Source organism: Eleutherodactylus coqui, chromosome 1 (genome assembly GCF_035609145.1).
Source record: "Eleutherodactylus coqui strain aEleCoq1 chromosome 1, aEleCoq1.hap1, whole genome shotgun sequence".
Classification (NCBI taxonomy): domain Eukaryota; kingdom Metazoa; phylum Chordata; class Amphibia; order Anura; family Eleutherodactylidae; genus Eleutherodactylus; species Eleutherodactylus coqui.
In genome coordinates, this window is record NC_089837.1 from 279,811,470 (window position 1) to 279,883,558 (window position 72,089).

Genomic DNA, 72,089 nt, shown 5'->3' on the forward strand with positions numbered 1-72,089 from the left:
CTCTCGAATCAACAGGCCATATATCAGGGCTACTGTATGTGTTGGAGGGAACCCTTGGGTAAACAGAGTCTCAAAGGGTGTGGGGGAGGATTCAAACGTGTTTGTCAGCTTGAGTAGCAAGGAAAGAACGCAGTTGGTAGAATTCTAGTCAGGAAAGATTATGTTCGCTGAATCTAATTTTTAGTTCCTGGAATGACGGTATTAAAGAACCCTTAAAGATGTGGTGGACTCTTGGATCCTATCTTGCCTCCCATCCCATAAAGTGCTCCTGAGTCTCGCCTGGTAGGAATGCTCGGTTGTAAAATAGAGGTGTAAGGGGGCTGTCTACTCTTGATAAGATTTGTTTCCGCATCTTAGTATCCCATAAGTTCAGTGTCCCTTTTAAAAGGAAGTTTGGGGTAAGGGTCTATGCCCTGTCACATGGCCGGATCTAGGGGAGGATCTTTAGAAGGATTGAGCAGTCAGCGTGTCCCAACACCACTTATTGTTTGTGAGCAGAGTAGAAGTGCCAGTCCAGAAAATGTGTTAGGACCGCTGCCGCGTGGTATAGTCTAAGGTTTGGTAGACCGATGCCACCACTTATCTTGGAGCAAAAAAGGGTGTGAACTCCTAGGTCGCATGTGTCCTCACACAAATTTATTCAGAGCCATAGGTGGTATGATAGGAACCACCTAGAAAATGTATAGAAAAATTTGGGTAGCACATCCATTTTAAGGTTTTTTATTTGCCCAAAGCATAAGAGGTCTCTTGCGGCATATGAAGAGCGATCTTTTAGTGTTCTCTCCAAGAGGGTCTGATAATTCAAGGAGAATAACTGATTGTGGTCTGTTGGGACCGACACCCCCCAAGTATTGAACAGTTTCCTTTTGCCACTTGCCAAAATGTGTCTCTTCTATGCTATTGGTAGTGATATATTTAGTGCTTTGGTTTTTGGGTAATTTATTTTAAAATTAGATAAGTGACTGTACCTCTCAAACTCCTGTATCAAGGAGGGAAGAGTAATTTATGATTGAGAGATGTATAATAAAAGGTCATCGGCATGTAGGGCTGTCTTATAGTGGGCAACTGCCATTTGTAGGCCTTGGATTGTGGGGTTATTCCTAATTGCCACTGCAAGATTCTCCATCACCAGAGATGGGGCAATCCTCTGTGGTACCATTTCTTATAGGTATGGAAGAAGATAGCAATCCGTTTACTCAAACCCTGGATGTAAGGTGCAAATAAAGAGCCATGACTCTATCCAAGAATTTGGGGCCTAGACCTATTTGTTTAAGGGATGCTTCCAGAAATTCCCAGTGGACCCTGTCAAAAACTTTTTCAGTGTCTACCGAAAGGCAGGTAAATAAATGTTCCGACCTTCTCTGCGCCTTGGATGTTATCAACAGAGTTTTGAGGATGTTATCTTTGGCTTCCATGCTCTTAATAACCTGATCCATATGTATAATGGAAGGATGCACCTGATCAATGTAGAAACTTGGACTCTTGGAGGTTATGGTCATCCTATCAGAATACTCCTGATATCCTAAACTTACTGGTATGAACAGATAAAGAAGATCGATTGAGCTTCCCTTCCCCTACCCATCTCCACATAGTCCCTCCTATAGTCCTCTTCCTCTCCTTCCCTTTTTTCCCCCTTTCTTCCACTGGCTTCTTCTATCTCGTCTCTCTCTTTTCTTCACTTCATTGGATCTTTATGCTCTAGCCTTAATAATGTTTCTGGTTTGATAGTGATGTTATATATTGATCAACAGTGTCTTGGTAATGAGGATCCATATCTTTGGGTACCCTCTTTATATGGAGACTTTCCCTTTATGTCCTATTGCTATACAAATGGCCTTAGATGCAACCTCAACTAAGGCTTGGACTTTATGCAAGCACTTTACTTTTACTTCAAAGTTGAGATCCTATTGGATTTTATTGACCCTTTAGTCAGCACATACATCGTTGTATTCCTCACAACACAGTCTTATTTGGTATCATTTGTTTTTCGTAATCTTTGTAATTGTTTTTGTGTTATAATTTTAAATGGCAAAAATGGCCACAGATATAGCGAGATACAATGTATATTATGCTCAGTATATAGTAGTGTACATTGTAGCAATGCTAAAGTGCCTTACATCAATACTGCCCAGTAGCTAGTAAAGTAGCTAATTGTGTAGACACAATTATCACAAAACTAGTGAGGAGAAATATCATTCATAGCACTAAAATCAACATTAACTCTCTCACCAGTAGAGAAGTATATAGACGCAGATACATGTTGGCTGCGCTATTCTTGCACGCGATAATGCCTACCATCAGATAAGTGTCTCCAGATAAGGATTAATTGAAAAGGGGAAATATTCAAAAGACTACCTGGATAGAAGTTATCAGGCACAGTACCACAAGAGGTGCTCCAGCCAGCAGCATCTGCTCACTCCTCTGCAACGCGGAGGTTGGTGACGTCACACAGCCGCTACAGAAATTGCTGAAGCTCAAACTTCCTTCACATTTCAGATACACATTTCAGTAGAAACGTTTTCCTTTCTCAGGGATAGGCAACACGCTGTTCACACGCAGTTCTTACATAACAAAGGGTGACTCAGAAGAGAGTCCCTGCTTCCATTTAATACAGTTATAACCCTCCTTATAAAAGGTTATCAGAAGGAAATTGACACCAATGGCTTTAAATCCCTGTCCAGTTTCCACCTACCCTCATTGCTTTTATGTTTCAAAGGTATTGATTGAAAAAATTTTAATGTTGGCAACAAAGCTGCCGCAGGTAGATATTGGTAGAAGACAGGCAATAGTAATAACAGAGAAAATAGTAGTAACCATATGACATTAATAGGAAAGGGTGAGAAGGGGAAATGGAACAGTACAAGCTCCTTATACAATATAATTGCTAATAGCATGGTATAGGAATGTCTATTAAAGGACCATACATCTAGCATGGGTTTTATATATAAAAAGCAGTAGTGTTCTGTACCCATCGGAGGCTCTGTGCTATAAGTTATATCTATATATAGAGTTGGAGGTAATAGTGCAACTTTGGGATATTAGTACGAGAAATCCACGGGTCCTAGACTTTTTTGAATTGAACTACTGTTTCCTGGCATATGGCAATCATTTGGGTAGTTGTGGTTTTTGCCATTGTTGTAAATGCAAGCTGCCATAGTGATAAATTATAGGAGTTTAAAAGGCAGATTTTCTAATATTTGTAGGTTTATTGCCTAATATAGTACTTTTAGGGATGTTTTTGTTAATGAGACCTGCTAGCTATTTTACTTAATGTTTCACTACAATAATGCCATTGTTCTACGGTTAAGGTAAAATTGAAATAGTTTTCCCATTGAATCATATATGGTAATTTATTTTGTTGTGTACCATTTAGAATTCTTAAAGTTGTGAGAGGGTCCCTGGGTATATTGGGCATTATTTACACAATGCCTCCAATGGGTTTAGCTCACCTTTACAACCTGAGGATAAAGAGAGGACCAGAAGTGGAAAATCTGGATTGTTCTTCACCATTCCTCTGAAGGGGATTGAAATTGGTTTGTAAAGGAGGTAATGAGATCAGCATACCATGTGATAGAAAGTCATGCAGGGTAGTGAGTTTATTAGTATGCTACCATGTAAAGCTTAGGGTGCCTAATCCTGGAGTCAAAACTGGGTTAGAAAGGAGTGGCTTAAGTGAAGATGGATCTGAGTGGTTATCTTAAATCATACCTGGTGCCACAGTAACATTATTAACATAGTATGGTAGGCTGAAGGCAGACAATTTCCATCTAGTTCAGTCTGTTTCCACCTCCTCCTTATTGATCCAGAGGAAGGCGGAAAAAAAAAATGAGGCAGAAGCCAATTAGCCCATTTGGGGAAAAAACTTTCTTCCCGACCCCATAATGGCAGTCAGAATACTCCCTGGATCAACATTTTAGAAGTTCCTGCCTGACTCCAAGACCTGGATCAACAACCCTACTGGTTATTTAATGTCTATATCCTGTAATATCATGTCTCTCTAGAAAGGCATCTAGTCCCCTCTTAAACTCCTCTATCGATTTTGCCATCACCACATCCTCGGGCAGAGAGTTCCACAGTCTCACTACTCTCAGTAAAAAAAAAACCCTTCTATGTTGGTGATGAAACCTTCATTCCTTTAGACATAGAGGATGCCCTCTTGTTACCATCACCCCCTCAAACAGTGCAACAGTTTTCCTGAGCACCGGTGTCCAGAACTGTGCACAGTATTCCATGTGAGGCCTGACAAGTACCCAATATAGTGGAAGAATAATGTTCCTGTCCCTTGCCCCTGTACCTCTTTTAATGCACCCAAGACTTTATTTGCTTTTGCAGCAGCTGACTGGCATTGATTGCTCCAGTTAGGTTTACAGTCAACTAGTACCCCCAGGTGTTTTTCCATATCCCTTTTCCCTTGCAGTACCCCATTTAGTGTATATTGGTGACATCCGTTTTTCCTGTCCATGTGCATAACGTTACATTTATCAATATTGAACTTCATATGCCATTTTTCTACCCAAGCCCCCAACTTATCTAGGTCCATTTGCAGCTGTACATTGTCCTCCTTTGTATTAAATACCTTGTATAATTTTGTATCACCTGCAAATATCGATATTTTACTGTGCAGTTACTCTATCAGATCATTGATAAATATATAGAACATAATAGGGCATAATACTGAACCCTGTGGCACCCCACTGGAGACTGTGGCCCAATCCGAGTATGAAGCATTCATTACCACCCACTGCTTTCTATCTCCAAGCCACTTCTTGACCCAGCTACATAGGTTTTCGCCCAGTCTGAGTTGTCTCATTTTATATATCAGCCTACTTTGCGGAACAGTGTCAAATACTTTAGAAAAATCCACATATACAAGATCAATAGACTCTCCCACATCTAGCCAAGAACTTAGTTTATTGTAGAAGCTGATCAAATTGGTCTGACATGATCGATCCCCTGTGAACCCATGCTGATGAGGAGTTATATTGTTGTTTTCCTTGAGGTATTCCAGGATGTCATCTCTCAGAAACCCCTCGAATATTTTTCCAATTATTGAAATGAGACTTACCAGACTGTAGTTACTAGGCTCTCTTCTTGACCCGTTTTTGTATATTGGAACCACATTGACAATGCGCCAATCCAGGAGTACAATCCCGGTCTCGATAGTGTCACAAAATATAAGAAATAGCAGTCTGTCTATCACGTCATATAGTTCCCTTAAAACCCTTGGGTGTATTCCATCTGGCCCTCGCAATTTGATGGTTTTAATCTAAACAGGCTCTGCACTTCCTCCTGAGTTCCACCAGAACCTTTTACCGTTTATGTAATTAAAAAATAGTTTAGGGTTATTTTTACTCTCTTTGGCGATCAGCCTTTCTGCCTCCTTCTTGGCAGTTTTTATCGTTTCCTTACATCATGTTTTCTTTTCCCTGTATGTTTTTAGAGCTTCTTCACTGCCTTTTTAGTTTTAATGATTTAAATGCTTTCTTTTTTTCGCTTATATCCCCAATTACAGTCTTGTCGAGTCACATAGTTTTCCTTCTTTTATTTTTAAAGGGTAGGAACTGCTCACATGAGGTAATTAGGATGTTTTTAAACTTCCCCCATTTGTCGCTTGTAGTATTATTTTTGAGAACGCTGTCCCAATTAACGTTGCCGATAGTAGTTCTGGGCTGATTAAATTTTTCTTTACTAAAGTTTAGTTTTTTTGTCACTCCCTGAAAAGGCTTTCTATTGACTGACAGCTGGAAATGAACTATATTGTTCTACTAATAAGTCCAGGATGGCCCTCCCTCTACTTGGCTCTCAGACAAGTTGGGTAAAGCCCCCTGTCCACGGCCATGACAGAGTATCACTAGCAATATTCCGCCATGGGGGAGCAGGGGGAGAGCTGTCAGGTTTCCGCGCTTAACCTATCCGACAGATAGGCTCACCGCGGAGAATCGTGGCATGCCACGATTTAAATGCCACGAGTGGGGAATCGGTATGATTCTCTGCTCATGGGTGTAGGGGATGTGCTTTCTATAGCAACGCTATGGACAGCATTCACTGCGTTACCCGTGGCCGGATTATTGCCACGGATAACGCAATGAACTATCACCCGTGGACAGAAGCCCTAAGGTAATTATTTTTGATTGTTCTCAAGAACACCCTTGTGAGATTCACAAGTTTCATCTTCCTATATTATATTTGGATAATTAAAGTCTCCCATAATAATTACTTCATTGCAGTTTGATACCTCTTCTATTTGCCTTATTAATAAGTTTTCAGTTTCTTCTTTTATTTTTGGTAGTCTATAGAAAATACACCTATATCTTCTCGTAGCCTTGGCATTAAACAGGATTTAACATACAGACATACCCCTCCCCCTTTCTGTTTCCCACTGTCTCTTCTGAAGAGATTGTAACCCTGTAAATTCACCACCCTTCGCACTTATCATCAAACTATGTTTACATTATTCCTACTATGTCGTAATTTTCTTCAGACGTTTTCTCTTCAAGCTAACCCACTTTACTGATCAGACTTCTTGCATTCGTTGCCATACAATTTATACAGTTGTTGTTATTCTTTACATTCGTTATGTTACTTATGGTCCTATTAGCTGTTCTATCAGTTCTAACTGCACTAATCCCACGCCCTGCTTGACCCCCATTCCCAATACTTAGCCCCAGGTCACTGTCTATACTGTCTTCCCCTCTATTACTTTTTTTGCCCTCCCCCCAGTCCCTAGTTTAAACACTCCACCAACCTTCTAGCCAGGTGCACCCTCCCCATTGAGATGCAGCCTGTAGCCAACAGCAAAGTCAGACCAGTTCTCCAGGAACCTGAAGCCCTCCTTCCTACACCAACTCTGGAGCCACTCGTTGACCTCACTAAGCTCCCGCTGTCTTTCTGGTGTGGCTCGTGGTACTGGTAGTATTTCCGAGAAAACTACCCTGGAGGTCCTCACCCTGACCTTGAATTCTAGGTCCCTGAAATCGTTTTTATGGGTTGTCCATTGACCACTTACTTTTTTATTGGTTCAAATGTGCACCATGACCGCTGGATCCTCACCAGCTGCTCCCAGTAATCTGTCAACCCGATCCGCGATGTGTCAAACGCGAGCACCAGGAAAACTTTATAGTATTTAAGGAGGTTCAGCACAGAGAGACCTCCTAATTTTTTATATTCTTAGGTATTCGGGGGTGTTTATGGGACCAGATGAAAGACATTACTCATTTTTGCCAGGCTTGTAACACTGAGTATGGAACTGGGATCGGAAGGGTTCTAAACAGATGTTAGATTCTTGGTAAAAGCCCCATTTTGACACTATGGATCTGTCCTATCCAGGAGAAGTAAGGGCAATCACACTTTGGTAAGTCTAATTTAAGTTGCTGGAAGAGAGGTTTGTAGTTCTACTTATAAATAGAATCTATTGAGTTTGTGAGTTTAATACTGAGGTAGGAGAGAAAGTGAGGGCTTGTATGAAATTGGAAGTTAATTTCAATAAGTTTTTGAGTATGAAGGAGGACATTACAGAAGAGATTTTCAGATTTAGATTGGTTAATTTTGAGACCAGAGGCCTTCTCAAACCTCTCCAGAATTGAAAGTAAGTTAGGAAGGAAGGTAAGAGGATTAGTCAATGTCAAAAGCAGATCGTCGGTAAGGAGGCTGAGTTTAGCGTTATATTTTCCAATAGGAACACCAAGTGTATTGGAGTTGTCATGGATAGCTATAATCACGAATAAAGCCGGCAAGAGTTGGGATCCATGTCAAGTGCCTCTATAGATACAGACTAGAGTTGGTGTGGTAGAAGAGATTCTGAGGTATGCAGAGGGGTTAGAGTGAAGGTCAGTAATAACATTTATTAAGGGGCCTCCACATCCCATTCGCTAAAGGATTGAAGTTCCAAATATGACCAGGACAAGCTATCAAAAGCTATTTCTATGTCTAGGGTGATAACTGATAATGGGTTTTATGGAGGTTTGCTATATGGATATGGTTCAATGAACATTATCTGGTTCTTGGCAACCAGGGATGAAGCCCACTTGATCTTGACATAATAAGGAAGGGAGAAATCGGTTGAGTCTGGAAATCCGAGAAGACTGCATGAGGGTCTGACCATGACTGCATCGTGATCTGACCACATATTGCATGACAGGAGAAGGAAAAGTGCGGAAGTGAGGGAATTGGTAAGAATCCAGTCCAACATGTAATGGTGTTTGTAGGCTGGGGAGTAATATATAAAGCCTTTCTTTTGTGGGTTAAATTCACGCCAAGTGTTTGCTAGCATAAGTATCATTTTAGTTAGTTCTTCAGTCTGGCTTTTAGTTTGGGTCCGAGTAGAAGGGGATGTGGAGTCAATGGTAGGGTCAAAGGTGAATTTAAAGTCGCCACACCAGACCAGTCTAGTGATTTCTAGTTGTATAAGTATATCACACATTTCACAGGAAACATTTGCTAGGTGTGTCGTTGGGGGCTTAAGTATTCATTAGACAGAGTTTAATCATTATCATTCATGAATGAATAGCTAAGAGCTATCTGTCATTGGCTGAGTGCTCAGCCAATAGCTAAGCAGTAGCTGCTATTGGCTGAGCCCTCAGCCAATTTGCACAACCCTTTCAGTAGGCGGGGATTTTTAAATCCCCGTCTGCTGAAAGAGCTCAGTAGCAGTGTCGGGGAGCCAGCCAGAGGACGCAGCTGACAGCAGGAGAGGTGAGTAAATTTTTTATTATTTTTTTAACCACTTTTTTATGATTATCAGGGAAGGGCTTATCATTAAAGCCCTTCTCTGATAATCATTCTGCAGGGCTTGTCAGAAACCACTGTTTTCAATGGGATCGGCAGCAGTGCTGATCCCATTGAAAGCAATGGGATAGCATGCCGCGGACTTCTGCCACAGCTGTGACTGCTGTCACAGCTGTGACAGAGGATTCCTTCATCCCCGCGGTCCCCGCGGGGATGAAGGAAGCTCCTGCCACAGCTGTGAAAGCGGTCACAGCTGTGGCAGAAGTCCGCGGCATTCTCCATATCTTTTCAATGGGGCTAGCGCTGCTGCCGCTGGCCCCATTGAAAAGACTGGCAATGTCGCAGCGATATCCCAGCGATTTTGGGATATCTGCCTGCATTTTTCTCGCACTGCAATGCGAGACTTCAACTTTAGAATCACATCGCAGTGGAGAAAAAAACGCCAGTGGGTGGGAGCCCTCAAAGGGATGAAGTTGGGTATTGAAATATTTGCTTTCATTAAATGATTTAAGAATAAAGCTCATTTTTTATATTTTTCATATATAACAAGATGGAGAGGAGAGGGGAGTGGGAAGTGAGTGATTGTTTACTGTGTTATAGCTAATGGAATCACATCTCCATTACTCAGTACTTCTCCAGTGTCCTCCATGATAATTGTTATGCATTGGGACCATGGTCACTGTCTTCCCTCACCATTTCCTTCGGTGGTCAGGGTCCACACTTCTCTGCTTCTGTCACCAATGGCAGAAGCCGCATCTTCCTCTATCATTGGCCATCAGTCACTGCCACCAAAAAGCTGCATGCACAGTCAGCCTCTTAAAGGGCCAGCTTTCCCACACTTACTCTGTCTGCTAATTCATTGTTATGTAAGGATTGTGCTTGTCCGGACCCCGACTCTGTTCTCCATGCCTTTTGACTGCTCCTCTAGCTCCACATTATAGTAACCCTGATCAACTTGCGCCAGCTGCCCCCTAACTGAATCTGCTTCTGGGGTAATGCTCTTGGGTTCCCTGCAGTGAGGACCAGATACTGATTGGCATAATTAACCCCTTAATGACATGGCCTATTTTGGGCTTAAGGACGCAATGATTTTTGGCGGATTTCTTCTCCATTTATCAAAAGTCACAACTTTTTTATTTTTCCGTCAACGCGGCCGTATAAGGGCTTGTTTTTTGCGTGGCGAACTGTAGTTTAAATCGGTGCCACTTTTGGGTACATTTGACTATATTGTAAAACTTTTATTTTTTTTTTTATGATAGCAGGGAGAGAAAACGCATCAATTCTGCTATAGATTTTTTTTTCCAGTGTTAATCATGCAGCATAAATGACACAATCCATTTTTTCTGCGGGTCGGTACAGTTAAAACGATACCAAAATTCTTACATTCTTTTTAGGTTGTTCCACTTTTCTGCAATAAAAACCCTTTTTTTGTAAATCTTTTTTTTCTCTATCGCTGCATTCAAAGTCCTGCAACTTTTTATTTTTTTATGTACGGAGCTCTGTGAGGGCTTATTATTTGCGAGATGAGCTGTAGTTTTTATTGGTACCATTTTGGGGTACATACGGCTTTTTTGATCACTTTTATTGCGTTTTTAGGGAGGCAAAATGCTAAAAATTTGCATTTTGCCTCAGTTTTTTAGCGTTTTTATTTATGCTTTTTTCGGTGCACACTGAAAAGCATGTGCAGCTTATTGTACACGTCGTTACGGATGCGATAATACCAAATATGTGCAGTTTTAATTTTTTTTTACCCTTTTTTTATGCTAATATGAGAAAAAGCATAAAAAAGGTTTTTTTAACCTTTTTTTTTAACATTTTTTTTAATTTCTTTTTTTATTTTTTTTTTTATACACAACTTGTGTCCCCCTGGGGGACTTTCACCACAGTACTGCTGATCGCTGTGATAAGGCATGGCAGGACTACTGCCCTGTCATGCCTTATCGCTTATACAGCGATCATAGGCTATGGCACTACAGGACACCAGTGACTGGCATCCTGTTGCCATGGCGACAAGCCGGGCTCTCCCTCTATGAACTCTTTCCCTGCCGCGATCTACTTAGATCGCAACAGGGAAGGGGTTCACAGCAGGGGGCGCATCTCCGATGCCCCCCTGCTGTTGCAGCGAGACGCCAGCTGTGACTGACAGCCAGCTCCCGCTGCGGGATAGCGCGAGATCATATGTAAATTTACACCCTGGAGCGGGAAGGGGTTAAATAGTGAAAACCAGGGACCCCAGGTGCTGGCACTGGATCTAGCCCTAAGCCATATCAGTTTTGTGCTACACTGGGTCAACATCCGCTGTACTAGCAATGAAGTTAGGTCTGGCTATGTTTGTGTTACAGAAAGTTAGGAAGTAGAATCTGCAGTCTTCTTTGTGCACAATGTTTAGAACGCAGAATAACAAGATACAGTACAGGCATAGGGTGGAAAATGGTAATAAATGCAGGATACAAGCCATTACATAGCCATAAATAGTCATATTCATCATGTATACACATAGCAGTCCTTTGAAAAGGTAAATGCATGATAAATTATTAATCTTATTTTACAATTATGGTGAAACTTAACCTATAGGTAATTTGGTACTTGTGGATTATCAGTCATCACTTTTTTTTAATTAAGTTCACAAATGTTTCACCAACACATATGCGCAAAAAATAACACTACTTATTTCTTAAACTCTTTTTATTTCTCCAAAACCTAAATATTTGTAATATTATTTAGGTGTTATAAATACGGCAAAAAACTGCAAGTTAACGGCAAAAATTGTTTTTTTAACCCCTTCCAATCCACTGTCTGACGTCTAAAGACATTCTGATTGAAGGCTGTACAGCTTCTGATGTCAGAAGGCATCCAGCACGGTATTCTTACTGTATATTACTGGCCGCTCTGTTGTCGGAGGCCTCTCCAGCATGTCCAAAACTGCAGTACTGGCTCTAGCCAGCAGGTGGCGGCATTGTATAATGGCAGAAAGAGAAAGCCCCCTAGGAAACCCTGAATCCAAAATTGGATTACAAAGGGTTAAAAAAGAGATACCGGTATTTTTACATATCATTACTTTTAGAAAATAAAAAAAAAATTTTAATAAAGGAATTAGTTTTCTGTCACCATATTCTGGGATCCATAACTCTTATTTTTTTCTGATAAAGCTGTGCAAGTGCTCATTTTTTTCAAGGCAACATGTAGTTTTTATTGGTAACTTTTTAGGGTTCATTCAATTTTTGGAGGGAAACGGACTGACCAAAAAATCTGCAATGCCTATATTGTTTTTTTTATGGCATTCATAATGTGGGTAAAACAGGGGAATAATTTAATAATGTTGGCTTTTAAAGATGCAGAGAAACCACTTATGTTTCTTTTTTATTGTTTAGATTTTTTTATAATGGGGAAAAAGTTTTTCTAAACTTTTCATTTCTTTTTTTTAATACTTTCTAATTTTTGTTTTACTTTTTATTTTTAGTCCCACTAGGGAACTCCAACTTGAAATTTATTAAATATGCAATACACTGCAATACTTCTGCTTACAGGTAGAGCTTAATACCCATCAGAACGTCAGAATTGCATTGTGTGTAGATAGTTGGTCGACAATGGGGCCCATATGAATTAGTGGTCAAACAGCCATGATTGCAGCTGTTCTGGGCAGGTGTTTCATACAGCTGAACCCCCTAAATATGGAGCAGGCTTGGCTCTTGAGCCCCCCTCTGCGACTGCATGACAGATGTATGTTATGCAGTTACTAGGGGGTTAAAAAGCAATTTGTTTTTCTGTCGCCACATTCCAAGGCCCCTAGCATTTTTATTTTTACATCTCTGGAGCTAAATGCTAGCTTATTTTTTGCAGGACAAGTTGTAGTTTTAATTGGTACCATTTTGGGCTACAGCACGTATATCTTTTTGATTGCTTTTCATTCCATTTTTGGGGGGAAGCAGGATGAACAAAAAGAACAATTCTGGCATTGTTTAATTTGACTTTCTTTTTATGACATTCATCATGTGGAATAAAAATTGAGACTGCATTTTTAACTGCGGAATATGTTCTGTGGAATGTCTTGTGCAATTTCTTGTATTTTTTCCACAGACTTTATTTGCAGAATTACATCTCCTGTATGTTAGAGATCTAAATCAACAATTCCGCAAGACAACCTTAATTCTGCAGCAGAAAGCATTTCTGCTGCGGAATTTAAAGGGGTTGTCCCGCGCCGAAACGGGTTTTGTTTTTTTTCAATAGCCCCCCTCGTTCGGCGCGAGACAAACCCGATTCAGGGGTTTAAAAAAAAAAACGGATAGTACTTGCCCGAATCCCCGCGCTCCGGTGACTTCTTACTTACCTTGCGAAGATGGCCGACGGGATCTTCACCCTCGGTGGACCGCAGGTCTTCTGTGCGGTCCATTGCCGATTCCAGCCTCCTGATTGGCTGGAATCGGCACACGTGACGGGGCGGAGCTACGAGGAGCAGCTCTCTGGCACGAGCGGCCCCATTCAGAAGGGAGAAGACCGGACTGCGCAAGCGCGTCTAATCGGGCGATTAGACGCTGAAAATTAGACGGCACCATGGAGACGAGGACGCTAGCAACAGAGCAGGTAAGTGAATAACTTCTGTATGGCTCATAATTAATGCACGATGTACATTACAAAGTGCATTAATATGGCCATACAGAAGTGTATACCCCAACTTTGTTTCGCGGGACAACCCCTTTAATCTTGCTGTTTTGAAGTAAAGATGTGTGTATTATAACAGGTGCAGAATTCAAGCCCCAGAGAGATAATATTGTGAAGCAGAAATGTCCACGTGGACTAATTCCACCCTATGTGAAATGCCCCTAAGATGCTGCAGTATCAATGGGATTAAATGTCTGGGATCATATATTCCTCTTATCTTGGTCATTAAAATAGGAACCTAGCTCCATCCAGCATTGGACATCTGTGCAGGGCTTACACTGGGCCACCGTAATATGGTGCCAGTCTGTCTTGGTGACCAACGTGAAGCAGCCTATTGGTAACATAGTATGTTAGGCTGAGAAAATACATACATCCATCTAGTTCAGCCTATTGTCCCCCTTATGCTGATTCAGAAGAAGGCAAGAAATCCCAATGAGATAAAAGGCATTTTTTCTCATGTAAGGGGAAAAAATTCCCTTCTTACTCCACGTCTGCTAATCAGAATAATCACCTGTGGTCATAAAGGGATTAAATAAATGCAATTGAAAGCGTATCTTTTGTGTGTCCTAACTTATGATTTGAGTGATTTAAAAATACCTGAACTTTCATGTTGGAGTGCTCATGCTCTGCTTTCTGTTTTTGTCTCCTTCCAGCAGCTGAAGAAGGCCCCATATAGCCCCATAAAGAGATTAGATAACACTAGTGCCAATGGAGCACGAGTGCCCGAGCATGAAAGTCCAGGTACTCTTTAACCCATTAATGCCACAGGACATAAGTTTATGTCTTGACAGGGTGGTATTTTACGCAATAGAATGTAAACCTATGTCCTGTGAATGGCAAAGGCTAAGAAGTGAGCCCGTGTCATTCTGCAGGGGAGGCTGACTGTGAACGACAGATGGCATCCCACTGCAACAGTGGGTATCGGTGAAAACACTGATGCCCGCAGTTAACTCCTTACATGCCAAAATTAATGTAGATTATGGCATATGAAGGGTTCAAAGAGGAAGCATGCTTCCTATGTGATGTCATCGGCCCTCCGCTATATAATCACGCAGGGCTGCTGGGCTGTCATGGCAACCGAACACTTGACCATAGTGTCCAGGCCTACCTTGGCCTATGAACACTAAACTAAAAAATGCATTCTCATAGTGATCACAGCCTTTTTGATTTAAGTACCCTACCGCAACATCAAAAATGTAAAAAAAAAATAACAATGTAACATGAAAACACGTAAAAAAAACAAATTTTGTTTGCATACTTAAAAAATAGCTTATTTGGTATCTTCTTATCGGTAACAACCCGTACGATAAATTAAACTTCCTATATATTCTGCACAACAAACACCATAAAAAATGTAAAAAAGGAGGCAAAATGTTTATTTAGCTCATCTTGCATCCCAAAAAACCGTAATAAAAGTGATGAAAGAAGCTGTATTCACCCCCAAATGGTGCCAAAACTACAGTTCATCATGTAAAAAACAAGGCTTCACAGAGCTCTGACCATAAAAAAATAAAATAGTTATGAGACTTTGAATGCAACGATGTAAAAAAAAAATTATAATAATTTCAAGAAAAAAGAGTTTTATTGTGCAAAAGTGGAAAAACCTAAAAATAAATAATTTTGGTATCGTCATAATAGTACCGAGCTGCAGAAATAAATGATCATGCCATTTATGCTTCATGATTAACTTTGTGGGGGGAAAAAATGGCAGAATTGATAGGTTTTTTCTTCCTGCCCTCTAAAAAATTAATAAAAGTTTTACAATACATTATATGCACATAAAAAATGGTACCAATAAAAACTACCATTTGCCACACAAAAAAACATGACACCATATTGCCATGTCAACAGAAAAATAAAAAAATACAGTGGAGATGAAAATCACCAAAAAATCATTGCGTCCTTATAACAAAAATAGACCAGGGTTAAATAGCCTGCTGTTAAATAGTATATCTATAAAAGATAAATTTTATTCTATTTAACCAACTCTAAGTTGGGGATTGGCCACAGCTGATTACATGATTGTACTATCCGAGAGTGAACAGACAACAGTGATGCCAGACCAAGCAAACAAAAATGATAATATAGGCTTTTTAAAAATTATTTTATGGGGTAAAAGGGGGTTTTATTGAGCTGTGGCGTTATTGCTGAGGGGAGGGGGCATGTGTTGGTACTATTACTGAGAGAGAAGGGGGCACTGTTACTATACAGGGGTCACTAAGGGGCACTATGAATGTGAGAAAGTCACTAATAGGCACCATTACTCTAAGAGGACAGTGTTCACATTGCTCTACTGGCTAACATGGTACCAAACCTTTTTTTCGTTTTATCTGAGAGGACACAAAGGGCATGGTTTAGCAATAAAAAAATTGCAACAATGTATGTAAAACTTGTCCCTCTTTTTATTGTTAAAAACCTGGGAGCTATGTGGGGTGTGTATTCTGCTAAGAAAATGAGCTCTCTTTAAGGGCTTGTTCACATGGGCATGAAAATTGTGCAGAAGATAGCTGTGTAAAAAAATTGTGGCTGACTGCGCTAAAAATTGCGTGAATGGATGATTTTCCTCAGTTGAGTCTCGAGCCTCATTAGCATAGAAATCACCAATTCACACGATCTGGAGTGGTGCGCTGCAGAAAAAAATGTGCTGCTGTTCGGAATTCCCTCGGTAGGTGGAAATCCTCCGTAGGGCGCCTACCCACTGGCGTTGCCGATTTTCGTGCATGAAAAACGCAGCGTTTTTTGCGCGTTTTCCGCACGTTTTTCGCGCCTTTTTTGCGGCGGTTTTTGCGCCTTTTTCGCGGCGCTTTTGTTAATTTCCATTGACAATCATGGGTGCATTAAGAGAAAAATAAGGAGACATATGTAACTGACAGTTCCTATGTGAAAAATTGCAACGAAACGAAAAAAAAAACCCAAATGGACAAGAACACATTCTATGCTAATTGCTCTTCAGAAAAAAACGCAAAACGCAATTTAGCATCGCAGGAAAAAAAATCGCCAGTGGGTAGGCACCCTAATGGATGCAGCTAATCTCCCTTCCCTCTCCCTTTTGTTCAGCTCCCATGGGAGTATATGGAAAATCCTGTGCATCATGCACCAAATATAGGTCAGGTCCTATCTTTTCACGCAGCAGGGAATTTGAGCTGCCTGAATTTTAATCGCTGATGTCCTATCTTTTTAGGTGCAAGTTTTTTTGCGCGGCTAAAATTCCTTATTCTGTACATTTCCTTAGGAAATAATTGGTTCCAATAGTCGTGATTTTTTTTTGCACATGTCAGTTAGCTGTGAAAATTCCCCCATGTGAATGATCCCTAAATTGCAAAGTCTTGAAAATCAACTTATGAGTAAAGGATAAGAAGCCCATTTAGTTGCATTGATCTAATTATGCAGCATTATTCATTAACATTCTCTGCATTACTTGATATGAGGGGGAATTGATATTTACCCTTTTGGAAATTCGCAGGAAACTTCCCTGGCCTTACATAAAAATACAACCATAGAAAGTAACATGCCCTTTTTCAGGTTCACACCAAGCACAGAGCCATAGCATGGCATTAGGAGGAGGGAGACTTTGAGCAATCTCAGGCACTTACTAAATAATGCCAATACGCAAGTGTATAGACAGGTTGCAGCACCCTCCCAGAGCAGTGATGTAGCAATAGGTGTCGCATAAGCTATAGCTCTTTTCCATTGACATGAATTTACAAATAACAATGTGCTGCCTTCTTCCTGTCACTGCAGAAGACCCCAAAGTTGCCGTCTGTTAAAAATCCCTCAGTAGGCTCAGTGTGTTATGTGCCCCCCTCACAGCCCTGCTGTAGTGCTATACCTACTACAGGACTCAGTGACCATTGAATGTTTACATTGAATAATCCTTAAACTCCAAATTGTCTTCACTGCTGTGTGCGGAGCACAGGTCACCTTTTCAGCAATGAAAGGATTATAGTCTGGGGTTAGAGCTGAACACATTGCATCACGAGATTAGAATGGGTGTGAGAAAGTTTATACATATCTAGATGGATAGATATTCAAAAGGAAGGAGAAGATTTGGGGATTAAATTACAAACAATAAAAGACAAGTACACAATCCACACATCACTGAAAAGAGGAAAGTTTTTAAAGTTTTCTAAGACATACCACTAAGTTCCAATTGCAGCGCTGTCTCTTGTTTACAGTTTATAGGAAAATGGCGACACTACAGGAGAAATCATTTTGTGTGCTTGAGTTTACTGAGTGTGAATCAATTGTTCGAGTGCAACATGAATTCCGGTGTCAATTCTAAAAACAGCCGCCTCGTCACCAGCAAATTTATGAGTGGCACAGAAAATTTGTGGAATTTGGCTGCATATGCATATGCACTTCAGGGACCATAAAACTGAAAACAAGACACCCAGTGCAGCAATGTAGCAAAAAAAATTAAACTTAGTGATATGTCATAAAAAAACTTTGAACCTTCCTCTTTTCAGTGATGTACAGATAATACAATTGTCTTTTGTAGTTTGTTTGTAATTAAATCCCTGAATTTGCTCCTTCTTTTTGAATAACCCTCTGTATGTATACAATAATTATATATTCCAAAAAACTTTCAGTGGAAATGTCTGACTGGCAGTGATACTCTCATTCTCTGTTTGCCAGGGGTGCAGTGTGCTACTTGTGCTGGTCAACGCATTCTTAAAGGGGCTCTGTCTGATATCACTACCCCCACAACCATTTAATTTCATCAAGCTTTTTCTTCGCTTCTGTGCCCCTACCCCCCTATGTTCTGATGCTAATACTGATAGTGATCATGGAGTAGTGGTATTATTGTATATGTCATTATATAGTGCGTTTTGTTCAAAAACTGCATGCATGTCATATTTAATCAGTCTATTGTGCTAATATTTAGTCATGGTATTTGATAACTAGTATTTATTTTTTTGTAAAACCCTAGCTACAGCCCTGGAAGTACTACAGTTCAGCGCTGCAGCACTCTGCCACAGGAATATCTTGAATGTGACTGTCCTTAATACAGTATTCCAGTATTTGGGGCCCCATTTCTCAGTTTGCCCAGGGCCACACTTCTCTGCATGGAGCAGGGTTAACAGTAATCTCCCTGTGCTTGTAGGTTATGCCCTCTTCTTGCTGTTGGATTTGCTTTTAGTTTACATCAAGAAATCGTCTGGAAAGAAATTGAGAAATGTAATTTGCTCAACGGCGTATGGAAGCAAAGAGGCACCAGTGCGGCTGCTGGAGCCGGCTCACTGCTGCCTATTGTCCTACAGAGGGCAGAGGTGCATCATTAATTACTACCAACATCAGAGCGGGTTCTTCAAAGCCAGAGGAGGAGCAGGCGCGGCAATATCAACGTGTACAGCCAGGGGGCGATGTGTAATGCGGCTACTATTGCTCTGGGTAGGGGACTCTGGGCCTTGTACAAACGCAGATTACAATTGTTATCAGCAGACTGCAAATTGAAGAGCATTTCCACCTTCTGCTGCCCTATTCCTACATGCAGATTAGATATTCGCCAGCCACTCTTTTCTTTACGCGTTGCATTTATCTCATGGGTATTATCCTATTACCTGTACTGTATTGTGTTAAGAATAATTTGCAAGGTTGCTGATGGTGTTATATGTGGAAGTGTGTGTGGGACTACATGCACATATATTGGGAATAAGGAAAACAGCTAGAGACAGGTAAATGATTAGATTATATCTAGACAGATGTGGGGTAGCAGAGATAGTTATACATAGGAAAAGACATGAAATTGATATATTACAGCTACTGTTTATATTGTATGGGAGAACTACATTGATCTAAAGGAGAACAAATCTTGCACATATGATTATGACAAAGAGTCGCCTAGAATTAACTGTCTGTAGACTATTTCCTAATTCTGAAGAATCTGCACTGAAAATGGGGAACAGCCGTCAGATCTGGTGCAAGCTTTAGCACTTATATACACAATGCATGTAAACAGGTGTTGATAGATATTGTATGGCTTTGAAATTTAAATGTACTTCGACATATCGATAGATGTTGAATACAGATTAGATGTCGATATAGTTTATAAAGGTAGATGTATAAAATATTATGTAGACCTTTCTAGGCTGGTTACATAACAGGAATTACTTTCCTATTTGCGGCACACATTTATATAATCTGCAATTAATTTATGGCTTAAAACTATTATAATAAGGAAGTCGCCTCCATGGCAGCACCAACTCCCACTATTCTGCTGTATCTGTAGCCCCAAAGACACCTTGTGCAGCTCACAAAACATACACGGATGAATGTTCCCCTTACCGCTCGTTGTCACATAATCAGATGGCTCGCTCTGTTTTACAGCATGCGGCAGGTCAGTGACTGCAGCTAATGTCAGCAAGCCTTGGCACAGTGGCACACACAGAGGCATCACATTCAACCTATATGCCACAGTCGCTAGGGTACCCAACAGCAATGAAACACAGTAGGATGTTTCCCCGCGCTGTAATTATTAATGGTGGAGCAGTTGGTAGCATTGTATATTATACTAAATAAAAAGATCGCATGATATTGCTGCACAAATAGAGCGACACCGCCAAGTGCAATCATCTATTTCTGCGACCTCATCATACCAGCACATTCCCTGGCAGGTCACCTCACAGAGAGCCAGTGCAGAAATCTGTATCTACAAGCTGGGGGGGGGGGGGGGGGGGGAGGTCTGTCCTCCAAGATAACAGTGTATAAACCCACAGCCTACTAACATCATAATGCCGGTAATCTCGCTACACACACTTTTTAGCTGTACAATATCATAATATATTATAGGCCCCTAACTGAACAGAAAATACAAGAAAATCAAAATGCTTCGAAATACTGAAACAATGTGTCATGTTATATTACCATACCATCATCAGAAGAAGAAAATAATAACTGAACAATCAAGCAGACACATACCATATAACTATGTATTAATTCTTTTGGCCAGCCGACACACTCAATGAAGTACAAATTTTCTAACCATGAGATTTTCTATTTTTATTAAAAATCCACAAATTCTCAACATGTTTCCTTTCATACAGTGAATGGTCTAATATGCACTGGAGGTCACACAAGCTTAGGTTTAGAATAATAACAATAAAAGACGTATGAGAAATTTCATATATAAAGAAGAAGCAGCTCGGAACTGCATATTTGACCATAAAATTTAAATATTTGGACTTTCTTTAAGGACACAAAAATAAAACTTGTCTGGGTCTATATAAGCCATTAATGAACGCTCAACAGGACTAAAAAGTATATCAAATGTTCGGCAATGGTGGAACATACTTGTCTATGGCGTAGTTTTTGTGCTATTAGGTTATTGTATTTGGCACCTCACTTTCTTGTAGCACAGTGTAGCACATCCCTTCCATCCACACAGAACAAAACTAACAAGAATGAATCATTTGGTTGATTGCTCAAAACGTTTTGCTTTTTTTAAAGATTTTACAGAGGTTTCTAAAAGTGGATTATTACTAAAAGATTAGGCTCCTGAATAGAACGTCATGTAAGTAAACAGTTGACTGCTTGAGTTCCATAGTGTTTAGATTTCGCTAGGAGTGAAGGTAGTCAGTCTAGTCGCAGGCCTGGCAGCAGACCTTCACGGTGAGGATACTCGATTGGTGTTAGTAGCTTTGTCAAGGTAGAAGAGTTGATGCTGAGGGCTTTACATTGTTGTATTTCATATTTTGGCTAATAATAGGTTGTGTTTCACCCTTGATTCGGGTGAATAGTAGATATTAATGACAGCTAGTTTTATGTCTCCAGCCTCTAGGTGCAGGAAATAGACATTCTGAAGAACAACGCTGTGGCAGCACTTGACTCTACAGCTTCTCCAGATTTTACTCTGGAAAACTCAATTCTGTTGTTTCAGTAATTCCATTGCATTCTGGTCATTTCAGTCCAGACAATGTTGTTGATTCAGAGGGGACTGTCATAGGTTTACCAGTTCTGTACAGCACAGCATTGTCAGGAGTCATGGCAGCTTTAGTCCACTGTTCATAAAAAGCTACCAGACTGCAGCTTCATTCATTTCTGGTGGATGTGACAAGTGATTCCCGTATGTGGCACCGCCATTAACTGATAGAGATGAGAAAGGAGGACTCTGACCAAACACCTCTGCGGACATTGAGTGCATGGACCCGGGAAGGTTAGGCTCCGGGCTGGGAGAGTCTCCTGGAGGGTGGGACATGATGTCGGTGAAACGCTGGGCCTCACTAGACGGGTGGTGTCCAGGTAATGGGTGCTCCATGGTGCCTAGTGGGGTTCCTGCTGGGCCAGATGAGGCGACAAACGGCAAATCTACGGGGGTCTGAGCTTGTGATGAAGGGGGTCCTTGAGGAAAAAAGTCGTAGTTGCTTCCTGGGCCATAATACTCGCTCTGGTAATCTACAAAACCAAACACAGGAGCTAATAAACCCACGGGGAAAAAAAAGATGTATAAAAATCAGTCTTTATTAGCAATGGTTAGACCGAACGGTCACACAACTAATTCTGACATTTAATTTTTACAAGACCATCAGTGTTCCGTAATAAACTGCACCTTAACCATGCAATTACATATAGGATATTAATGCTACTGTATCGTGTGGCTCTGCTGAGCTGCACACGGCTACAGGATGCCTAGTAAAGTCCTTATGACATTTGTTTTCACTAAACAATAAATCCAGCTCTAGTGAACTAAAACAATTCATAGTAGAGCATAAACGCAATAGATCTTAAATGAGGGATGATTGCTAAAAATGATCTGTAGTTTCTAGCAGTGATAACTGATCGTATGAATAAAAATAACAATGCTACTGATAAAATGTTTCTATAGAAGCAGAACGAATAAAATACGCGGCATACTGTGCGAATCCAAACTGTTTCTAATTCTGCTTCTAGATTATAACATTTCAGTTGTCTCTTGGTTGTTGTTGTTGTTATTATTATCTGACCTTGTGGACATTAGTGTTGCAGACAATAATCTCCCTGAGGTCAGGTAAGCTTTGCTGATGACTGGTTTGTAGTTTTGTCTGGGATTTCCAGCATTAATTATTAACTTGCGGTTCATGCATCACAACGCAAGGATTCGCTTCTCCTGCTCTCATCGTTTGGGGTAATAAGAAGACAATACAATTAATATGGAAATATTAAGTAGTAGTGGAGGCACATGGGCTACAACCAGAAATTCCTGGACTGTCTGTAAATATTGGGGACTTTTTTCCAGTGTCCGTGAAAAATAAAAAAGATGCATCCATTTTTTAGGCTGGTGGTACTTTAGCAGCGGAATTCTGATTTTAATTATCATCCTTTTGCTGCTCACACTAAATGCTGGTAATGAATTCTTATCAGTGTCTATCCTACAAATATGTATTACTTCTCTTTATTATTCATCGTGGTTTTCCTATATGTTCCTGAAAAATATTGTCTGCCCATGATTTTTAGATATGTCGTCAAAGGAAAAGAAATTTTCTGGTTGGCAGCCACAGCACGCAGATGGCACTTTCCATATTAAAAATGTGAACTAGAAATGCTAACTTTATGTCCATTTACTGTCCTTACGAGTCCCGTAATCTATGTGATGCCTACCTGCAAGAAGGCTCATCTTTTTGTGCGCTATAAAACTCCTCTAGCGGTAGTCTAGTGTGAAGATGTCATTAAAACGAACAGGTCAAAGTGTACTATACGTGTTGATCACACAAGCAGGTAACGCGTGGTGTCACCACGAATATACACACCTCCATAAAAAGAAAAAGGCCCATTAGGAATAAGCTCCCCCGGCTCCAGGCGGTCCACCAGCGGCCTCATCCTCCGGGGACTTCGGAAGAAGGCGTGCCTCCTGGCTCCCAGCGCGCTCAGCTGCTTCATCCGCCGCTCCTTAGAACGCCGGTTCTGGAACCAAACCTGCAAGGGCAACATACATTTGTATCATCACCATCGCCGTGAGCAGTATCGGCGAGCAGTTCGTTATTAGCTATCATCATCAACACCCTGCCATATGCCATAGGTAACCATAAGATCGGTTTCATTAAATAACAGACTTGCTTTTCTGGATGAAGGCTGAACTGGGGGGACACTGAGACGTTTATATTATAGCCAACATAATCCCACTAAAAATGTGACAGCTGGCCACGCCCTATACTGCCGCGGAACGATAGATCGCCTGTACATCATCTGGTTAGTAGTATCCATTGCCTTTAGTGTCTACTAAAAAAATAAGTCAATAAATATAATTAACTATCAATTTATTACAAACTGAGAAATCAGCAAACATTCTGGATTTTTGGATGGGCTGCACTCCAGTGCTTGCTATTTGCCATGTGCAAGCACCTACAAAAATGAATATTCGTATAAGACAGCGGGTCAGATAAGGGACTGGGTGCTGCTAATGTAAATATGGTGATACTATTTGTTTCTGGCATAATTTACATGACAGAAGACTGCAAGTTTAATACTTGTTGAGAAGTGTGAAATTCTGAGCTTTGACTATAGATAATGCTGCTTTACATTTCATTTCCATATCATTACTGACATCAGGGTTTGTTCATTCTTATTTTTATTTGCTTTAACATCTTTGAGCTCCAGTTCCATTAGAAGGCTGAAAAATTGCAAAGTTTTTATTTCCCTTCATAATAACAAGCTCACATGATGCACAAATTAGCTTCCTCATGTAAACTGAACACAACAAACCATCAGCAGATAAACTTTTTACCTGGGACAGTATAGGTTGCACAACACACCGCAAGCCATGGTTAATTCAGTACCAAAATTTGCAAGTGTGGAATTGAAATTGGCTTAAAACTTGCCTGCAATTCTGCCTCAAAATGCACAGTTAGACCTGCGGATCGAAGCGTGAAATTCCACAACTGCGGATTTGGCTGCATCCTTATTCTGTCCCATTGTGAAAGATCCCTAAAGGACCTTTCGCATGGGACAGAATATTCTGCAACAGCGTTGCGGAACATGCCGTCCCTGAATTCCACACCAAAATCCGCACTGCTAACTGTGGATTTTGATGCAGAATTTCCATCAGGATTATGTTATTTTCAATTCCACAACGAAATCAACACATTAGCAGTGCGGATTTTGGTGCTGAATATTCATCAATGCTGTTGCGGAATATTCCATTCTGTGTGAAAGGTCCCTTAGGATCCTTTCACTAGAGCGGAATATTTAGACATTCTGCAGCTAAAAATGCAAGAAATTCCACACCAAAATTGGCATGTATATATGAGTGTAATGGCTTTGGAAATCTGCAGCAACAGATTAGCTGCGGAATGCAGAAATATTTTGCCTATATGAAAGGGCCCTAATTGTCCATTGCTTTGTAAAAACCTAGACCATAGTGAAAGTCAGAACTAGGCAAATGTATAGTATAGCCTACTGTAAGATGAATGTGATGAACAAACAGTGCAGTAGAATCAATACTGTCATATGATGATGCGTTGCACATGTTGATGGAAATGCTGCAAATTGCACTAAATTTTGCATGTGATATGATAAATATGAAACAACTCGCTTGCCATCTTGTATATTTCTCTTCTTTATGCCACCTCATGGCTGCTGCACATTTGCACCAATTTAAAATAAAAAAGGACACATGTCGTTTATAAATTTTCGAACTTCTCTGCATCTCCTTCCTGAAAGTCTTCACAACTGTTGAGGTAGGTGCAAAAATTGTCCAAAGCCCATACTAAATTGGGGAGCATTTCATGTAATCCATTTTATTTGTACATTTTGCTTAGCAACTCTTCCCGCCTTTCAGTAAATGGATTTCCTACTACTAACAGGATGTTCTACCACTAGCATGCATGGCATATGGAGTGTATAAGCCATATATGTATGATTTATAAAGGGTCCAACTGCTGGAACCCCAGTTGCCAAAGCAGCATACTTCCAAGTGTTACTCTCCTTCAACTTTCTTAAGCTGGGTCTTTTCAAATGCATAGGGCCATATTTATTTGGTGCTGTCTGCTGTGCCATAATTCTAGCATAGGTTGTACCTTCTTTTTGGTGCTAATCAATATAGACAAATTTACTATTGATTTATGCCAAAAAGAACAGATGTTAAGACTCAGTAGTAGTCACTTTTCAATAGTGCCTTAAAAAGGGTGCACAGTTTGAGTGGATGTGAGTTTTTCGGATAGATTTATCAACTGAGACATTTTAAAAATCCTCAACTTTTTTGAGTATTCTTACTCCAGTAACTGGGGAGCGCACAAAGTGTAGGAACATCTCTAAATGTATTTAAAGATGCATCAAATTTATATGCATCATGTAATAATATGATAATCTTGGTGCATTTTATGCCAGAGAAGGGGGCAAAAAAGTAGGCCAGAAAGGTGGCATCAAAAATTCCTCTGATGTCAATTCCCCCCATAAACTATATGGGATCTTTCACATGGGATGAAATTGCCTGCAGGAAGCAGTGCAGATGCAGATTTTGCCAATTAGTGTGGATTTTGTTGCATTCTTAACTGCGAATGTGTTAGAAATCTGCAACAACAATCCTGCAAGACATCCTTAATTCCACTGCAGAATTTAATCTTGCAGTTTTGAAGCAAAGATGCACAGATTTTAACAGGTGCGGATTTCAAGCCTCATAGGAATAACATTGTGATGCATAAATGTCTGCGTGGACTAATTCTATGCCCTGTGAAAAGTCCTTATAGAGTTTTAGTGATTTGCAGGGTAGTAGCTCATCATATATTTATGCCATATCCCACAGCTATACCTTGAATGTTAGGGATGGAAAAAGTATTTCAACTGCTTGTTCAAAATATTCATATGTTTCAGAAACCAATTACAGGGGTCTGACAAGGCTTTTCATATTAACTGACAAATGAAAAATCCTAATTTAAAAAGTGATCTCTAGTTATGAGATAAATACAGTTATTTAGAAATATTTGCTAGGAATTACTTGAATTTCCTATCCACATTACCCTGTCTACAGACCGCATAAGACCATATCAGACAGGATTCTTATGTATCAGTATGTGATTAGTTGTTTTGTCTTACACAAATGATAAACTTGTGGTTTTTGTCTACTGGTCCAGTGTCATTCTGTTTTCCTGTCCAGCATGACAACTGAGGCTTTAAGACACAAAACTCATCCTATTGAAAAGTATGGGATCAGTTTTGTCATCAGTTTCCCTCCTGTGGTTTTGTTCTAAACTGTAGGGAATCAAAATATGAGGGCCTGGACTTATTAAAGGGGTCCTCAATCTTCAGAAGTCTGGCTAGTTTTACATCCAAAAGATTTCCTGAAGATGATGATGTAAAATAGCTTTTTATTTTAAAATAGACTAACTCAAACTAATTGTGTAGCTAATACATATTTCATCATTTTTCTGAACAGTTTGTATTCACAGACTCCAAAAATGTAAAATAATGTTTTTGCATGCTGTAAAAAAGGAATCATGTATGCTATAATTCTGATCCTTTTTTAATTTAAAATCTTGTAAAAGGACAAACATAAAAATTGATAACAAAAGTTCATGCTTAAGGTTGCAATAAAACTAAGTTTTTGGGGGGTTCTGCAGCACTTTCTTTACAGCATATAATCATATCATTTTACATAGGTTTTTCATGTTGTTTTTATACCTTGGTCCCCTTTGTTTTGCAAGATGCAATGACATAGCATGCTACAGGTTTTGCACCCTGTAAATGGATTTAAATAAACTTGGAGATATTAGTGCAAAAAGCAGCACTGACTTTGTCTACGCTGCAATTTTTGTTTATTAGCTTGTAGTCTGATAAAAGCAAACAAAACAAAAATGATGTGTTGACTAATGTCATTATTTTAATTTTCAATATATAAGTTTGTAACAAAATACATAAATTTACAAAAAAAACAAGAATGCAAAGGGGAGTGGGGAATGAAGCCACACTCCAGTAGAAATTAAGGTGATCAATCAAATCTGTGAGATTTTTTTAAAATTTAAGACAACATACACTGAAATCAACAAAATCACAAGCGGTAATGTAAATCTAACCTTTATCACACTAGGGCCTCAGCTTGGGTGATAAGAACTTCAACAGATAGAAAACGTTTCCCTTAACCATTTATTAATACATTCTTTATCCATGGTTTCTTTTGTTCAATGCGGCTGATCAACCTTTTGAATGATTGTGCATGCATAGTTTGGTCATATTGGTAACAATGATTTGCATAGTACTGGATTTAAGGAACAGGACTATACAAGATGCCATTCGGATAGGGCTCATTGACATGTGCATATTTGTGCAGCGTATTATGTGCACAATTTTTGCATCTGTAATGCACATTGAATAGAATCCATTGATTTCAGTATGTTCCTTTACATTTGTGTATTTTTTCACATGATGTTCGATTGCATTAAAAACATGCAGCATGGCCTATTTTGGTGCGAATCATGCACTGCAATAAGCTATTGAAGAGAATGGGCCAGCGCTAATTAGCAATGAATACACACGTGGGCACTTCTGCGTATTTTTTTGCGTGTGCAAATATGCAAAGTGTGAACTAGCCCTTATGATATATCCCCTTAACTATTGAGCTTTGCATTTGGTAGCACTTCTACCATATATGAGGTTGAGAGAGGTTATGTACTAGGGTATACTGTAATATGTATGTGTATTGTATGCAATATACAGACTTAATTTCTGAATTGCTTTGTTCTATAAGTATATGTATATGCAGTTAGTTATTAGGCCTAGACAAATAAATGTACAAACAAGATTTTCATTCTAGAAGCTATTGCAAGCATTTATGCTTCTTTCACACAATTTTTCCCTCCAGGTTTTTAAACGCTAAAGAACACCTGAAAAAAAGTCAGTGATTTTTCTTAACTGCTATATTGTAGAGGCATTTTCTGGGTGTCCCTTTTTTGAATTCACATACTTTCTACAAGTGTTTCTCTCTGTCATTTTTCTCCTTGTAGAGAAACCTATCCAAGAAAAGCGTAAGGCCAGATTGTCATGAGCATATGCGCATTTGCATGCACAAAATATGTGCTTGTAAACGAACCCATTGAAATCAAGGGGTTCTATTCACTGCGTATTTTGCACACAAATATCTAGGCAAATATAGTTGTGTGAATTCGGCCTTAAACACCAAATCTACAGCCTGCTACAATTATAAAAAAAATGCCACTCATCCAAAAAATCTGCAACAAAAGAAATAAAACTGCATGAAAAAACACACTGCAGTGCATTTCATGTTTCCCTACTAATACACAGTAACATCTGGTAACATCTGGCTGCAACATGTTTTGCCGCACAAAAACCGGCAAAAAAAGACCCAAATGAAGACATTAAAAATATTGTGTTTTACTGAAATATACTGTGCAGAAAGGAAAAGGGTGATTTCTCTATGATACCCTTTACCAATGAGAATTGAGATTTAGGTTTCTTTAAGTGCCTCACTTGACACATCATGGCCTTAGTACCCTACATTTCTACTACTACATGGTACCAGTGTTATTGCTGAAAATGTGACTAATCAGGTTTCATATATAAAGCTTTTCTTATTTTACGTTGGCCTCACATGTTAGACTACATTCACATGTTTGTTTATGTGCCACACATCTGCCCTCCATAGAAATCCTGGAGTGCATTATGAGGGTAAATTCACACCTTTTCATAGTTCTTTTAGATCTCTCTACCATTTAAGACAATATTTTGGAGAAAATCTGACATATAAAGCTGAGTTGCAGTGAAATGCTAAAGGAAAACCATTGCCAGTACTGATCTTAGGGTTTTCTATGGGACAGTCCATGGCATCAGTATTCATGCCAGATGACTAACTGCACCAGACAGAAAAATGTTCAATACAGTGTCATTCTGTCAGGTTATGTCTGGCTATGGATACCGAATCAGTGGATAAAGTGCACCAAAAAGGCATCAGTTGTATCCGGCTTTGGCATGACAAAACTGTCTGGAGACAACCAATGGACTTGAACCCAGTGTAAATGGATTTTACTATTGGGATGAGAGTCCATTTTGGACCAAAAGTGTCCAAAACAGGTACAGTTTTAGGACCGACCTCTTTAAAAGGACAAGGAACTGATTATCCCAGTAGATATGCCAGTATTGTAGACATCTGCCCTGAAGATACAAAAGAATAGTGACAATAGCTATTCAAATGTGAATGCAGATGTACAGACATAGTAACACAGTATAGAAGGCTGAAAAAAAACAAATGTCTATCTAGTTCAGTATATTATCCTGCAGTGGTGATCCGAAGGAAGGCAAAAGAAAAAAAAACATGAAGTAGAAGCCAATTTTCCCCACTTTTTCTGGAAAAAAAATCTTTCCTGACCATAAGTCTAGCTAACAGAATAAATCACTGGATCAACAACCCTTGTGAAGTAGTCAGTGACTATAACATGTACTATTGTTACATTCAAGAAAAGCATCCAGGCCCCTCATGAACTCTTTTAGTGAATTCACCATTACCATGTCCTCAGGCAGAAAGTTCCATAGTCTCACTGCTCTTACAGTAAAGAACACCCTTCTATGTTGGTGTAGAAAACTTCTTCCCTCTAGACGTAGAGGATGCGCCCTTGTTACAGTCACAGTCCTGGATATAAATAGATGATGGTAGAGATCCTTGTATAGTTCCCTGATATATTTATACATAGTTATTGGGTCGCCCCTCAGATGTCTTTTTTCTAAAGTAAATAACCCCAATTTCAACAACAGAAAAAAGAGCAAAGGCAATTATCTTCAGAAATGTCACTAGGTAGTGGTATTAATACATGCAGACTTGTGTGTTTTTAAAAGTGTAAAAATACCTTGCCAGCTGCTTTCAGTTATGTCATGGAAATTTTTTCAAATTATAATAAATATGAAAATATGTAGATTTATATGCGTGATATGGAACTATTCATCTACTCAGTTTCTATCACAATATGCAATGGGTGCTATGCTGGACAGGCTCTGGAGAAGCAGCATTGGCCTACCTACCCAACTTGTTTTCTAGTGCACTCCAGTGTCATTTCAAAGCTATGGTGAACTTTTTCAGGCCACCATTGTGTCCTAATTACCAGTCATAGAATACTCCCCTCTTCTAATGCAAATATGCAATGTTTATCCTTGATATATGTAGATGCTCTAAAGGCCTCAGGCACACTAGCTTTTTTTTAGTCTGTGTGTAGTGTGGTAAAACATTTGACTATAGATGGACAGCATATATGCTGTCTGTCTGTAGTCCATTTTTACCACGCTATACACAGACTAATTAAAAGCTAGTATTACTCAATGCAGCAACACACTAGTTATGTTTTTCATGTAGTCCATTACTGCATGAAAAACTATTGCAAGCACTATTCTGATATGTTTTATGGACTACAAGACTATAAGACTCTCCTATTCAAGTCAATGGAGATTGAAAATAAGCAACACTCAGATGCCAACCATATGCAATCTGTGTGCTGGCTGTTTTTTTTTTTTTTTAAGATGCAGGAAAAAAAATTAGCTTGTTGCAGTTTTTTGTGGGGATTATGTGAAAAACCTCCTCCAGAATAAAAAAAAAACCACATAACATATGGTAATAGGTAAGGTATAGTATGGTAAATATGGTAAAATGTGGCATATCTGAAGACATAATTGTTTGCTGATACCATCATTACATAAAAAATAGTGAAGAAACTTTCTAGGCCACAGCGGTGAGGTCCAGGGCTAACTGAGGTGAACTGTATAATACACAGCATTTGGGTGGGTAGTCGGGGCTACTGTCCGCACATGCGCGAATGAGAAGCACCTGTCCATGGCCTGACACCAAGTCAGCAGGCGATATATCTATGTCTGCTTTCTATGCCAGTCTTTACTATGTTCTCTGTTACCACCAAACTGGGAAGAACACTGTTCTAACACATTACAGACCACACTTTCACTCAAATAATAAACGTGCATTTCCATTGTATGTTTGGTCATTCAATCTAATTAATATCCGAGTAATGTGTTAAAACTGTCCGGCAGTCCATGACATTTCTATACTACTTTTATGTACTTATTGTACGATAACAGCTATGCACTAAATGATGTCCCGTCGGTAGGAAAAGAAGGACTGTACATATGTGCACCCATAATTGCTGCCCGAATAATAACTTCAGTAGTGAGCAAAAATCCTTGAGAGGGCACATAACAGAACACCAGGCGTCATAATTCTGGGTCTCTCCCGCACACAAATTCTGTATGGTAGTAGCAAAGTATAGTCCTATGTTATATGTACGTGTCAACTATATATATTTTCATGTGGACTTGTCGCCTTGCATGTAGGTGTTGCTGACTAGAGACCCAGCACTGCAAGACAATCACTCTACCGCGGCGTTCTACAGCAAGGAACATGATGGCTCCGGTCCTCGTCAGCTCGTGCAATGTATATCTACAATGCGTGCTTTAGGGGACTGCTTCTCTTTTTGGGAGGCCTCGGAGAGAAACATTTAAGGCATTAACTTCCCCCTTGCTTGGCTTTCCCGCTTTAGGTCAAGAATGATTGAGTTAATTCTTATTACCCTGACAAGATTACTCCTAATTATCTTCGCACTGAGGTTCTTCCAATCTAACCTCGCCTTAATGATCTTTTAACCCTCCATTACCCCCAGCTCTGCGGGTTTATAAACCTTTTAATAATCCCACCTCATTGTCATTCTTATTTTTCCATTAACCCCTCACATTTATGGTTATTAATTTCTAGTCCATTTGCAAGTTGATACCCCTGTACAATCCTTTAAGGCCAATAAATGAGGATAAAGCAGGGGAATACTGAAGCGGTATTTCCTACTACATCCACATTCACATAACAAGCTCCATATCCAAGAGCCTGAGCAGCGAGTGGTGCGACTCTGCTCTAGATATTAGTATACTAATAGGAGAGTATTACTATTTATTTTATTATCACTAATACCAATATATTCTGAGCACCGAGTTCTACATACTACTAGCAGATTATTATTAATATTACTGCTATTCATATATTCTGTGGTAGGTAATAATCATAATAATAATTATTATTATCAGTTCCTATTATTATTAGTATCCGTCCCATTATTACAGACACCTTTCGTTGGAGTAATTTGCTTGTGGTATATTTCTGGCCGCTAATATTACTCTTCTAGCAAAAATGATTTTAGTTGTTAGGAATAGATTACTGAACAAATTCTTTATTTGATGCTACTTTAGCATTCGCAGAAATAAAGTACTCTTATAAGGTGTGATTAGTGGATATAGTACAGAAGCTGAGGATGTTACCTGTATGACCCGCATGTTGAGTCCGGTCTCCTGGGCCAGCTGCTCCCTGATGTGCCTGGTGGGTTTAGGGGTCGCCGCGAAAGCGGCCTTCAAGGTCTCCAGCTGTTTGGCTTTGATAGTAGTACGGGGTCCTCTCCTTTTAGCCCCCAGGTTCTGGTCGTCGTTCTCGTTAATCCCAGCCTCTTTATCTGAGATGTTCGCGCTTTCTGAGTCTTTCGCATCGTCTTGAGATGGGTCTTGGGAGTCAGGAGATAAACTAGGGTCACTGCCTGTCACTATACCAGGAGGGAAAGAAAGAAGCTTATCAGACAAAGGAAAATCGCACCGGGACTGACGGCACTGATTGTACTTGTATGAGCCAATGACCAAATAAACTACACCATCTCTTCTTCAAACAATATCTATCTATCTATCTATCTATCTATCTATCTATCTATCTTATTTTCTGAAGCCTGCTTTCTGTAATGTGACAATTTGGGGAGACGAATAAAGGAAAACGGGAATATAGAAGGGGAAAAGGGAAACTAGAAGACATCAAGGGTATTAAAATAATGGGAATGAATATATAGATAAGATAGGATACGTGGATATAATACACAATGGCACAAGCTATACCTGAGAGAAGCGTATTTTCTTTGGCAGCATTGTTGTTGTTGTTTAGGTAATCTTCTTTACAAACGAACTTGTTCTCATCGATGATATATAGTTCCTCTCCAGTGGAGAGCTGTTTGTTACACATCATACATGTGAAACAGTTCAAGTGGAATACTTTGCTCCTCGCCCTCCTGACCAGGTCACTGGGGGAGATTCCCTGGGCACAGCCCGCACACTTGGTACCAAAACGTCTAGATGGGGCAAAAATACAAGACATGGTCAGTACCACTCCCAAAGAGTAAAATATCAATAGAGCACTGTATATATATATATATATATATATATATATATATATATATATATATATATAATATATATATACATATATATTATATATATATATTATCACATATATATATATATATATGTACTTCAAGTACATAGTAGCGGGACTGATGCTTAAAGTAGCATATTCAGCAGGATTTTCAGGACGCATACATAGGTAACGTGACTAGCTACTGTTTTTGAATTTCAGGTATATTTAGTACATAACAATCATTTTCGCGTACTTTGGAGAGATAATTATCGATTTAAAAGTGCTTCTGTGCTTTTCTTAGACGCTTTCTGTCTGAGCAGAACCGCACAGTATCTATCACAAGACGCATACACCTAGAACTTCTCTATATGTCTTGGCTGTGTGTACATTTGCTGTGTATTTAGTACATTCATCTTTCCGTTCTCCCGGATGAAGATAAGCGGAGGTCGGTGAGCTGTGGCCACAGATAACTATGTGTTATGTTTGTTCTATGCTTGTGATTGTTGGATGGTTTCCTCCTCAAACACCTCTACTATTCCGATACAGTTCTCACTTCTTTCCTAAAATCCACATCCAATAAGGACTTGGGGCCTGAGCTGTGGCCGGTGCAGGATGCCCAGGTGTCATTTCCTTCTGAGGAGTACACATACATGCCTGTGTAGTATACAGATGGGCGTGCATATAACACAATGCAGCCGCACAATTCTGTATTTTATTTAGTCTTATAGCATATTTATAGATATTTTCTTATAATAAGCGTTATGTTTTACATTTGTCAAATACGGTCTGTAAAAACGTGAATATTTAATAGCCATGTTCTATTGCTAATGTACTACTATGAAATGATCAAGGTCGGGAGCTAAAATATGTATTTATTCCTCATCTGTATGCTGGAATAAATATACAATATAGCTTGTCTTTTCTTGTCAAGAACAGCAAAAATGGCATTTTCCCTGGGCCTATTCGAGCCCATTGACATGAAAGGATCAAGAAAGATCAGCTCCTTTATCTGGGCAAAACTTGTCACTTTCATCCATCAAATTATCATTTTAACTTGCCGCTTGACCTCGGAAAACAGTGTGGGAGAAGCGCATCCCGGGCTATATAATTACCAGACCATTTGGGTAAGGGGGCTACTAAATACATGGTGTGCATCTGCTGATCGCGGGCATTACATCCATTCCCAGGACATCTCCAAGGAGTCTTTATCTCTACTTTGTCACCACTAAAATATTCATCAGATGCTAAATAAATTCCCACTCGACAAGGGGGATTTGTAGTCTGCCCGGGATGCATCATCTTGTGTCTCATGTCCACTATGATGGGAACATGTGTTAGTACTGAGGCAGACGTGTAAACGGTGTCATTCTCTCCCTATTAGGTTACACTTACCAATATGCATATAATGACATAGCACACTATAGACATATAATGCACCAGGAATGTATAGTCACTACAACCAGTCGAAGAAATAATATATATAATATGTAGGCGTGTAGGATAGCCAGAATTATAAAGCGCAGCTGCCACTAATACTCTCTCCGGGACATTGCTACTCACCTGAAGAAGTCGTTTTTACAATAAAGCTTGCTTTCTCTAGAAAAACATTTCTCTGTTAAATTGCATTTACATTCACAACACTGGACGCATTTGACATGCCAAGCCCTGTCCAGAACATTCAACAAGAAGCGGTCCAGGATGGGCCTCTCGCATCCCGCACAGTGCACCATTGTCTTTGGTTGGGTGATATATTGAGGGGTGCTGGAAGATCCAGGTGACAGGAGCCCCAAACTCTCAGCAGGACTGTAACACCAATGTGGCTGTCGGGCCGTTTTCCTCTGGAGTCTTGTGGCAGCTGCAGATAGCCCAATGGCTTCTTGCAGCTTCTGAAATAATAGAAATCCCAAACTAAAGATATCAAGAAACGTGACAGCGATCAGTTGGCTTTCTGCATTCTGAGGTAGCTCAGTCAGTGATGAAAGTGCTTCTGCTTTCCAAAACAAATAGCCAGTGGTTGGCTCTAAGGTGCTAGCATTGTCATTGAGGCGCTTCACAGAGCTCCCTGTGAGGGGGGTTATTTGGCTCTAGGGTCGGATCCCCGAGGTGGTCCGGTTCTGCCGCTTTGTGCATGAAGGAAGATCCCTATGGCCCATTAATGTTCTTCAGGTCTGGTCCTTTACAACGATACAGTCCTCGCAGGTAGATCAAAGAGTCCAGCTAGTTGTACAGAGCAGACGGTTGGTAGAATAGTACCTAATAATAGTAATAAAAAGCCTTTAGAGGTGCTGCCTCTGGTCATACAGGTTTGTTACTGCTCTTCCCATGCGAAGTGTCTTCCCTGGACTGCATGTTCTCAGCAGCTGTAGAGCTCGCCTTATGCCCAACTCAGTGACGACACAGCCATCCACAACCAATCAGCGCCCTCCAGTCCTCATGTTAAACCATTAACCAACACACCAGGCTCTGATAGTACTGGAACATCATAGCTACAAATAGAGAAAGCAAAGCCTTTATAGCTAATGTCATATTTCCATTTTCTAGACTCGCTCAATATATTGAAGAGGAGGATCTACAACACAACGGTAATAATGCATCAAGTATGTATGATAAGTGTATAAGTTTCTTCCAGCGCAGACATGATAAACATGGCAGGTAATGTATAGATGTGGATATATCTCTACTTTTTGCTTTCCGGGTATGGGTTTATGTACTGCAAAACCAGCAGAGCTTCTACACTTTCTCACTGTTGTACAGTCTGGCGATACACACACACATGATATACATACACACACACACACACACACACACACACACACACACACATACACACACACACACACACACACACACACACACATATATATATATATATAATGTACATATAGTTCTTGTAGTAATGTGATGTCTGACGACAGCCAGTATTTTGGGTATTACACACACCGTGCTTTTATGAGATATATTATGAATGATCTGGTATTTTTTCTTAGGCATTTGATTGGGGGAGATGTGATTAAGAATTCTCACGATCCTCTTGGAAATAAATAGGAGTACAGATGGAGATGTGTGTACTATAAGAGGGGATTATTGGGGTTCAGAGTAACACATCTAGATACACACGGGATCATGGAAAGAAGTTTCCATCCACTTGCTGTGCAGGAAGCGATGCCCCTGTGTACTGAACGGTGTAACAAACGTTTACAAACATGGTAGTTTTGGGTCTGGCTGGCCGATATTAGGTGTTGATTGGTAACCAAACAAGCCAGGAGTTTCTGATCCTATGCTCGCTTGTAAATTGTTTGTTCCTGGGACTGGTGCAGTGCTTGTTCTTAGGCATGTATTGCAGGCGGGAGCACTTTTTCTGATTTTATTGTAAAACTATATGGAAAGCAATGAAACAAGCAAAGCATGTATGCGATGACAGCTGACAGCGGTACATTGTTAGTACATTGCAAGTAATTGTTATGTATACTACAGCATACAGTCTAAATTAGCTAAAAAAGTAAAGCAAAAAGCAATCAATAAATCCAAAGCCAAATACAGAAATATTTCAGCATGACAGTATTCTGTAGATTACAGCGATATATATTCCGTGCACATGTTGCGGTGTACATACACACTGGCCATGGCTCTAAACTGGACTAATCTTGTGTTGGCAGTGCCCATAATCAGGATAATATTTGCAGTCAGTTTCTATATAATCTATAGACGTGTGTGGTGATATGTAGTGGAATATGTGACTTTCCATACCTCCAGCACCAGAGATCTTCTCCATAACATTCGTTAGAATTTGGACACTACATTCCCTTATGATCAGACACATTTGCAGTCTCCCTTGTCCTTTGTGTGTGCCATGCTCCCAACAATGCCTTGTGCCATTCTCTACCTCAGCTGTTTGTTTGCATTCTCTGCTCGTTTATTGGTAAACGGTAAAAAATGAAATCAATAGGGCAACCTCTCGCCGCCCCCTTCCCTCTGCATATGTGCTGTTTCTCATGTAAAACAGAGGGTAAGGAGTGATGTGTGGAGATGTCCCGCTCCTATAGAGCCCATAGGGCGACAGCTGCAAGCGTCTGTCAGGGGACTTCTCCTTTCACTGGCAGCCCCACCTGACATGTGCTGCTCAGGGATGAATGAGATCTAGAAGATGAGCAGCTCAAGCTGCACCCTTCCCCACTTCTAATGGCTTTTCTGAAGTAGCTGCTTATTCCCTCAGCAAAAAGGAAACTTATTTTCATTTCTTGTCTCCATCATATGTTATACGAGACAGCAGGTTGCTTACAGGCTTTATGGTGGAGAATTATACAACGGGGTGTCGTAGAAAAGGAGGCTTGTACTGCACATTTAATTTGTAATATAAGAGAAGATTATTTTTGTATTAGTATCATCATATTATTATTTTATTTCACTCTTGTATTTTCTGCTCCGTACAATGTATGAATTTGTAGAAGATCAATGTACTGCAAGGAAGCACCTCCACCTGGAGCTCTCCAGCCTCGGAGGAAATGATCCCCTTGTCATCAGCGAGCTGGAAAGCGCCGCACTCAGGACCAGTGCACCGTGCACACAGGCTCTTTTGATCCCCCTTTTGAATGGCGAATTGATTTATTGTCAGGATTTCCTGGCCAGGAATTAGCTCCAAGTTTTGGCCGCGGTATAAGGAGGTCGGTGGCTTCCTGCAGTTACTGGAGCGTGTCATTAAACACGGCAATTACCTGCAGTCCTCACTGGCAAAGTACTAGACACTAAGGATTTTTGGAGAACTCAGGCTGTCTTGTAGGGGCAAAACTCTTTGTCTACACCCCTGGATGGAGAATCTTCTGACTCTGGAATAGAAATGTCTGCATTTGACATGTAGCCATAAATAATATCTGCCCGACTCCTGGGAAATATTTATGCACTTCGGAGCAAATGTCTTTTCTTGATTATCATAGTGTTATCTGTGAGCGCGGGTTACACCAAATCTGACAGGACTGCTGGTATCAAGAGCCACTGCCCCCAGGGTGAGATTCTGGCTCTGCTGAGAAATAGATATGAGGGTGAATACCCAGGAGAAACCATACCTTATCATCATAGTCCGGGGTCCACCGTGCTCCAGACACCTCTCAAGCCTCAACACTGTCCAGCCTGTCAACTGAATAGGACAAAGCTGTTTTACCGTATGAGAATTAGCTGTAACATTGCTCCAATAAGCAATAGTAATGTTATTTTGGTAATATTAGCATTCACTCTCTAAAAGTTGCAAACAAGTAATCTCTTCTATATATTCATGTATTTATTTTAATTATATCATTGAAATAAAAACACGCAAACAAGTGTATGTGTTCACCAGGTGTCGTTATATAGGTAATATCGTATACATCGCGTGGACCCTCAGCTTCGGAGACTACATTCCCCTACTATTTTCCATGCAGTGAAGGCATGTTTAACACTAGAAAACGTCATTGTCTCATGGACTTGACCCCGTGGAGCCCTGTCTCCGCCGGTGCAGGCAACCAGAGTTGAAAAGTTCAAGTGTAAAGTTTGTTTCCAGCACTGCAGTGAAGAGGATTTTTCATCAATATAAATGGAGTTAACCTCGGCGATCCCGAGATGCCCACTTGTACCTGTGTGATCTTCAGGCATGCAAGACTGCATGTGACACGCCTAATAAAGTGAGAAATATTAGTAGCCAGCAGCAGGGCTTTGATCAGCTGCCTGAGACCAAAGCACCTACAGCCCGGCTACACTTCACACAGCAAGAACAACGGCTGCCCACTACCTGCTCAAATTCACTCCAGGCAGTATATATATATATATATATATATATATATATATATATATATATATATATATACACACACACACCTCGAGACGACATAGGTGTGTACACAATTATCTTTTGCGATTAGATAGTGGTCGAAGACACAAGGATATGGTGCAATTGGCAGAGAAAGCATCCCCAGTAATTAAGCTTTGACCAGTGATCATCCTTGTGTGTCCACATCATAGACGTAGATAGCAAGTGCTCCGTGACCTCTGCATAGATAGGAGACGAATACAAGTAACCCTTATCCACTCTCCTGCCAGTATGCTACTCTATGTGCATTGGCGAGAATAATGATTTCTAATAGACAACAGCAAATACACCAATGCCTTCTCATCGCAAAGCTTGTATGCCTCGGGTCAGGTGTAGACGTGCCATATTCTGCCATGAAGTTTTAAATATGATCTGGGCGCAAAGGATGAATGAAGAAGACGTACAGACGGTTCTCCACTCATCTTCCTGCTAATGCAAGCTGGCAATTCAATTATTTGCAGAGGAATATTTTAAGTAAGGTCTTCCATCCATGCCACACACTGTATTAACCCAGGAGCCCTCACAAGCCTACTCCAGCACCCACACACCTATCCAATTACTGCATTGTCTAAACCTATGAAACACAAAGCACATCCACCTTTTTGTTAGAGCTAATATTATGTGCTATGTTCACTAAGTAGCAGTGCCAATGTCCTGAAGGAGTTTTTCTATCATGAGCTTGATTTCTTTCCGTGCTAATTCTTCTTAGCTTGCTATAGTTTAGAAGCGTCATGGTTAAACTATGTATTTTTCGTGTTGTGTATGCGCATCAATGTATTTTTATAATTACTTATATAAACGAAAAGTCTATTAAAGGTACGAGTGGGAGAAGATTTTTCTTTTAGTCTCTGTATTACAGTCTGTCAAATGGAGAAACAATAGTAGATGGTCATCAGATCCCTTTAGTTTTTACAACCGATTTTTGATTAGGAAATTAATATTGGAATCATATCCTTATCCTCAAACCTCAGACGCAGCTGCCATTTGCCATGAGAAATATTATTGACCTGAGAGCTAACAAATATTTTTATGACTTTGAAACCGGGACTGCAGAAATCCAATGCTTCCTATGGATCTGCTTCTGCAGCCTTGTCATTGAAACAGCTGTTTATTTCACTTGGAAAAACCAATAATTGCATTGAGGACCTAAATCATTATCTATTTCCACCAATTAGTTAAGCTCAGCATTTAGCTGATTTCATAAGTTCATTTTAAGAAGCCATGAGATGCAGGAAAATACAGCAGTCCGTCTTCAGCTTTTACTTCATGTTACAGTAGTTGAATGTACTACAGAATGTGTTTCCCGTGGCACAATATGGAAACAGTTGCATCTTAGCGATCTATGGCTGTCCACTGTAAGAACTGACTATTGATAGTACTTAAGAAAAAACTACAGATTGTTCTTCAAATACTTAAATAAATAGTAAAACATTTTATTACAGAAAACCTGGAGTGAATGAGTTTAGAAAATAGCAACATCAGTATACTTTATTTAGTTATATTGAACACAATATATTCCATCAACATGGAGTAAAGGTAAATATATTACACTGGGTTCAGTTTTACATGCATTTTTTGAAAAAAAACAACAAAAAAAAAACAAAAGGAGAAAGCATTAATGAATTAATCCTTTTGATGGAACTCTTTTTTTTTCTATGAGATTCAGACTAATTAAAAAAAATGCGTGGCTCAGAATAGACAGGCTATGTACTTTTAGCTTTACAGAATCGAAAAGGTCGGTATGCTACCTCATTGGGTCCTGTAAATACATTAGGTTTAAAATAACTGATTGAAAAAAGGATGCAAACTGATATAATTTCATGCACCAGTTGTCCAATCAGTTTGGATTAGGGCTTGTTCACATCTGCGCTATGGATCCAGTTTTACTGTTGTGTGAGGAGCAAGAAAATTGAATCCTTGGCCAAAATGCATCCTCCCTATGATGTAAGCAAATGTTGGCAAGCAAACCACATTGGCTCTAATCGTGTCCATTCGGCTTCCATTATACCTAACTGTATTTTACAAGATTAAATAGTATGTAGCTAGCCTAAGGGTGAATGCACATGAGCGGAAATTCCGTTGCGGGATTTCCCACAGAATTTCCGTCTGTGCATACTGCCATAGGATTGCATTAGTTTAAGCAATCCTATGCAGACGGATGCTATTTGACCATGTGAAAACTCGCGGGGTAAACAAATCGAGGCATGTCCTATTTCTGTGCCAGCGGGCTCTGCTCTGTGCATGTACCAGCTGGGTGGCACATGCGCAGGGCTCATTAACGTGACCGTATCTACCGGCAGAGACGGCATATGGCAGCAAGTGCATTGTGCGTGATACGTATCTCACGCGTGCTGCGATCTATTTCACTTGCATATTGACACGCAGTATTTACACGCTAATGGGAATGAATCAATGAAAGTCTATTTACTTTCATTGACTCCATTTACCACATGTCAGGCAGCCGTGCATAGCGGCCATAATATGTGCCATAATCATGGTCATGCGAATGAGCTCTAAAACCTAATGTGTAAAATGGTTGTGAGGCCTAAGCGTGCTCTCACATGGGTGAAATTAGCCTGTAGGACGCGAGGCTACCTACAAATTTTGATGTGGAATTGAAAATGTTTTAAATTTGCCTGCAAATCGCAATTTTGTTCATGAGATGACTGAGCGGCTACACAGCTTTTTCTTGCACAATTTTGCCACAATTTTCTTGCGAAAAAGACAGTAGGACTTTCTGCTGTTAAAAATGCATCACATTGCATGAAAATCACAAGTTTGTGCATTGTGGTGTGAAAAAAAGAGGCTTCATGGGAAAACATGGGAGATAAAAAAAACAAAACGCAGAAAGATAGAACATGTTGCAATGTTTTTTTTTACATTCTACATCGCAATAGTGAAAACATCGTAAATATGAAGGAAACCAATGAAAAGCATGGGTGTCATAATTCTGCATTTTCACGTGATTTTATTGCCAATGTGAAACCGGCCTTATTCACATGACTGTATTTATGCAGGTATTTAGCCGCATTTACAAAAAAAAAAAAAACGCCCCAAAATTCTGACCATCTGAAGCATTGGATCCCGAGATATGCAGGAAGCTCCCATAGACTTCAATGGAAGCTGGAAAAGAAGGGAGGGTGCGGGAGTTACCCTGCGTACAATGCTGGGAATAGAAAATAGCTGGCCTGATTTAACCATTATTGGTCATTCTGAGCATTCTTCAGTGATCGATGGTTTTCATCGGTACTGCATATTTTTTTGCCGATACACAGCAGTGGCACGTGTGAATGGCTGAAGATATGTGGCTAAAGTTCGATAGTGGCAATTATTCATTTAGGCGAGAATATGGTGCGTACGAGCAAAGGTAAAAACAAATACTGTCGTTTGAAGGAGGCCTTAGACTATATGTAGGACATGGAATACAAATGGTTTGGTCTACATACATCTCAGTATTTATGTCAGTATTTAATTTTAGGCTTCATGTTGTTCGGTGATTTTATATATATATATATATATATATATATATATATATGAAAAAAAATTCTCTGATATTGGAGTTGAAAACAGTGATCTGTAATATGGATCTAATGTGAATGCAAAATAAGCATCCCTATTATCGATTCAGTTTTTCCCTCCTTACATTGACTTCTATGGGAATATTACATCACGGATATGATTTCTGATGGAGCATGCTGCTTATTGAGCCGTACACGCTTCATATGAAAATATGTCTGTTAAAACATATGGACATGTACATTGCTTCATTGGCTATCACTGGTTTCATATTATCAAACACAACAAAATTCATGTGAATGGCAAATACGATCACGTGCAGGAGACCTAAAGTTGGGTTCACATAAGTTTTTTTATGTTCCAAATTTTTAAATTTCTTCTTATCTCTTATATTATTTATTAATTTGTTTTTCTGCTTTTAGACAAAGTATGTTGCAGCACAAAATTAACACAAAGCTAAGATGTCATAAAAGTGTACCTCCAACCAAAAATGAAAACATGACAATGCTCCTGAATCCATATGAATAGTAACTATATGGATTTTTTTTTCTATTTGTGCACTTGTGTTCAGCTTCTGGTGCAAGAATAATCTACTTCCTGTAAGCCATATTTTTTTTCATAGGACTAATTTTTTTAAGTCTGTTTTTGCATAAAAGGCTTCGTCTCCCACCTCTCATTGTTAGTTCATTGGGCATGTAATAATTATGGAATAACTCTCCCTGTTCTCCCCTATTTCTGTACAAACACATGACTAATAGTACATTTACCTGTGATGGAAAAGAAGACGTCTCAGTTTGTTGTTACAGAGACAAGATCCTGCAGATTTACACTATCTCCACAAGTCTAAAGTGTGTGCCAATACATGAAAGCGTATACATTTATGTCAGCGGTCTGCAAAATGTAGCCCTCCATATAGTACAGCTATAAGTCTTAGCATACCATGACAGCCACAGACTGTAATGGGAGGTTGGAGTTTGTTGCTTTATAATAACTGGAGAGCTATAATTCCACTGATTAATATATGAATATATATATTTTAATCAGTGGAATTATAGCTCTTCCATCAACTGCTAAAATGCACATGGAACTTCACTGCATGCAGTTGGTTTAGACTGTTCCTTCTTTCAGAAGTTAATGGAGAATATTGACAGCATAGTGCATTACAATTTGAAGAAAGATAAACAAATAATAAAGAACAAAGTCTGATCTTATTTGGCATATTCCCTTTTATCTGTCCTATACTTCTTGCTAACCTAATAAATATACACTGATTATCCCTAACACTTAAACCACCTGTCTAATACTCTGTGGGCCCCTTCGTACCACCAAACAATTGTAACCAATAGCTGCATGGACTCCACAAGGCCTATGACGTTGTCCTGTTGTATCTGACAAGATGTTAACAGCAGATCCTTTAAATGCTGTAAACTGCAAGGTGGGACATCCACAGATCACACTTATTTTTCTAGCAGAGATGCTTGATTAGATTGAGATCTCCCAAACTCTCTGTTAAGTTCTTCAAACCATTTATGAACAAGGGCGTAACTACAGAGGATGCAGGGGATGCAGTTGCACCCTGGCCCAGGAGCCTTAGGGGGCCCATAAGGCCTCTCTTCTCCATATTGGGAGCCCAGTAGTATGAATAAAGTATTATAGATAGGGGCCCTGTTACAGATTTTGCATTGGGGCCCAGAAGCTTCAAGTTACGCCTCTGTTTATGAATATATTTTCGCAGCGCTCAAAGATGTTACTGCCATTAAGAAATCTTGCTGTCAGGAAGGAGATATACTTTGTCTGCAATAATGTTAGGTACTGTAGGTGGTAAATATCAATAGAACATCCACATGAATACCAGACATCAAGGTCTCCTAGTAGAATATTGCTCATCATACAGCACTGTACTGTCTTCACTGGCTTGTCTATATTCCATAGTGCATCCTAGGGAAATCTCTTTTCCAGGTAAGTTACACACATGCACTCGGCTGTCCACATAATGTATGAGAAAATGTGCTTGGTTCATCAGAGCAGGCCACCTTCTTCTATTGCTCCATGATTCTGTTCTGAAGTGCATGTGGAACTGTTCCATCCAAGCTGTGCACTCTGGAAATGATAGGGCTTAAAGTTCCAAACTCTGCAGACAGGTAGATCTATCATTTAACTCATTAGTCCCCACTAGTATGTTTTAACTCTTTCCTTTTCAGAGTGCACAGCGTGGAGGGCTCACTGTTTATATGCTCACAGAAGGCATTTTTGACAGTGGACAGAGGTTACCATGGGCAATCTGACTGACCTGCGGATACTCAGCCCATACATAGCAAGTTGTGATGTGCATCATAGTCAGCATTAAGTTTCTTTTAGCAATTTGTGCTAGAGTAGCTCTCTTGTGCGACTAGATGAGACAAGCTAGCTTTGCTTCCCACATGCATCAATGAGTCTCGAGTGCCCATGACCTTGTTGCCAGTTCACTGGTTGCATTTCCTTGGACTACTTTTGATGGGTACTAACAACTGCGTAATAGAAAAACCCCACAAGTCTTTGGGGAATACCAACATTTGTCTGGCCATCACAATATGGCTCTTATTCAAAAGTTGCCACAGAACTTTATGCTTGCTCTTTTTTCCTGCTTCAAACACATCAACTGCAAGAGCTGACTGTTCTCTTGCTACATATTATATCCCACCCCTTGACATATGCCATTGTAATGAGTTAATCAATGCTATTCAATCGTTTTAATGCTATGGATAATCACAGTTCCTAAGAACTTCATGGTATTTTCACATTTGTGTGATCATTTGTGATGTTACTGTCTGTAAAAAATCTGCATGCCACCATTAACCAGTATCTGTAGCAAAATCTGCAGGTGCAGATAATTGCATAAAGCAAAAAAGCAGCATACTCACTTTAGCAATCTCCTATGCCACAGTACTGATGCTCTCCAGGTCCTCTGCTGCTTTCTAAAAATGAGGTGGCATGTTGACACATGACTGCTTTAGTGAATCACTGGGTGCAGTGGTGATATGTTCACACAAAGACAGAGAGCAGAGACTGGTGAGAGACAAGAGAAGTGTTGGCACAGGCGTGGCATGGCATAACTTGTGTTCTCTGCAAGTTTTTTCCAAAACAGAAGAGGAAATTTCACTTTAATGTATGCTTATCATTCATTTTTTATGTTTAGTGTCTCATTAGGGACACTGAAACTGGAGGAGGAGATACAGATTAGATATTAGCAAAACTTTCTGACAGTTACCACTGGAGGTGATGAGTTCTCCTTCAATGGAAGTGTTCAAATAAAGGCTGGACAAATATCTGTCTGGGATGATTTAGTGAATCCTGCAGTGAGCAGGGGGTTGGACCAGATGACCCTGGAGATCCCTTCTAAATCTACCATTCCATGATTCTGTTTCTGCAAGCAGAGTTATGTCATCTGCATAATGGAGATTCTTGATGTTTCTTTCACCTTTTTTCACCCTGATTACCAATTCACCTAGGTCCATTTTCTGCATGATCCCTTCTGCATAAATAAGAAGGGTAAGAGGATGCCTTTGCCGATTCCAAGCCAGTTTGTGTTCCCACACAGTGGCTTCTTGATTAGTATAAAATTATTTTATCAACTTGACTAGATGCACCAATACGCCCAGCTCTTGTAGTGGCGCCATAGCTTGTCATGGTTAACGAAGTCAAAGGCCTAGATGTGCCTGTTTATATAGATACATAAATTGGCTGAAATTACATCTAAACAGAGTCACATTTCAGGGTGTATCTCTGCCTTCTCAACAAGACTGTGCCCCCCCCCACCCATCATCATAGTAAACAGTAACTCCCAGCCTTCTCCGACAGCCGGAGGGTGTTTTAGTTTTCTCCACAGATTGTAATCCACAAACAAAGCCAATAAAGGGTCTGGTCACGTGAAAACCATGGTAACATGCAATTTTAGTGCACGCAAATGTACTGTTCATGGACACAATTTTGTAGGTAAAACAGCTGTTCACCTTCAAAACTGCGCAACCATAAAAATAAACTTTAAAACTGTTCTGCACATAAATCTGTAGCACATTTTACACTGCAGTTTTCGGTGTGGATCCACACCAGATCTGCTTCAAAAGTCGCACACCATTTGACACAATTTGTGATGCAGATCGGCAACTTATTTCACCCATCAAAATCTGTACTAGTAGTATAATGCTAAACTGTAGGCTGATTTTAGTGTAGATTTTCCTCAGTATAAAACAATATAATTGTTTTATAATCTATATATATAAAATTGAATGTATGTCTGTCTGCGTGCGTGCGTGCGTGTCTGCGTGCGTGTTTGTCCTTTATGCGCTACTACACCATTCATCCGATCGCCATGAAACTTTGGGAAGTTGTTGAGTACACTCCTGGGAAGATTATAGGCATAGTACAAATATCCTACGATAAATGGCGTGCGAGCGTCGTCGAAAGTTACGCCCCCCCCCCACGTAGATCGAATAAGTAAGCCACCTGCTATTGTGATGTCATCACTGATGTCATCAACATCGGACGCCCTTGAACATGCCCCAACATGTTCTATAAAGCTGCATTGTGATGTCATTAAGGCTCTATTATGACACGTACAGCTTGGAACCACTAGAGCACGCCAGCCAATTACCATTGGAGTTGGAAGTGGGTAAACAAGTACTAGGATATCTTCCTAAGAAGCCACAGCAGCCGGATAAATTGTATGTTCCACCCAACGGCTATTTTATTCAGCCCGCAAGGGGGAAGCAGCGGCCTACAAAATCTCATTCAGGTAGGTAGGTTCAGTTCTTGGAGGTTTGGGAATGCTTATGGGCAAGGCCTTATGTCTCATCCCAACTCGATTATTCAATTCTAAGCGCAAAAGAATTAGCGTCCAAATTTTATGTACGGAATTTAATTCTCTCACTTCCCAATCTCATAGAAACTTGAAATTTGGCACGAGCATTGATTATGTCATAAATGGGAAAAGCTAATGGGTCCCAACTCCATTATTCAATTCAAAGCGCCAAAGAATTAGCGTTCAAATTTTACGTACGGAATCTAATTCTCTCATTTCCTGATGTCATAGATAGATAGACAGACAGATAGATAGACTGTATGCAATAACCCAGATAGATAGATAGACAGACAGATAGATAGACTGTATGCAATAACCCAGATAGATAGATAGACAGACAGACTGTATGCAATAACCCAGATAGATAGATAGACAGACAGACAGATAGATAGACTGTATGCAATAACCCAGATAGATAGATAGACAGACAGATAGATAGACTGTATGCAATAACCCAGATAGATAGATAGACAGACAGATAGATAGACTGTATGCAATAACCCAGATAGATAGATAGACAGACAGATAGACACTGTATGCAATAACCCAGATAGACAGATAGACAGACAGATAGATAGACTGTATGCAATAACCCAGATAGACAGACAGATAGATAGACTGTATGCAATAACCCAGATAGACAGACAGACAGACAGACTGTATGCAATAACCCAGATAGACAGACAGACAGACAGATAGACTGTATGCAATGACACGTACAGCTTGGAACCATAAATACTAGAGCACGCCAGCCATTTACAGTCAGTCTCCATTGGAGTTGGAAGTGGGCAAACATGTACTAGGCTATCTTCCCAAGAAGCCACAGCAGCCGGATAAATTGGATGTTCCACACAACGGCTATTTTATTCAGCCTGCAAGGGGGAAGCAGCGGCCTACAAAATCTCATTGGTCGCTGCTGCCGTCATTTTTAAAAAAGGTACGCTCAGTTCTTTCATGGAGAACAATGTTTAGTGGAGAACTCGCTTATTGGATACAATGTTGCGAGCTGGGGAAAACCCCTAGAATAATCCACGGCACGCAGGCAGACAAGCAAAGTGTAAATAACTGGATTGGATAGCTATGTCTGTCTGTCTTCGCAGCAACGAATGTATGTATGTCTGTCTTCGCAGCAACGCGCGACGGGTACGCTAGTTATACAATAAATTGCACAAATTCCACTATATGTGAACGCACCCTTACATTAAGTTATTACATCAATTAATTTAATCATGAGTACCATGTTATAATAATAATAATAATAATAATAATAATCTTTATTTGTATAGCGCCAACTTATTCCGCAGCGCTTAAAAAAAAAATTAACAATTGCAAATTAAATATAAATGAAAATGAAAAACAATATACTGTATGTCAGAAATGTATTAAATTAATATTTTATTACTAAAGGATCATTTACATGGGATGATTATTGCGTAAAATTTGTTCAAAAGAATGAATTGACGTGATAAATGTTGTGTTCAAATACATGGCAATCATGCACTATTTGTCTAAAGTTCATAGGTCGCTCACTTTTAACCAGCATGAAAATCATTGCTGGATCGCTGACTTGTCAGTGAGTGTAAACACTCCCCACTCAGCGCTTCACATATAATGTGAAGCAATGCACAAGAAGCAAGCAAGACTCCAACAGTGATCTGCTTGTCTAAATGCTACATGACTGTCATCCCGTCTGAATGCGACGTAAGTCTCCTAAATTGCTCAGAAACATACAACATTTTTCAAATGTGCATGCAAAATAAGGTAAACAAGTGGAAATATGTAACTGCTAAACAATTAGTACAATATGTATGTACATTACTGTGGCCCATAGAGATTTGTACTGTTCCTACAAAAATACCTCCAAATATATGAAAATAGTCGAAATTACGACACACATACTTGTCAGTCAGTGCTTAAGGACTGGACTGCAGACTTCTTAGTAATCTGTGTTGGAACAGCCGTGCAATTTGCTTCCACGACTTGAAGCAAAATTTATTTTTCTTCTTCATCATTAGTAAAAAGTTTGAAAATTCTTGGTCTGAGCACAACCTTGTCGTAGACATAAGAACCTGAAACTCTGCCCCAAATAAAGGTTTGTTAAAAGGAAAAAAATAGAGGTTGTCTTGCTTTGTAGTTGAAAGTTGAGTTTTTTGGCCACCCTAAAGTACATATTTGTAATATGGCAGTTGGAAAAATGAAAAAACAACTATTTTAAAAATTTTCAATTTGGGTGTTTTTAATAACACAATGCAAATCTTATTGGTCAACTTTTACCACCTAAATAAAGTACAATATGTGATGGAAAAACAATGGCAGGATTACTTGTGTAACCTATGGTTGCTTTTATTTATTTCAAACAATATTGGATTTAAATAGGTTCACTAGAGTCCCTACCAGTAAAAGGCATTTTAACCAGCATGAAGCATGATAACATTGCTCTCTCTGATATACACATGTAGACCTGTAGAACAGATTCCAAAACATAATGAAAATAAGGATTTATTATTTAAAGATCACGTGTCGCCGATTTTGCAACAGTCGTTATAGTATGAAAATTATATATCTATGAACCAACATATAGTGTAACAATCCGATTCAGGGTTGAAGTCTCTTTGTATTAACCAGTGTGGATCAGTAGCGTAGTTAGGGAATGTCAGAGGTCGGTACACGGGTAGGTATCAGTTCGAGGTACAGAGGAGCAGGTAGGTAGCGCAGTCAGGGAAAGCCAAAGGCCAGTGCACAGGTATGTCATTTTGCAGTATGGAGAAGCAGGCATGAGATGGAGCTTGACTACAGGCTTGGAGCACAATAATCACGCGATGAAGGGAGTGCCAGGCCAGATTTAAATAAGGTGTCTATTCAAGGAAATGGGGTGGAGCCAAATAGGGAAACAGGAACTCAATTGCAGAGAGGCAAGGAACACAAAGCCAGGTTTATGCAGGGGAGCTATTCAAAGGACTGGATAACTCAATAGGAAGAGAGGCCGTCCGGAGTACAGGAGCTCTTGGGTTCAAGCCCTGATATATAGAGAGTATTACATTTAAGCTACCTAAGAGATCATTTTATCCTGTACAATATAGCATGATTGTGTTGGATGATTTTCAGCTCTTGTGGAAATGAGTTTCAGATTTCTTGTGGAACATGATTTGAAGCTTCTACACAAAGCATAACCTTCTTAGAATTTAGGAAACAAACAGACTGATGAAAAGTTAGTGAGTGATCCCAATGAAATATTCAGTAGCAAAAGTAAAAGACTTTTAGGACAGGGAGTCAGTTTGAGTATAATATCCAAAAAGGAGGCCTCATATCTTGCATATGGTCTTCATGGTCTTCCAAAAGTGCACAAGGATGTATTTACTCCACCACAATGTTCCATTATTTCAGTGAATGGCTCAATGCCTGGATAGCCCATTTATTGCAACCATTGGGATAATGCATCATAGGTTATTTGAGGGATAGTAAAGATGTACTCAACAACTTTCAGGATTTTGTTTGGCAGGATCATTAACTATAGATGTCTTGTAACGTAATAGCTTTGCATATCACACGATCTTGCTATAACTGCAACCACAGATCACTTATGTATATATAGTTCATATGCTCCTGATCTACAGGAATTTATTTTTATGTGCACTCAATCATTTACAGCCCAAGTTTTCAATAATGGGGTTTATCTACAGATAAGAGGAGCTCCTATGGGGTCTAAGTACTACCCTTCCCTAGCAAACTTTTATTATGGCTTGGTAGAAGAACTATATTTGTATGTAGTTTTGGATATTTAACTTGATAGGGAATGAGTATGAGCACAAAATAACCACACATAATTGTATAACAAGCCACAGGCAGATACTACTAAGTGCAAATAGTTGTCATTCACAGTACACTGTAAAATATATACCGGCAGATGAACTAAGAAGGGCAAAAAAAAATCATGCACCATGTCGGCAGATTATGTATGCTCAAGTAAAAGAGGGTATGAAAATGGCTGATTAATAGGGCCACAAAGCTCATTCATAATAATACCCAAGAAACCCTGCTGTCCTTTAATAGCTCTTATAAAAATAACAGCAGTAATCTAGATATGCTTTTTCTCCTTGTAGGAACTTAGATACTAATAAAAAATACTTTTCATTTCTTCATTCAATGTTGTCGGGATATAATGCTTTGAAACATATGCTAGAAGAATACATTATGTGTGTAGCTAATCAGGATGGAACATTGGACATCCTGTTATCAACAAATTAGTTCAAATCCCCCAAAATAGCAGACAACTTGGCTTTTTTATGTACAGTAGCACCCAGTGTAATGTATGTAAATTTGTTCACAAATGTACAACTTTTCATACAATAGAAGAAACTAAAATATTTAATTGTTTCCATCAACTGATTACTATATGTAAATGTGGTTCTGTAATTTTCGTACTTTTGTCTTTCTGTATTCCCCCTGTCTTTGTAAGCACTGCGGAATACGTTGGCACTATACAAGTAAAGATTATTACTATAATTAATATCAAAACTTTCATTGATTGCAAATCACACCACTTGGTCTTGCATTTCACTTATAGTTTATTGAACGTACTGCTGCAACCACCGTCAATGCTTGAAGCAACCACCAGTCCATATGCCCCATGATCTATATTTTTCATTCCTCTCTCTCTTTTTACATGTATGCAATTGCATTGTGACTAGAGATGAGCGAGCACCAAAATGCTCGGGTGCTCGTTACTCGGGACGAAATTATCGCGATGCTCGAGGGTTCGTTTCAAGTAACGAACCCCATTGAAGTCAATGGGCGACCCGAGCATTTTTGGATATCGCCGATGCTCGCTAAGGTTTTCATTTGTGAAAATCTGGGCAATTCAAGAAAGTGATGGAAACGACACAGCAACGGATAGGGCAGGCGAGGGGCTACATGTTGGGCTGCATCTCAAGTTCCCAGGTCCCACTATTAAGCCACAATAGCGGCAAGAGTGGGCCCCCCCCCTCCCAACAACTTTTACTTCTGAAAAGCCCTCATTAGCAATGCATACCTTTGCTAAGCACCACACTACCTCCAACAAAGCACAATCACTGCCTGCATGACACTCCGCTGCCACTTCTCCTGGGTTACATGCTGCCCAACCCCCCCGCATGACCCAGTGTCCACAGCGCACACCAAAGTGTCCCTGCGCAGCCTTCAGCTGCACTCATGCCACACCACCCTCATGTCTATTTATAAGTGCGTCTGCCATGAGGAGGAACCGCAGGCATACACTGCAGAGGGTTGGCACGGCTAGGCAGCGACCCTCTTTAAAAGGGGCGGGGCGATAGCCCACAATGCTGTACAGAAGCAATGAGAAATATAATCCTGTGCCACCGCCATCAGGAGCTGCACACGTGGGCATAGCAATGGGGAACCTATGTGCCACACACTATTCATTCTGTCAAGGTGTCTGCATGCCCCAGTCAGACCGCGGTTTTTTATAAATAGTCACAGGCAGGTACAACTCCGCAATGGGAATTCCGTGTGCACCTACAGCATGGGTGGCTCCCCCAGGAACCCACCGGCTGTACATAAATGTATCCCATTGCAGTGCCCATCACAGCTGAGGTAACATCCGATTAAATGCAGGTGGGCTTCGGCCCACACTGCATGCCCCAGTCAGACTGGGGTTCTTTAGAAGTGGACACATGCAGTTACAACTCCCTGTGGACCCACAGCATGGGTGGGTGCCAGGAAGCCACTGGCGGTACATAAATATATCCCATTGCATTGCCCGTCACAGCTGATGTAACGTCAGCTTTAATGCAGGTGGGCAAAAAATTAATTGGATTACACTGTAGGCGAGGGCCCCAAAAAATTGGTGTACCAACAGTACTAATGTACCTCAGAAAAATTGCCCATGCCCAACCAAGAGGGCAGGTGAAACCCATTAATTGCTTTGGTTAATGTGGCTTAATTGGTAACTAGGCCTGGAGGCAGCCCAGTTAAAATAAAAATTGGTTCAGGTGAAAGTTTCAACGCTTTAATGAGCATTGAAACGTATAAAAATTGTTTACAAAAATTATATAACTGAGCCTTGTGGGCCTAAGAAAAATTGCCCGTTCGGCGTGATTACGTGAGGTTTCAGGAGGAGGAGCAGGAGGAGGAGGATGAATAGAATACACAGATTGATGAAGCAAAAAGGTCCCCGTTTTTGATGGTGATAGAGAACGATGCTTCCATCCGCGGGTGCAGCCTACGTATTGCTTAGGTATCGCTGCTGTCCGCTGGTGGAGAAGAGAAGTCTGGGGAAATCCAGGCTTTGTTCATCTTGATGAGTGTAAGCCTGTCAGCACTGTCGGTTGACAGGCGGGTACGCTTATCCGTGATGATTCCCCCAGCCGCACTAAACACCCTCTCTGACAAGACGCTAGCCGCAGGACAAGCAAGCACCTCCAGGGCATACAGCGCGAGTTCAGGCCACGTGTCCAGCTTCGACACCCAGTAGTTGTAGGGGGCAGAGGCGTCACCGAGGACGGTCGTGCGATCGGCTACGTACTCCCTCACCATCCTTTTACAGTGCTCCCGCCAACTCAGCCTTGACTGGGGAGCGGTGACACAGTCTTGCTGGGGAGCCATAAAGCTGGCAAAGGCCTTGGAGAATGTTCCCCTGCCTGCGCTGTACATGCTGCCTGATCTCTGCACCTCCCCTGCTACCTGGCCCTCGGAACTGCACCTTCTGCCACTAGCGCTGTCGGATGGGAATGTTACCATCAGTTTGTCCACCAGGGTCCTGTGGTATAGCATCACTCTCAAACCCCTTTCCTCTTCGGGTATGAGAGTGGAAAGGTTCTCCTTATACCGTGGGTTGAGCAGTGTGTACACCCAGTAATCCGTAGTGGCCAGAATGCGTGTAACGCGAGGGTCTCGAGAAAGGCATCCTAACATGAAGTCAGCCATGTGTGCCAGGGTACCTGTACGCAACACATGGCTGTCCTCACTAGGAAGATCACTTTCAGGATCCTCCTCCTCCTCCTCCTCCTCCTCCTCCGGCCATACACGCTGAAAGGATGACAGGCAAGCAGCATGGGTACCCTCAGCAGTGGGCCAAGCTGTCTCTTCCCCCTCCTCCTCATGCTCCTCCCCCTCCTCCTCAACGCGCTGAGATATAGACATGAGGGTGCTCTGACTATCCAGCGACATACTGTCTTCCCCTGCCTCCGTTTCCAAGCGCAAAGCATCTGCCTTTATGCTTTGCAGGGAACTTCTCAAGAGGCATAGCAGAGGAATGGTGACGCTAATGATTGCAGCATCCCCGCTTACCATCTGGGTAGACTCCTCAAAGTTTCCAAGGACCTGGCAGATGTCTGCCAACCAGGCCCACTCTTCTGTAAAGAATTGAGGAGGCCGACTCCCACTACGCCGCCCATGTTGGAGTTGGTATTCCACTATAGCTCTACGCTGCTCATAGAGTCTGGCCAACATGTGGAGCGTAGAGTTCCACCGTGTGGGCACGTCGCACAGCAGTCGGTGCACTGGCAGATTAAACCGATGTTGTAGGGTGCGCAGGGTGGCAGCGTCCGTCTTGGACTTGCGGAAATGTGCGCTGACCCGGCGCACCTTTCCGAGCAGGTATGACAAGTGTGGGTAGCTTTTCAGAAAGCGCTGAACCACCAAATTAAAGACATGGGCCAGGCATGGCACGTGCGTGAGGCTGCCGAGCTGCAGAGCCGCCACCAGGTTACGGCCGTTGTCACACACGACCATGCCCGCGGTCGGTCTGCTCTGTCAGACCCTGCAGCAGTTCGTGGGCCGTGTGCCTCTTATCTCCTAAGCTGAGTAGTTTCAGCACGGCCTGCTGACGCTTGCCCACCGCTGTGCTGCCACGCCGCGCGACGCCGACTGCTGGCGACGTGCTGCTGCTGCTGACACATCTTGATTGCGAGGCAGAGGTTGCATTGGAGGAGGAGGAGGGTGGTTTAGTGGAGGAAGCATACACCGCCGCAGATAGCAGCACCGAGCTGGGTCCCGCAATTCTGGGGGTGGGTAGGACGTGAGCGGTCCCAGGCTCTGACTCTGTCCCAGCCTCCACTAAATTCACCCAATGTGCCCTCAGGGAGATATAGTGGCCCTGCCCGCCTGTGCTTGTCCACGTGTCCGTTGTTAAGTGGACCTTGGCAGTAACCGCGTTGGTGAGGGCGCGTACAATGTTGCGGGAGACGTGGTCGTGCAGGGCTGGGACGGCACATCGGGAAAAGTAGTGGCGACTGGGAACCGAGTAGCGCGGGGCCACCGCCGCCATCATGCTTTTGAAAGCCTCCATTTCCACAAGCCTATGCGGCAGCATCTCCAGGCTGATCAATTTGGCTATGTGCACGTTTAACGCTTGAGCGTGCGGGTGCGTGGCGGTGTACTTGCGCTTGCGCTCAAACAGTAGTGCTAGCGACGTCTGGACGCTGCGCTGAGAGACATTGCTGGATGGGGCCGAGGACAGCGGAGGTGAGGGTGTGGGTGCAGGCCGGTAGGCACTCGTGCCTGTGTCCTCAGAGGGGGGTTGGATCTCAGTGGCAGGTTGGGGCACAGGGGGAGAGGCAGTGGTGCAAACCAGAGGCAGTGAACGGCCTTCGTCCCACCTTGTGGGGTGCTTGGCCATCATATACCTGCGCATGCTGGTGGTGGTGGCTCCCCAGCTGATCTTGGCGCGACAAAGGTTGCACACCACTGTTCGTCGGTCGTCAGGCGTCTCTGTGAAAAACTGCCACACCTTAGAGCACCTTGACCTCTGCAGGGTGGCATGGCGCGAGGGGGCGCTTTGGGAAACAGTTGGTGGATTATTCGGTCTGGCCCTGCCTCTACCCCTGGCCACCGCACTGGCTCGGCCTGTGCCCACACCCTGACTTGGGCCTCCGCGTCCTCGCCCGCGTCCACGTCCTCTAGGCCTACCCCTACTCCTCAGCATGCTGTATTACCAGTAGTGCAGAAACAGAACGCTGTAATTAAATGTGCCGCTTATTGGCCTGTGGTTGGAGGCTGACTTCGCTTATGGAACGCACAGCAGAGGCAGGAAAGAATTTTGCGCAAGCCTGCTGTAACACTTAGCTGGCTGCGTATGAATTAGGACAACTACCTCCAGCAGAGACCCAGTACACTTGTGGACAGGAATACAGCGGTGATGTAAGAGGCAACACAAAGGCAGGAAAGAATTTTGCGCAAGCCTGCTGTAACACCTAGCTGGCTACGTATGAATTAGGACAACTACCCCCAGCAGAGACCCAGTACACTTGTGGACAGGAATACAGCGGTGATGTAAGAGGCAACACAGAGGCAGGAAAGAATTTTGCGCAAGCCTGCTGTAACACTTAGCTGGCTGCGTATGAATTAGGACAACTACCCCCAGCAGAGACCCAGTACACTTGTGGACAGGAATACAGCGGTGATGTAAGAGGCAACACAGAGGCAGGAAAGAATTTTGCGCAAGCCTGCTGTAACACTTAGCTGGCTGCGTATGAATTAGGACAACTACCCCCAGCAGAGACCCAGTACACTTGTGGACAGGAATACAGCGGTGATGTAAGAGGCAACACAAAGGCAGGAAAGAATTTTGCGCAAGCCTGCTGTAACACCTAGCTGGCTACGTATGAATTAGGACAACTACCCCCAGCAGAGACCCAGTACACTTGTGGACAGGAATACAGCGGTGATGTAAGAGGCAACACAGAGGCAGGAAAGAATTTTGCGCAAGCCTGCTGTAACACTTAGCTGGCTGCGTATGAATTAGGACAACTACCCCCAGCAGAGACCCAGTACACTTGTGGACAGGAATACAGCGGTGATGTAAGAGGCAACACAGAGGCAGGAAAGAATTTTGCGCAAGCCTGCTGTAACACTTAGCTGGCTGCGTATGAATTAGGACAACTACCCCCAGCAGAGACCCAGTACACTGAGGACGGTCACAGGCAGCCCAAATAGATTTTTTTTCCCAAATGTTTTTGGAAAGGCCCACTGCCTATATACACTAAATATGTCTTCTGTCCCTGCCTCACCACTACTGGCCCTGGACAATGTAAAATCACTGCAGGACGCAATGCTCTGCACGGCCGATATACAAAAAAAAAATGTGCAACACTGCAAAAAGCAGCCTCCACACTACTGCACACGGTTAGATGTGGCCCTAAGAAGGACCGTTGGGGTTCTTGAAGCCTAAAATAACTCCTAACGCTCTCCCTATAGCAGCTCCGGCACCAGCAGCACTGTCCCTGATCTCTGTCAGAATGCATCTGTGGCGAGCCGCGGGAGGGGCCGATTTATATACTCGGGTGACACCTGATCTCGCCAGCCACTCACTGCAGGGGGGTGGTAAAGGGCTTGAACGTCGCAGGGGGAAGTTGTAATGCCTTCCCTGTCTTTCTATTGGCCAGAAAAGCGCGCTAACGTCTCAGAGATGAAAGTGAAAGTAACTCGAACATCACGTGGTACTCGTCTCGAGTAACGAGCATCTCGAACACGCTAATACTCGAACGAGTATCAAGCTCGGACGAGTACGTTCGTTCATCTCTAATTGTGACCATTATATTATAGAACCATTTCTAAGTTGTATACATTATCTTTTTGTCCCCCCTCTTTTTATCACTGCCTTCTTTTATTTCACCCTTTTCATATATGTGTTATTTGCCGTTTTACTACTTTGTAGATTTGTGCTTGGAAAATGAGCATATGGGATCTGAAACGCATTGCACTCTGTCTTTGTATATATTTAATAAACTATCACTTACACGTTCATAAAGTTTCCACCATTCATTTACTAGTCCTGGTTTTTCAACCATCCAGTTACTTGGTCCACTCTTGATCTTATCTTGGTACTGTTTCACACCTGGGGCACTCTGAGCGCAGTTCTTTTCTTTACTTATAGCACTTGGCCTACTGTGTAGACTGCATGTTACCGTATATAATATACAGTTTTTTATATATTGGTTGTACAGTGAGAAAGCTCAAAGCTAGAATTGCAGAATATATTTCTCGTGTAGAGAAACAATAAAGCCTTGATTTGACAGTTGCAAAACATTTAGTGGAGAAACACAGTGGTTCTATGGGGGGAACTGGTGATGATGTATCCTCCTTCGCAACATATTTTGGATGCTGTGTTGAGGCACCATGTTTCCACCAAGGATGAATTATTAGGGTGTTTTGCTTTATATTTACTGATTCTTGCCCCATACAACGTATTTTCAGTTTCTGTGTGATCTTTGTAGCCAATATTGCATTGCAAGCTATGTTTCTATTTAGATGTGTGTATCACTTTCAATATTATGTTCTCAGTCAGTGGTCCATCTGCTTTTGAATAGGTTCAAAAGTAAAACACGTAAGTGTACACATCATGCCTTGGACGATGTTTTATAGGTTTTAAATCCTTAAAGGGGTTGTGTGGTGTTAAAATAAAGATATATAATGGCTGTGCATGTGTTAAAATAAAAATATAATGCATTTTCAACTGCTTTCAGTCCCCCGAGGCACTGATAATCAGCTCCTAGTCCTCCTCAGGAAGTCAGGTGACTGCTGCGGCCTTACAAACTCCCAACATCAGCACTTACATCCTGGGTACAATGATACCATAAATGTTCCTTTTGTTTTTTTTAATACCATACTGTTGTTCCTTTACAGTTATTCGTTTGAAAAAAAATTTTAAAATATTTTTGTTGTCTTCTGCATCGTATCATGGAACCTGCATGGCAAAAACACACCTATGAACCCCTGTGTCTGTTCATAAGACAGTTTAAAAATCAAAACAACATCATGTTGTACAAATAGTACAAATATGAATTAGGGCGCCCACCCACTGGCGATTTTTTTTCCTTTGCGTTTTCTCTGAAGAGCAATTAGAATTGAATGTGTTCCTGTCCACTTGCGTTTTTTTTTCGGTCCGTTGCAATTTTTAACATAGGAACTGTCAGTTGCATATGTGTCCTTATTTTTCTCTTAATGCACCCATGAATGTCAATGGAAATTAACGGAAAAGGCGCGAAAAACGCGCGGAAAACGCTGTGTTTTTCACGCACGAAAATCGCAAACGCAAGTGGGTGGGCGCCCTTATACTGGAAAATTAGCTCATGCACATAGTAACCTCGACCAAGTGGCATTCATCATTCTGGCAGCATGGCAAAATGGTGCATAAGAAAACCATTATCACCTAGCTAATACAATTCTGTAACATCCTTAGTGAAATAATTAACACCATGCTGGAGTGTTCAAAAGTTTATACAGTTGCAATCAAAACCACTATAGCCAATTAGATTTAATTGTAAAATTTACAATCTTTTAGCAATTCACAAAAAAGAAAATCAAAAAGGACACAATTTATCCTGAACTGGTGAGGTTAGCAGCTGATGGTAGATGAAGGTATTGAAGCGTTCTACGTGTCTGTCAAATCCGCAAGCAGGAGAAGTACTAAGGAACACTTAGTAGCAGCAAGGACAGATGTCATCTAATAGGCAACATGAGATGGAGATCCCGCCCTAAACTTAAACAGGGTTAGCGGAAAAACCCAGCCTAGAAGCAGGGTGATCGTTCTGACAAGAATGACCCCATGGTCTTCATCTGGGGTCTGCATATCCCTGACAGGGCACAAGAAAGATGAACTGAAAACCAGAAACACTGCAGAGTACTATAAACGCAAACAGTAGAGACTCACCACAGAGATAAAGACAATACAAAGACAGGAAGGCACTGGGGATAACACACACGGGAGAAGCAAAGGATGTAGGGTAAGTAGGAATGTGGAAACAGGAACCAGACTGGATGACTGAAGCAACATACACCAGCACTAAGGCAATGAGACTGAGCTCCCAGTTCAGCTAAATAGGAAGGTAATTGCTGATCCCTAGCAACTGAACTGGAACACTGAAAGGACTAACCCTTGCATTATTGGAAGAAGTGTACAGCAGTTTAGGTTACTGTGGAAACTGGATGACACCTATGTCTGCTGGAAATAACAGGAGGCAGGTAAGTCTGGAAAGCAAGCCTAATAGTAAGTTTTCCCTATGTTTGTGTGCGTTTCATACCAAACTCCTAAACATACAGATAGATGAATATAGAATGTGAGCCCTAAAGGGGACAGAACTCAATATCAAGTAATGTAATACTGTGTAATATGCATGCATTATATAAATACTGTAAAGGTTATTATTATGTAGTGGCCCAGTGGGTACTGCAGAACACTCACGGTACACCTGTCCTGTCTTACCTGTCTGGATGCCATCCCTGGATCCAGAGAGTGCTGTCTGTGGGAGAGACCTTGTGTCTACCCTTCTGCTCTAAGCATAGAGCTGAATCATGATTTCAACTAGTCTCCCATTGGCTGACAGTCAGGTTTAATCTTACTGGTGCAGAGCCCAAGGGCAGGAAGCAGATATACAAATCCCTATGCAAGAGTGTGGAAGGAGAGAGGTTATAAAAGGAAGTGACGCAGAGCAGTTAGGCAGACTCAGCCAGAAGTAAGTGAGGAGAGGTTGCAGTTTCCATAGTTGGCGAGGAGGAGTATTCCAGCAGTTATCGTTTCCCGAGGTAGAGTGTGGTGATCAAACTCGCTCCCTTGGCATTTACAGCAGAGAACACAGAAGATCCTCTCCGAGGTCCATCTTCATCTAACAGTGAGTTATAGCTACCCGGTGAAGTTACAGCCAGATTAGCCTTATAGCCACTTGTCCCTCCGCTTCATCAAATCCACAGTTAAATCTAATTAAATTGTTCATCTGACTTCAATAGTAGGGAAATTGTCTGATAAATCAAATCTTCAGGAATATAAGAGAGAGCTTTGAAGTTAGAGTATCATCAAATCAATATTACTGCATTCTTGAATATCTGTTATACATTAGTTTTCTAAGGAGTGTAGTTACCCCGTTGTTGCAAAATTCCAAAGTTAGTAAATCTGCGCACTCTCAGATTTGTAAACTAAACTGGACTGGTCTCTGTTATTTCTGCGTCATCATCATCCGGAGTGTCCAACTAGAGTGTGGCGTCACCGTGACAAGGTTTAGGCCTCCGGACGTACCTACAGTAAGTTCATTTGGGGCTTTACAATTATAACACCACTTGTAACTCGTCCTTGTTCAGAATACCTTTATTTTGATTATATTTAAAAAAAATGCAAAAAATGCCTTTCAGAAGTTTGGTAATAAATCATGTTTTTCATTTTTTAAAATAACCTTTTTTTATATAATGCATACATATATGCAGCACTTTACATCACTTGATATTGGAGTCTGTCCCCATGGGGCTCACAATTTTTAAATTTACCTATTAGCATGTTTTTAGAATGTGGGAGGAAACCAGAATACACAGAGGAAACCCACGGAAATATAGGTAGAACATACAATCTCTGCAGATGTTGTCCTTAGTCAGATTTGAATCTAGGACCCCGGCACTGCAAGGCAATAGTGCTAACCACTGAGCCACTGTGATGCAAATCGCTAGTCGGTAACGTCTCTGAGAGCTTTTCCACCTAGAATGGAAACTTATTCCAACCGAAAAACTTAAAAATAGATCTACTGCTGTGAATATGCAAGACTGTCAAGTAGGCAAAGGATGGATATTTAGGGAGAGAGGGATATATATGACAGAATAATAATTACTAGATCTGTCAACTCTCCAGCTTCCATATTCATTCTTCTGTAATATGCCATATCTGGGCCAAGCATGAACCTTATTAGAAACAGCATATAATCCAAAAAATGGCAGCATTCCTGTTTCCCTTGACATCAAGTTCCTGTCTGAACGCCTGTTTCCTTACAACAAATCCACACTCAAATACAATGGGTGTTGCGGGTTGCCTCCAATAGGTACACCATACCCTCCTTCCTCATTTTCTATATCTATCTACTTTATCTATTCTATACTCTATCTACTTTTTATTTTTATTCTTCTACTTTCTAATCCCCTTTCTCTTCTTGTTTTCTCTTTTTATTATTTAAGGTTGTTTTTACGGTATTACTAGACGTCGTCTCCATTGCTAAGAGGTCAGTGTGAAATCCGGGCCTACTCTGGATTAGCCCCTTCATCTTGACCACCATATATCCCGTCGGGCTCACGCCAGACATAGCTAGATATCAAAAGGGATAATCATTGGTAACAGAACATGTGTTATTATAAAAAGGAAGCTATGGTTATTAAAATAGAGGACAAATCGATGCTATATATGTTCAATGTTTATTGTGCATTCATTATGAAGCATTATTACATACCTTGGCTTTAAATAAAAACCTTGTAAACATTAATTACCCATATAATATTCGTAAATTAATACAATATAATTGTCCCATAAACAGATTGGTGTAACTAGGGCTGAAATGAGTTCCATTACCACACCATTGTCAATATATATTTCTCCTTCAAATGAGAATATATAATGAGGATAAACAAATGATGTCTAGGATTCAATGAATCTACAGCGATGGAAGTCTGCCAGAATTCTCCAAAAAATGTTCAACTGCTGCAAGTCCCAATTTATGTTCTATTTTACTCTATAGGGTGAAACGACCAATGCCACAAACAGTCTGGTTCCTATGTCATATTTACAAACTCTTCTATTAATTGTGTGGAGATGTTGCAAATAAAGTTTAACACAATAGGATAAATTTCATGTGAGGGAATTAATCCCTGAAATAAGTGGGTAGCCTGGGGGATTGTGAGGGTTCTTCTGAACCTTTGGCAAAAAATAAAAATATGACTTTTGTGAATCCAGAATTAATATGAAATCCTTTTTATTCTTGTATAAAAGGGTAGTCACTATGCAGTAACATAACAACAAAAAGGCTTATAGTCACCTGTCGGGACTCAAACCGTGGAGCTACTTTGCATAACATTGTTCTTGTCCTTAGCTCCTACTCCTGTTTCCCGATTGGCTCCTGTTCCTTAATTGGACTTCCTATAAAAGTCTGGCACTTCCTCCAGTTCCTTGCCTGATTATTGTGCTGCCAGCCTGTAGTTGAGCTCCTCTACCTACCTGCTCCCCCTTATACAATTGCTACTATCTGTGTATTAATCTCTGGCTTTCCATAACTCCACTACCTGCCTGCTCCATACTGCAACTAATATTACCTGTGTACTGACCTCTGGCTTCCCCTGACCACGCTACCCGCATTGGTCGCATAAGAGGCTCCGAACCTTACCTGATTATTACAGAATAATCACGCCCATTCAACATAGGACTGAAACTATACCTGAACCAATGCAGATTGATGTATTCGCAAACTCCTTTCCATAGCAGAGAAGGAAAGATGCCATACTGAGAATCTATGTCTCTATTGTGGGGGCTTGGGACATTTCTGCTATTACCTGTCCCAACAATTTTAAAAAACTTAGGGATTTAACGTGGATCCGCTGTGTCACCCTACCAGTAGATAGATCAGATCGGCAGGCAGACAGCCGACTCTGGAAACTTGGATGCTCACTGCTGGAGGCATGGCTTGGAATGCAAAGGTGACCAGGGGATGTAGCCCTATGCTGGAAGCAGGACATGGAAAGTCCTGCCTATCAACAGCAGAGAATTCGCCCTGACAAGGGTGGCCCTGCGTGGGAACCTAGGTGCCGATTATGATTGTTAGGACTGGTCACCAGGAAGCCAGGAGGTTGGATAACACCATGCCATCTGCAGTACCAAGGAGTAAGCAAGTTCAGGACCAAGCTGGAAGTACTGAGCAAATTGAAGACTAAGCACCAACTGCAGACACAGGATCATGAGAGGACTCATACACCAATACTGCAGCAGAGGTTATCAGGTCTGAGGTCTCTATATAGTGGTAAAGAGATGACAAACAATCTGCAGCTGTGTGGAAGAGGCAGAACCAATTAAACCTTGGATGTGCTGGAAAAAAAGGCAATCACAGATTCAGAGAATGACGCCCATGTCTGCCAGACCTAACAGTACCCCCCTCTCTAAGCCCTCCTGCCAGTTTTCTGTAGGAATTCTCGAATGAGCCGAGGGGCATTGATGTTCTCAGAAGGCTCCCATGAGCTCTCCTCTGGTTCATAACCATTTTAATCTGCAAGAAAATAGGTCTAATTCCTAACCCTCTTGACAGCAAAAATATTTTTAACCTCAAAGGTGTCCTCAGAGTGAATCTGAGCGGACACTGGTCTGGATTGTTTGGAAAACATATTAACTACCAAGGGGTTGAGCATAGAAACATGAAAGGAGTTGGGGATGCGGAGGGATGGGGAAAGTCTTATTCAAACAGAATTAATCCTTCCTAAAACCTCAAAAGGGCGTCCTGAATCGCTAGGCTGAAAGGCCGGGGGTGATGCTAAGAGGGCCCCTTGGGATCGGGGAGCAGGACAGGAAGAGCTCCTTTGCTGCTTAACCTCCCTAGCTCTCTTCTGAAAGCATAGATCTATCCTCGTGGCTAATGAGATAAGAGCATCAAGAGAAGTGGGAACCTTGCATCCTGCCAACTTATCCTTGTTCCGCCCATTCAGTCCCTCCCAGAATGTGGCAACTAAAGCCTCATTATTCCACCTCAACTCAGAAGTAAGGTTTGAAACTGGATCATGTATTGACCCATTGTGAGGTTATTCTGAGCAAGCCACTGCAAGGCGGATGCAGCTGAAGGTGGATGACCGGGCATGTCAAAAACTCTGTGAAAAGTTTCAATGAATAGGGTGATGTTGTTTACCAGTGGATCATTCTTTTCCCAGAGAGGGTTAATCCAAGCCAGAGCTTGACCCAAGTGGTTGCACACAATGAATGCCACTTTGGCACGATTGGATGCAAAGAGGTGTGGGAGTAATTCAAAATGCAGGGTGCACTGATTTATGAAACCCTGACATTGCCCTGGGTCTCCCTCATAATGAGGTGGTGCTGCCAATTGTGGACCTGACACGGTGACAACTGCAACTATGGGAGTTTGCTACAGGGAAGCGTGGATTTTTGTAGTATATTCCTTGCTTTATTACAAATTCATGCTTTACATGGTCAGGCGCGCAAAAGAAGTACGCGTTTCAGCTTTACAGCCTTGTTCACCTTTGATCAAAGGTGAACAAGGCTGTAAAGCTGAAACGCGTACTTCTTTTGCGCGCCTGACCATGTAAAGCATGACTTTGTAATAAGCAAGGAATATACTACAAAAATCCACACTTCCCTGTATCTACTATTGTTTATCAAAGAAATCCATCGTACTGAATGGTATGTGGAAAGTGAGTATATCATTGCATTTAAAAACAGACAGATCGGCGAACAACAAAAGAGGTGAGATACTTTCTATTATATGCTATGGGAGACGCATAATTACATTGTGTAAGTAGGCCAGGATCTGATCCTGCCTCTGTCATTGTTGCAACAACCCCTGAAAAAGAATGCCAGGGCTTTAAGAGCCAGCGGGAGCCATGGCTGCAGTCTACTCTTAGGGATTTAATGTGGATCCACTGTGTTGCCCTATCAGTAGATGGATTAGATTGGCAGGGCAGACAGCTGACTCTGGAAACCTGGATGCTTACTACTGGAGGAGTGGCTTGGAATGCAAAGGTGACCAGGGGATCTAACCCTATGCTGGAGGCAGGAGATGGAAAGCCCCTGCCTATCAACAGCAGAGAATGCTGGCCCTGTGCGGGAACCTAGGCGCTGATTAACCCTGTCAGGACTGGTCACCAGGAAGCCAGGAAGTTGGATAACAGCACACCGTTTGCAGAACCAAGGAGTGAGCAAGTTCAGGACCAAGCTGGAAGTACTGAGCAAACTGAAGACAAAGCACCAACTGCAGACACAGGAACAACAGGAGCACCTGCAACAGTGCATACATGAGAAGAATCATACACCTACACTGCAGCAAAGGCTGTCAGGTCTGAGGCCTCTATATAGTTGTGAAGAGATGACAAACAATCTGCAGCTGGGTGGAAGAGGCAGAACCAATTTAACCATGGATGTGCTGGAAAAAAAGGCAATCACAGATTCAGAAAATGATGCCCACGTCTGCCAAACCTAATACAAGTACTAAGACCATAAACAATTTTGACATTCCCAAACAGCCAGGTTCTGTTTCACTGGCCATTCCATCCCCAACTCAAGATAAAGACGAGTTACCTCCTCAATCTTTTCACTTTGTCATTCCCATACAGGTCCTAATTGTGGACTATAAATTACAATGCTCTGCTGTATTAGATTCTGAAACTGGAGGAAATTTCATGGACTTTAAATACACCCTTGATAACAACATTTTTGAAGCTGGACCAAACCCATACCAATTGATATGGAAACCGTGGATGGATCATCGTTGTCTTTGGGACCTGTAACTCATGAGGCAATCAAACTTGAAATCGTTATGGAACCTGATCAACATGAAATGATTAGTTTCCATCTGATCTCTTCTTCCAAGTTTCCAGTTATTCTAAGAATCCCTTCTATCAACTGGGGTTCAAGGACTATTAGCTTCTCCTCTGATTACTGTAAAAAAATAGTCAGATTTCGCTGCCTGCCCTTGAATATACCCAAATCTCTGAAGATTGTCAGCAGAATTCTGATAAGTTGCCACCTCAGCACCAGCAATTTAATGATGTCTGCAGCAAGAAAAAAGCTGATCAACTACCCTGTCATCGGCCATATGAATGGCCAATAGAATTGCTCCCTGGAACAACCATTGCTTTCGGGGGAATGTACAATCTTTCCAAACAAGAATTAAAGGTACTCAGAGAATACCTGAATGAAAATTTAAAGAGAGGTTTCATTCGACTTTCTTCATCCCCGGCTGGGGCACTTCTGTTCTTTGTGAAAAAAGGAAGGACATAACTATGTGGACATGCATTGATTATAGGGCACTAAATAGAATTACTGTCAAAAATCACTACCCCCTTTCCTTAATCTGGGAATTGCTGGAAAGACTCAGTTCTGCCAAGATTTTAACCAAACTAAATCTGAGAGGGGCCTAAAACCTTATATGGATCTGCCCAGGGGAATGAGTGGAAGACTGCTTTTATGGTTCAAAAAAAGTTTTTATTTAGTCTCTCAATGAAATATAATGAATACTGAATTGTAAAAACCAGTTATCGAATAAACAAAATTAACATGCAAGAAATCTGTCCTCATTCTTCAGATTGCATTTCCAATTTTCTAGGACAGTTACTTTAGTTGTGTAATACCTCTTATACAACTCTAGAATATTTTATCAGTCATATATCAAATATTTAAACTGATACTTAGAATCAAAGAAAAGAAAAAGAACTGAAAAAATAAAATCTAAACTAAAAAAAAAATACTGACAAACAGATAAACAAGAAAGGAATAAGAGAGAAAGAAGGAGTGGCGGAAAAGGAGGGTTATGGGTGGGGGGGGATACGGCCCGGCCTCTGAGCAGAGGATAAGAAAATGGTATCTTATGGTCTTGCGGTGTTGGCTAAGTTGTTATTTGTGTATGTGACGGGTAAGGTTCCGGTCTCAAGCCACACGTTTAGGTCTGGAGAAAAGAGGAACTGGTTCCACATCATCCCCATTGTGAAACATTTGTCATGTCTCATTTCGTCTCTTGCGCACAGTTCCTCCATGTAGTTTAAGTGATCTAAGGCTTCCAACCACATCAGTTGGGAAGGAGGTGTTGTAGATCTCCAGTTCCTAGGAATTATCTGGCGCATGGCCAGTATAAAAAATCTGAGCAGAGAACCCTTAGCACACGTTAAGGCGCCTGGGATCATGGACAGCAGTGCTATATTCGGTGTGAACACTATTTGGTTTCTGCAAACTGTGGAATATAGGGTGTTGACCTCCTGCCAGAGGGGGCAGATCAGGGGGCAAGACCACCAGAGGTGGATTAGGGACCCAGTCCTCCAAAGGCATCGCCAGCAGGTATCCGGATACTGGAGGAATATCCTGGTCAGCCTCACTGGGGTCTGATACCATCTGGTCAGTATTTTATAATTTAGCTCTTGCATTTTGCTGGATACGTTCATTTTATGGGTCAAGATATAGGTTTTTTCCAAGACTCCTCTGGGGGCATAAAACCGAGATCTCTTTCCCATTCTCGTTCTATATCTGTGTTACTATGGCTCGTATCTTCCTCTTGGAACATCCGGTACAGCGTTGAGATCCTTTGTCGGATTATGGGGGTTGAAACACACAGTTTCTCGGAGGGGGTGCCTTAGCTGCTGCGCATCCCCCAGTGCCCCCGCATAGTGGCATAGCTGTAGGTACTGAAACCACGCTCCGGGTGGGGGTCGCTGGTCTCTCAAAATCTCACGTAGAGTTTTGTATCCGACACCCAGAGTAATGTCCCGGACCCTGAGGATCGTGTCTGAAATATTGTTCATCAAAGGAGAGCCCCTTATAAAATTAGCAATATCCGGGTTCCCTACCAAGGGTGTGACTGGGCCCGGTCTTGTAATCAGCTCCGTTTTAGTCGCTGGCCCTATGCAAGCTGTCACCATATTTTCCATAAATGGGGACAGTCCGAGACCTCTGTGCGTCACTTTGCCTGGGAGCAACATAAGGCCCTGACCTTTAAAAAGAGTTGAGTCTTGCTCTACCTCAACCCACAGACTCTGTGATCTGCTATGGAGCAAGGCTAGGATCCGTCTGGTCAGTGATGCTTTGCAGTATAAAGACATGTTCGGTATACTCATACCACCCGATTGCCTTATGCTAGTAAGGGCCTTCCAGTTATGCCGAGGCCTACTCCCTCCCCATATGAAATTCATTATAATTTTTCTGACCCGTGATAGGAATGACCCCGGCAAACTAATGGGAACCCTTTGGAGAACATAAAGAAATCTAGGCAGGGCATTCATTTTCACTGTGATTATTCTCCCAAACCAGGACAAAGGGACAGTTTTCCACTTTTTAAAGTCTGTTTCCAGTCTGATTAAGAGAGGTTCATAGTTTTTCATAAAAAGTTTTTTCAGATCTGCCGTGATCACCATGCCCAAGTATGTAAGCTCGTCTGGGCTTCGTTTGAATGGGAGGGTGGGCCTTAGCGCATCGACTTCTAAGTCTGCTACAGTGATATTAAGGATTACCGATTTACTAAGGTTCACTTTAAAATTGGAGAGCTTTCCAAACCGTTTGAATTCTGTCAATATATTAGGTAGAGCAATTCTGGGTTTTGTGATATAGATTAGTAAATCGTCCGCATAAAGGGCTACTTTATTTTCAATATCGCCTATTTTTACACCGCCGATGTTAACGTTTGCACGTAGGGAGTTCGCCAGTGTCTTCATCACCAAAATATACAGGGAGGGGGACAAGGGACAACCTTGTCGCGTGCTATTGCGTATTTGTATGGGTGATGATAGCTGACCATTAACCCGAACACGCGCAGAGGGATCATGGTACAGAGCCATTATCCAGCTCCTGAGCCTGGGGCCAAAGCCCACACGTTCCAGAACTGCCTTCAGGAACCCCCAGCTCACCCTATCGACCGCCTTCTCTGCGTCCACCGAGAGGAGACATAGTGGGTCCCCAGAGTTGCATGCACGGGACACAAGATTGAGCGTTCTTATGGTGTTGTCCCCTGCCTCCCTCCCCGCCACAAAGCCCACCTGATCCCTGTGAATTAATGATGGGATATTGGATTGGAGACGTGTATCCAGGATTTTCGAGAACATTTTGGTATCTATATTTAGAAGGGAAATCGGCCTGTAGCTACCGCAGGCTGTAAGGTCTTTCCCAGTTTTAGGTATCACTGTTATTACTGCCTATAGTGCTTGAGCAGGGAACTGGCAGGAGCCAGAGACAGAGTTAAATGTTTTAAGCATCAAGGGGGCCAGACTCTCCCCTAGGAGCTTATGAAAGCCGTCAAGGTGTGAAGCCGTCAGGCCCTGGACTCTTCCCAATTTTGAGAGATTGAATTGCATCCCTCACCTCCTGAAGAGAAAAGTCCCCATCGCATTTTGGTCTGATTTCGAGTTGCAGATATTTCTGCTGCTCTAGTGTTCGAGGGCATAGCTTTATTTGTACTCTCGAGTTGGTTCAGTTAGGAGAACAGACCCTCTAATGTGTTAGCTCTGTCCCTTTTTAGGCGTGCCCCGTGTGAAATTGAAATAAAGATCCTACGAAGCACACATTTAAGGGCTTCCCATTTCATGGGGTCCGGAGTACTATCAGTGGCATGGTCTATGCTGAAATTTTCGACAGTCTGTTGGATCGCCTGCATACAGGTTGTATCGTTCAACAGATTGTTGTTTAGATGCCAGCTGTTTATCATCCTTTCCCCCGTGTCTCCTCTAATCGACCCCCAAACCGGAGCATGATCAGGCCATATGAAAGAACCTGTTGAGCTTAGGGGCTCACGATCTAGAAGTTTATGTGAGACGAACAGGTAATCTAAATGCTGGTAGCAATTATGGGATGGGGAGAAGAAGCTATAATCCTTTACCTCTGGGTGCAATGTCCTCTAGAGGCCGAAGGCTGGCAAGTTCTTTACGTAGTCTACGAAGTGATGTGTGTGTAATTCCGGACTTACCCCCAGAGGAGTAAAGCGTTGGCTCTAGGCTGAGGTTAAGGTCACCGCCTAATATGATGTTGGAGTCATCAGCGAAGGTCCTCAGGTCCCAGAGTATCTGGATCCTGAAACAAACCTGTGCTTGATTCGGAAAATACACATTAGCAATAGTTACAATTTCATTGCAAATTTAGATTTTCAGAAAAAGGTAACGCCCCTCTGTATCCAGCAAGGAGGAAATAAACTTATGGGAAAGTTGTTTGTGTGTGGCTATTGATGTGCCCGCCGCTTTTTTGGTGGGGTGTGGGCTATGGTGCCACTTGGTGTAGTTACGATTCTTGCATTTAGGGATTTTGTCTGTTTGAAAATGTGTTTCTTGCAGAAGTGCGATCATAATTTTATACTTATGTAGATGGTTCAAAATCTGCCCTCTCTTGGCAGGTTTGTTCAGCCCCCGCACGTTGTATGTGCCGAACGTGATATTAGCCATTATCCAACTTAATCAGTAAGATCATTTCTAGGCCGGGGTGAAGGAGAGAAAGGATGAGAGGGAAAAGAAGACGAAGAAAAAAGAAAGCAAGGTTTACATGAAAAAAACTAATGCGGCAGGTAGCAGCCTCAGGTGCTATTGTGGTGAAGCTTCAGCAACTCGCTGTAGTTGCAACATCGGGCGGCAGTTCAAGTGGTAGGGTGCCAGTCAAAACGAGATTGTCCCTCACCCCCCCCCCCCAGATAAATACTAAGAAGCTGAGGTACCCCGTAGGGTCCTTGTGTATATAACCTCTAGGTCGCGGCAAATCAAATCAGATGAACATAAAACATAAGACATAAAACATAAAACAGCGGACATCAAAAACTGCTAGTCCAGTGATGGAAAGTGGGGCCCCCTGGCCCACCTGGGCGAACCAAGCTGATCTCTTTCTTGCCACAGGGTCAACAACCAAGTCAACTAAATCGTAGACAGTCTCAGGGGAAGTGGGAGGTGCACCCTCTGCTGTCCTCTATACCCCCCCAGTGGAT

The 72,089-nt window shown here is 41.4% G+C and overlaps 1 protein-coding gene across 2 annotated transcripts; it reads right to left on the reverse strand.

Moving 5' to 3' along the window:
* Positions 1-20,399: 20,399 nt before the first annotated feature.
* On the reverse strand, positions 20,400-35,845 carry LHX1 (LIM homeobox 1). 2 transcript variants are annotated; one of them, XM_066609259.1, is made up of 5 exons: positions 35,072-35,845; positions 33,217-33,446; positions 32,602-32,876; positions 23,106-23,271; positions 20,400-21,774 (listed from the first exon to the last, which is right to left on the reverse strand). In XM_066609259.1, the coding sequence occupies exons 1-5, from the start codon at positions 35,239-35,241 to the stop codon at positions 21,395-21,397; spliced, it is 1,221 nt and encodes a 406-aa protein (XP_066465356.1). In that variant the 5' UTR covers positions 35,242-35,845; the 3' UTR covers positions 20,400-21,394. The 2 variants fall into 2 exon arrangements, with proteins under 2 accessions (XP_066465356.1, XP_066465350.1); XM_066609253.1 differs by having other exon boundaries at positions 20,400-21,795.
* Positions 35,846-72,089: the final 36,244 nt, after the last annotated feature.

Excerpts from the sequence above, each read along its gene's own strand:
- LHX1 (XM_066609253.1), bottom strand. The coding sequence starts at position 35,241 with ATGGTGCACTGTGCGGGATGCGAGAGGCCCATCCTGGACCGCTTCTTG. Across the intron at positions 32,877-33,216 it reads AGAAAATACGCTTCTCTCAG|TGACAGGCAGTGACCCTAGT; the intron begins GTATAGCTTGTG and ends CTCCTGGTATAG. Across the intron at positions 21,796-23,105 it reads GCCTTTTTCTTTTTATGGAG|CTCCTGTGTTTGGTTTTGTA; the intron begins GTGTGTATATTC and ends TGGGTTTATTAG.